The sequence below is a fragment of the Anabrus simplex genome, chromosome 2 (genome assembly GCF_040414725.1).
Source record: "Anabrus simplex isolate iqAnaSimp1 chromosome 2, ASM4041472v1, whole genome shotgun sequence".
NCBI classification, from domain to species: Eukaryota; Metazoa; Arthropoda; class Insecta; order Orthoptera; family Tettigoniidae; genus Anabrus; species Anabrus simplex.
The window spans coordinates 776,933,844-777,005,932 of NC_090266.1; positions in this window are offsets into that span (position 1 = coordinate 776,933,844).

Consider the following 72,089-nt stretch of genomic DNA (forward strand, 5'->3'; position numbering starts at 1 on the left):
TAGGACTAATATTACGAAACCATGATTGTCAAATTTTGGTAAATATAATTTCAAGATGTTACGATTATTTGTGGAGAACGAACTAAGGCGTAGATCAAAATGAGATAGAAAAATGTTAAAGAATCTGCAGTCAGATAATAAAAGGTCGTACGATGTCAGAAGTGAATAAATAAGTCAGTTGATAATTCTGTGAGAAATAAATGAATCAAGGAATATTGAGATAGAAAGGGATATAAATTCCGTACGAGAGACACTTAGGATGTAAATGAGTGTAAAATGTACGGGCAGTGTCACAGAGAAATACTGAGTTACGTAGCGGGTAGAATTCGAACCCGTGACAGCATGTACGAAATAAATAGACTGCACAGCTATTCGTCGAGATACTACGGATTTAAGGATAGTGAGAGTTCAGATTCCACATAAATGATCGTATATTGTAATCATTGTAATGACGAGTGATGACAATCATGATGTCGTAATAATAATAATAATAATAATAATAATAATAATAATAATAATAATAATAATAAATATTGCAGATAAAGGATTGGACCGCCTTAATTAACTGAGCGTTGATAAAGATGTTAAACGGGAATCTAAATGAGAATATGCAACCGATAATAATAATAACAATGTAAGGACGATGTTAAATCTTCGCGGTCAGTTTAATAATAAATTGTCATAATAATAACAGTAATGATGACGTTGGTTGATCAGTGAAATAATTATAATTGCGACCGATATCCTAATGCATTTTTGGCGGAAGTGACCGATTCATTAATAATAATAATAATCTTGAGTAACATTAATAATAACAATATCTGGAGTCACCTATTCATTAATAATAATAATAACCACAAAAGGGATATACTAATAATAACAACATTAATAACCATCTGTGTTTGCGTCCTGCATAATAATGACGATATTAATCAAACGTGACAGTGCCAGGAACCGTTGAGTATAATAATAATAATAATAATAATAATAATAATAATAATAATAATAATAATAATAATAATAATAATAATAATAGTTTCAAGGATGATAATTTCATGGATAAATGAATATTCTGACGATAGTGGATTAATTAATTGGTGACAACATCCCTCTACTCTTATGTTTGAATAATAAGAATGATAAATATTATAGTCGTTTGTTACCTCGTTATCATAAGGTTTCCGCCCGAGACGAGTTACTATTATACTTGGTGTGTTTGTTTACTTCGCCCGCGATGCGAATGGAGGTCATCGGCACGGTATTTCCCATCGCTTCTCGTTATCTCATCTGTGGCAGTAGTCTACTGAGGCTATTTTGTGCCATTTCAGAACATGTGTAAATAAAATGTAAATGCTAATTCAGTGGTATGGCATCAGCTGGACATCGTAAGATAGGAACTGTCCGTGTAATCCATTTTTTCGTATTTCACGAGAAACATTACCCAGTCCGAGTACCGGTCTCGGAAAAATGTACATAGCCGGGGTACATCATCTTAGTTAAATCGGGAAGCCGACCGTAACATGGGTTATGCTCGGGCTCCCGATAGAAGGAAGCTATATCCTTGAACAACGGTTCGATTCAAATGGAATCGACCCATAAGTTATACTCCAATTGGAATTTCTTTCAGAAGCAACCCAGCAAGATATTGATACCACTTGCGGTATAGCAAGTGATTTGTTTATGTAACATGTGTGGAAATTTAAAATTCACTGCCAAATGTATCAAAGTTTCGTACGCCGGGTGGCGTAATAAACTGCTCCTTATGGCAAATTATTTCAAAGGAAACCATTCTCATAATCTTTTTATTGTAGTTAGATGATGCCCTTTTTAAAGTTAACAGTCACTTCCTAGTCCTATCATGGAGTCCTTAAATTCAAGTTTACAATCGAGCCTTCCCCAATTTTAATTGTAAATTGCTCCGTTCATTCCCGTGTTCATTGATGCCGCTATATTTATATTTGATGACTTAAATAATGAACCGACACCCCTGAGATAAATGCTAGTCTGGGACTCGGGAGGTGGACGGGTGCAATATATTGAACCCATTACCTTGGACTACCAAGGGTTCAGTATGTTATAAATTATAAATATACCACATTTTACTATTATTTTTCCTGTTCCAAACCATGGTGAAAATTAATACAATGATGAATTTGATAAAATTATGTCCATTTATTACAAAAAATGAAAAAAAAAAACACAAATAAAATATCAAAACAAACAAATCAAAAATTCCTTACAGAAAAATTACATTGCTTCTCTAATTACCCGCAACACTGTCCTAAAGTTTCTGAAAATCCTGGAAACATGTTTGGTTTTTACTGGGGCACAACGGAACTTGTTGTCCACTACAGACTCCTCATCGGATGGGACATCACAGAAAATTGTCTCTATTTCACTGTCTCTTAGCTTCGCCATTCGTCCTTCAAGCAAAATTATCTGAAATTCCGATAGAAAGTGACGTTAGAGAACGGAGCCTAACACTCACGAGCGAGTGGAAATAAAACTAATTGAAATAACACCCATCACAACGGAATAGAGGTAAGTTTGTTTATAGCATTCATGGTCCATGTTTGCGTGGTACAGGCATGGTGGTAAATAAACATACCACCCACTATTCTCAAGCAAGGAACATGAACATTCAAAAGTGCAGTTAAGTAATTGTCATATACCTTAGCTCTAGTATGTACTGAAATGCTCAACAGAATTAAACCGCACAAATGTAGGTTTCTATAGTCACAATCCGGTAAATAACAACAGGTGACACTCCGATTCTCATTCCTCTGAAGTAAGAACACCCTTATGCAGCCGATAAGAAGAACGGAGCACTGCGCTCACTCTATCCGCAAAGTAGGGAACTAGCAGAACAGCACTATATGGTGGTAGTAGAAATTTACCATCATGCCACGTCCCGAGAATGAATTGAAAAGGTGGTACAGTATATATTTCATACCACCATGCTTCAGAGAGATACTTGTGTGGTACGAGGAAAGCGATGTTCCATATCCCAGTCTCCAGTTTACATCTCACCTTCAAATGTGTGTGTTTTTGTTCACCATGTGAAAGACAATAAGGCGATGTGTGTCTGAGACTAATGTACATCGTACACGTACGTGTCCGTGCTCATTTCCTTGAGTGCCGGAGCAGTGAATGGGCGCATCGGACCTCGAACTTCCTTGCTATTACTGCCATCCGTTGTTCGAGATAAGAGGCTGTGTAGATTATACCTCCCCGCCTATGACTGTATGTCAAACGCGTGTTAAAGAGCATTTCTAATCGGCCAGATGGGGGGGGGGGGGGCTGTTTTGAAACATTCTTTAGAGGCATTGTTCTACATATAAGAGCGTACCTAGCAGACGTGTATACATCTTAATGTGATGAACGTGCCTCGGGTATTTGATGAAAATGAGGTTGTGACCAACGTGTATCTTCTGAAATATTGTGGAATGTTGTACAGCTTCTGTCGTTAATGTCGTGTAAATGGACTTACAAGAAGCTTTTCTCAATCGAACCACTTAGAACCAAGTATAATCGGTAACATCTAACACACAATTTTCGTGCGGGAATCAGGTAAGAAGGGGCTTCCCTGGGTGTGATGTGATCTTTTGTCGCGTTGGTAGAAACATTTGGAAACAAACTCTGGATGGATTTTCTTTCTTCTTCTTCTCCTCCTCCTTCTTCTTCTTCTTCTTCTTCTTCTTCTTCTTCTTCTCCTTTCTCTACCGCTTTTTCCACACCTGTGGGGTCGCGAGTGCGAAATGTGCCGCATATCTGCATTTGTCCATGTTTTACGGCCGGATGCCCTTCCTGACGCCAACCCTACATGGAGGGATATAATCACTATTGCGTGTTCCTGTGGCGGTTGGTAGTATAGTGTGTTGTGTGAATATGAAGAGGAAAGTGTTGGGACAGACATAAATACCCAGTCCCCGAGCCAGAAGAATTAATCAGAGGCGATTAAAATCCCCGCCCCGGCCGGGAATCGAACCCGGGACCCTCTGAACCGAAGGCCTCAATGCAGACCATTCAGGCAATGAGTCGGACTGGATGGATTTTCTTTCGTCCATAATAAAATTATTTCAGAACTGTAACGGATTTTACTTCATATGACGAATACTTAGGAAAATTCTTTACGTAAAAGACTTAAATAATTAAATATTATATCTATATTTACCGAAGCCTCCGTGGCTCAGGCGGCAGGGCTTCGGCCTCTCACCGCTGGGTTCCGTGGTTCAAATCTCGGTCACTCCATGTGAGATTTGTGCTGGACAAAGCGGAGGCGGGACAGGTTTTCCTTCGGGTACTCCGGTTGTCCTTGGCATCTTTCATTCCAGCAACACTCTCCACTATCATTTCATTTCATCTCTCAGTCATTAATCAATGCCCCAGGGGAGTGCGACAGGCTTCGGCAGCCGGCACGATTCCTATCCTCGCCGTAAGATGGGGTTTTCATTCACTCCATCCCTGACCCAGTAATTGACTGGAAAACAGATTGTAGGTTTTCGTTTTCATCTATATTTACCATCAATTCAAGTCTCCACGCTATGAATATCTGATGGAATATGCATTTTGTAAGTCAGACTACTCGATTGGCCCTGCTGACCGATTAGCTAATTCTCTTTTTTTTCTTTTACTGTAGCCTGAATTCATCATTGTGAGCACGGCCACCGTAACCGTACTTGCTTCATTCGATATTCGTGTTGTAAAAAAAGGTTTTCTTTTATCACTTCCTTATGTCACCAAACTATCATTTTCGAAATGCTAAGTGTTTTTGTTCACCGTGTGAAGGACAATACGGCGATGTGTGTTGATTGGTATGTTTTTTCCTAGTTGCTTTACGTCGCACCGACACAGATAGGTCTTATGGCGACGAGGGGACAGGAAAGGCTTAGGAATGGGAAGGAAGTGGCCGTGGCCTTAATTAAGGTACAGCTCCAGCATTTGTCTGGTGTGAAAATGGGAAACCACGGAAAACCATCTTCAGGGCTGCCGACAGTGGGGTTCGAACCAACTATCTCCCGGATGCGAGCTCACAGCCGCGCGCTCCTAAGATTGGTATGTTCATACCAGTGAGCTGGAACAGAGTGAGCGCAATATATCGTACTCCCTCCACAAATGCCCTGATAGGACGGGTAGTGATTATCTCGAGAGTCACCGAATATTTCCGATGTATAACGAAGTAACTTAAATATAGAGTAGGGGAGACCGGGGCAAGTTGACGATGCTAAGATTTGAGAGGTCGTATGTTAAACAAGATTATTCAAAATCATTTTTATTCACATTTAATACGTACATTACACTATACTCTGTTATATTATGATCTTATAATTACACTCTTGAAAGATGTTCCAAAGTAATTAAAGAAAATTACCAGCTTCAGCAAATTCTCCATCTTGCCCCAGTGGCTGGGCAAGTTGACGAACCTGTCGGGGCAAGATAACGAAATATCCAAACCTATTCTAATCTACACCAAACTTTGTAATATAGCTTGAAAGGGTACTTAGTTTACACACACGGATAATGTCACTATAAACATCACTTTCATGATTATATATTTCTATAGTTCGGCACTTCAATATCAACTTTTTAAGATTTCTTTTGATTTAACAGTAATCACACACAAAAACTCCTCCTTCATAACTAGAACACTTCTCATGCCACCATTCACTACATCTACTACACTGAATCCAGTCTTCTTCCGGAGGATCCACATATGGTACACTGCACACAGGGCACTCAAATCTGTTATTGTCCTTAGGAAGCAATGTAGATGTGAAGAGAGAGCCCTTTTCTGCCAGTTTCTTCTTCTTTTCCATTTCCTTAGTTTCTTTGCTTCTCTTTTCTACTTCTCTTCGTAATAATATGTCTTTTGTAGTGGTACTTGTTATGACGGTAGCTGATCCAGCTTGCCTTTCCTTGGTCGCTGATCTCTGAGCTTTCGGCAAAGGCTTCAAATCATAGATGGAAGTGGTCTTAGAAGACTTTAATTGATTTTCTTCGTCCTTCTGAGAAGAAGGTCCGGGTTGCGGTGTAGGCAATGCTGCTTCTTGCTTTGGGTTTTCATGTTCTGTTGAGATTGTAAAATCTGGCAAGTGAGTGGATGGATCAGATTCTGTGGAAGGCATTGGTTCTTCTGGTAAAACTCTCTCTGTCATAGGTGCGGGAGCATAGTCTCCTTGATCAAATAATTGTGGGTTCAATGGCTCTATTCCAGTTGCTTCGAAACCTTTTATGACATTGCTTATAGTCGCGGTTTGATAATAATGTTATTCGCTTTATGTCCCACTATCTACTTTTACGGGTTTTGGAGATGCCGAGGTGCCGGAATTTAGTCAAGCAGGAGTTATTTTACATGCCAGTAAATCTACCGACACGAGGCTGACGTATTTGAGCACCTTCAAATACCACCGGACTGAGCCAGGATCGAACCTGCCAAGTTAGGTGAGGAGGCCAGCGCTTCAACCGTCTGAGCCATTCAGCCCGGCGATTGCTTTTGTATGAACGCTCCTCTCGTAGTAGTAAGTAGGCCTAAACTCTAGCTCTAAACAGTGAGCCTATACTAACTAAGCGTCAAGATGAATTTTGAAGATGGTACGACACTGTTGACCTCGCGTAGAAGCTCGGACACTGTTTCTGCTGATGTTGGAGAGAATGCAAGGCACAATGTCAAAATTATGTGCCAAAAAATAAAGTTAAATCATGTGTGTGTATAGCACCAGAATAAATAGGGAAAACACAGTTATAAGCTATGCTTCGACTAAATTCGCAGAGGCAAGGGATGATTATACTTGTAAATAGACGGGATTTGTCCAGTGCCTCTCTTATCAAACAGTTACAGTTTTTAATGCAGACAGCTGGCACTCATTTCTTGAAAGACGCGTGTGTTTTCAGGCGAGCTCCAGTACGAGTAAGGTGCATGTAAAGCATGAGATTAAATATTATTTCCGAGATGCTTGCGATGAGGTAATTGCTACGAATATAAAACCATTTAATATTTTCAATAGTCAACAATTCACAGACTTAATTCAGAAAGATTTGATTTTGGACCTAAATATGGTAATGTTGAAGCTGTTGACAATTTAAGTGACCCTACAACAAAATAACGCACCTTTAAGACCCAAGCTGTGGTAATTAGGAAGAAAATAACGTCAGAAATATTTAAAAAGGGCAGAAACAGGAGTTCTGGATGCAACTTCCGATTTTTGGGTCTTAAATTATCATAAAAGCCGTGTTTTAACTCAAATGGTTCATTATATAAATTATCTTATAAAAGAAGTGTATCTGCTGTAGCCATGGGATTGAATTTATAAAAATACAAGGAAAGCGCTAGCGGTTGAGTAATAGAAAACTACGGTTAACCAACTGGGAAGTGACGCGACGCTTCGCAAGGAATAACAACACACAATATTGTTATTGCAACTTCCATATTTAATTTATAACGCACAATAGTGCCAACTGAAAATGAATATAAACAAGTAAATAAATAAATACAATATTTTTTTTGCTATTTGTTTTACGTCACACCGACACAGATAGGTCTTATGGCGACGAAGGGACAGGAAAGGCCTAGGAGTGGGAAGGAAGTGGCCGTGGCCTTAATTAAGGAACTGCCCCAGCATTTGCCTGGCGTGAAAATGGGAAACCACGGAAAACCATTTTCAGGGCTGCCGACAGTGGGGTTCGAACCCACTATCTCCCGGATGCAAGCTCATAGCCGCGCGCCCCTAACCACACGACCACTCGCCCGGTAAATAAAATATAATAAAATAAAATATTTTACGCTCAGTTGTCACTGTTTCCTTGTACTACACGTACATACACGTCACAGGCTGTATTTGTGTTAAACTTTACGAAACATAGAGACTGAAAATGAGCGCTTCCTTACACCGGGGAGCGATCGGCCGGGCGATGCCGAGCGAGCGATTACACACGGAGAGAGTTTGACTTCCAATATCCTTATGCATCGCACTCTTGCAGCTCTCTAGTTCATACCTAATGCAGTAAAATCTGTTTTTTTATATTTGCTTTACGTCGCACCGACACAGACAGGCCTTATGGCGATGATGGGATAGGAAAAGCCTAGGAACGGGAAGGAAGCGGCAGTGATCTTAGCTAAGGTACAGCCCCAGCATTTTCCTGGTATGAAAATGGGAAATCACGGAAAACCATCTTCAGGGCTGCCGACAGTGGGGTTCGAACCCCGTATCTCCTGGATGCAACCTCACAGCTTCGCGCCCCTAACCGCACGGCCAACTCGTCCGGTAAAATCTGCCTTTAGCGGAACCTTTATGAACCGAAAAATCTGTCCATCTCGGAACATTTTCCCGGTCCCATGAATTATGGTTTAACATTCATGTAAGTTGAACCTGTCTGACGCGGAAACGGAAGGAAATTTTGCAACGAAAAATATGTACATTTTCTTCATATTCCTTTTCAGTACGTGAGTATTCCAAATGGAACTAAGATGGCCGAGATACTAATTGCTATAACAAACTCTCGAACAGTGTAATCGTGGTAATGTCAGTACAAGAGATTACATGGCCTCTGATCTAGAAGTCGAGACAAAGGCAGTGTTAGAAAACATGGAAACGTTGGTCACCCATCACCTCCAAGAAAAGGAAACAGAAATTAATGGCAATGACAACCAGAATGAAGGCGATGAAAATGGCTTATGTAACGCGATGTCCAACCGACATGCCCTATAAGCCGTAAGACTATTTATATTTAACTAATGAAAAATGACGCGGAATTGTTGGAAATTACTTGCCGTGCCCTTAGTTTAATTGGGAACCGTTTTTTTATGCTAGTTGTTCGGGGCGTCGACCCATGTGGATTTTGTATGAACCTGCGTGTAATTGGAATGGTGGTCGTGTGGAATATTGTATGCGAGGAAAGGAAGATTAAGGACGTCACAAACGCCCAGTCCCCAGACCAGGGATATTAATCATTACAATTAAAAACCCTTGACCCGGCCGGGAATCAAACCCGGGGCCGCCAGGTGACAGGCGGACGTGTTGCTCCCTACACCGCGGGGCCGGATATTGAGAATCGTACTGCCAGGGATATTTGTGTCCAGCGTAAAATTCTGGATAACTGGAGGAAATAAAAGACAGTGCTGTACAGTATTATTATTGGTGTTATTCCTATAAAAATAAAGTGTGTGCTAAGTAAGTGTATATGTTGTGCTATTGTTCACTGTGAGAAGGTGAAAAGCAATAACAGATTTGTGTCAGAGCTGATGAACTAGTGTATATAAGTGTGTGTTTAGAGCAATTATTGTATCTACGTCCGCACAAAATCATATAAATAAACTGCTGGATTATCTAACGGAGGTATACACTTAGATTTATGTTATATTTTAACAACCTTTATGAAACGGAATCCTATATAGAGCAGATCGAATTCCGGTCCCTTGAGTTTCCGATGAGGACAGGTTTTACTGTAAACGAATTCGGTTTTTGATGTTGCACAACTTTACTTTGGTGGAAGTGGGACATTGATTATGGTGTAATATAACATTGTATGTTGTTAGTATCAAAATTATCGCTTTGCTAGTCCACAGATTCTGAACAAAAAATTATAAAAAGTAACTATATACGGTAGTTTATGAATTTAAATTATTGTGCTCAATTTTTCCTTCCTATTGGTGGCCCGAAACCATCCGTCACGCGCAGCTGAAATTTTTCATGAGACATAAGAATAAACCGTACTTCTAGTCCAGTGAGGCTCATCTCATTATCTGGGGTGTCGATTTGGGAAGTATTACTTGTTAATCCAGTAATGCACGATTACCTTGGAAGAAATACTTGACATATCTACACCAGGGCTCGGTTTCATTTTGACTTTTAAAATATTTTAATACTTTTCATTGGCTATTCAGATGGAAAATAATGTTCAGCAGGGGCTTAGAATATTACGGGAAATATTTTGGACTAAAGATTAATAATGTTTCCAGTTCCACCACTTCATACTAAGAAGTTAATGGCTGCAGAATTACTTTCCGTTTCATTATGCTGTCAATCCACTTCGTTGGAGCTATGTTGGAGCTATTTCACGTTCATCAACTCCTAGCTATGGTTAGAAGTTTCATACTTCTATTTCCCCATGCCTGTCTCATCCGTGACAGCATTTTCATTCTCCATTAATTAAACTTCATGGCATTAATTGTTACGAACCCCATTCACTTCAACTAACAAAAGTATAGACTGTTAACACCATTCTTGGCGTACAGTAGTACCGCAGGCCTACTTGTCTCTTATACATTATGTATATACATAATTAGAACGGGTTTAGACGTAGAATTCTTACAAATCGTCAGCCGACTAACAATGCCAGTAGAGTAGTAGGATTTGGATTTTTTCTAAGAACTTTGTTCAGAAACTCCATACTAGAATGTATCACTGTATAACGAAAAGACACTGCAGCAAAGGAAGACCGGAACCTGATTGAAATCATTCCTTCCAGGATACAAATAATACATGTTACTGTTTTGCTTGATCAAGGATATTCGGAATACCCTTTTTCAACAGTAAACTGAAGATTATACGTTACTTCGACCGCACTTGCTGAAATTAAAGAAGGCATATTGCTGTGCGTTGTTCATTAATAAGTCGTGATTGCACAATGTGTCAGCCAGAGGGGCTCTGTGAATTCGTACGTGGACAAGTTATTGGTTGCCACATCAGCTATAAATCTGACAAGAAAATTTCAACTCTACTCAGCTGCTAATGTTGACTATTGGTGACGAGGTTGTGAAGTGGTGACGTGAAAACATGAGCACAACGAAACCGCGCCGGGTAGATCATGTCTAACATCAAACTGGAATCATCGAGTGTTGGAAAAAATAGTTGATGAAAGTCGGCCGACATCGTTCGAGCCAGTCATCGTACAGTTCAAAGTGCTACCTATCGCCTACTCAGTAGCATGATCTTGTGACGAGAATCAACAAGAATGGTGTTCTGTGATCGAAAATGTCTACATAAGTATGATTTATCGTAATGAATCACACTATACAACTTCCGTAGTAAAATGGGAATATACAGATGTGTTTAATGCCGGGTAATCATGTCCTTCAGCATGCGTAGTGTCAATACTGAAACTGGGAATTTGTGTCATTACAGTGTGGGGTGTTCCTTATAGAAAGGATATGGCACTCTCATAATACGGCACGGAAACTAAATTCGTAATGGAACAGGTATATTTTCAACTCTTGTGTACTGTCAACAGTAGGAGACCTCTTCGGTGATGACTCTTATCTGGAACAACCCTGCAATGCTCCTTGCTATGAAGCAAGAGCTATGTGGGAATGGTTTATGGGTGGGAAGGCTTCGGAAATAGATTGGCTCTGGGATAAATTAGCCTGCCAATATCACTCCAAACCCTAAAATCCCACTTCATGTGTTACTCTAGCTATATCTCTTCAGGTTGAATAAGCTGTCAATCCTCCATAAGCGTGAACAGACACCTGGTAGAAAGTCTTCCCGGCATTATTAGATCTGTCATAAAGGCAAAGAGTGATCCAACCCCACATTAATATCCTCTACCGGCAAATGTATCACAGTTTCAAATATACAAATACTTTTGACCAGAGAGCGTACGTAACGCTTGATATTCCCCAGGAAATTAAAAGTTTTTATCCGAGACTTCATCGATACTGTAACAGTTCTCGTGTCAAACTATTTATAGAAAGGCGTTAAAGCTTTAACAACAACAACTCACAACGTCGGTAATTTTCCCTTTAAAGGTTTACATTAGTACAAGTACCAGATACGCACGAGTTATGAGACGGGCGTGTCATGTAATGTATTATAGGATTGTTAAAGAAGTTGTACCAAGACTCTTAGGTAATGAAACAGCGAGAAGAACACCTTACTTTTATGCATATACTGAAATTGTCATAATCACAGGGTAGGATGAGTATAAATTGTTTCCAAATATTTGTGGATCGCTTCATTTAGCAGACAGTAGTAAAAGTTAATTTACATTGAGTTTAAATTGACAGTGGATTTATTTTCCCTTTCTATAGGCAATATATTGCATTACCTCAAGAGAACATATTGCGTGAAGAGACAAAGTCATATTAAGTACCTGCGGCTACTCCTGTGACCACGGTTGTCAAGCGGAACCTCGTTCAATATTTAATGCCCACGTTAATCTCGGACATAAAAAAATATTTTCTTTCCACTTTCGCTTGAAATATTATGTATTTGGACTCAACGCTGGATAGGTACAGTTGCCATTTTGGCACCTCACTAGGTAATCGAAAGAAAACAAACCGGAAAATCTATTTTCTGCTGGTATGACAGTCAAATAGCGCATAGCACTGCGCTCACGCTGCACGTATACTGTTCACACACATTTCTATTCTTATGATGACGACGTAAATTCTACATGTAGTACATAAAGGCCTTAAATTGGACCTTTCTATGAAAGTAGTTAAAATTCAGCAAGAGAGTAGTGATACTGAATTTAAACACAGTGAGTAGAAAGAACTCGCACATCACTGTCGCTGCAAGCAAAAATGATGGACTGAGAAATATTTAAGGGATAAATATGTTGTGCCATCTGATGGTCTCTGTCTCTAGCCATGCTATTTCATCGTCATAAGTAAAAACTCCCGCGGTCCGGGTACATTAAGAGCCTTGACTTACCAACATGACTGGCTTAATGAGTGACTTTGAAGGTCGGGTCCTCTGCCTCTCATGTCAGTCAGCTCCTCACCTGACCTCACAAGGCATAGCGAGCTCCGTTTTAGCCTTTACTCTAGAGCAAAGAAGTATGATTTCATTCTGCAGACGTGGGGAGCTCCTAAGGAATACGCGGCACCACCAGATCCTATCTTACATCGCCAAAGGACTAGGAAAGAAGGGATTCATTATACAATCGCGATCACAAGAATTCCGGATGGAAAAGGAAACAGGTAACGTTTGGTCGGAGATTTTGGCCAACCATGAGTATGAAGGAGAAGTAACCAAGGCACCGTCAGGTGTGTTAGTCGTCCACGAGGTGTGGCCTGTCCCGTTACGCACTCGGAGGTCACTCCCAACACCATTTTCTCGGGAACTGATTAAGATGTCTCTATTGTTAAATTTTCCGGCCATACTGGCTTCTCCTAATCAAAGAAAATAATTAATTAACTGCAATTTACTTGTGGAAAAATGTGCACGATGTAATCCCGCCCCAATACATGTGGAATTTAACTGTTTGATCAGCGCTGAAAATAACTCCATTGGAACAGTTTTCCAAACACCCGTGCATTTAACAAAGTAATGAGGAACCATTCACTCCGTTTATCCCTAATTAGTTTCCTCCAATCATTTGAATTGCTAGAAAATAATTATTTTTATGGAAAACTACTGCACTATTTATGATTACACAAATACAATCATTTTCGTGCACAGGAAGCGTTTATCATATTTATTTATATTTTACTTACAAAGTGCACTCCTTTGTTTCTTTTAAGACATTTTACTGTGATATTCTGAGAATATCTTATTTTATTATTACCTACCATTATTCTTTGGATTTTGAATAATATTCTTCATTTACATGTCTTTTAAATGTAAGCACTGTTTCTCTCTTGTATATGTGTACGTCATTTTATCCCATTTAATTTCTATCCCATTTCCCATAATTAGATTAAGAAAAACGAATGGCATAATATTTCAATAAAAGGGTAGGCTCTAAATCTTTATATGAAACAGTTACCTTATTTCATCTTAATTTATTGCGTTCAATTTGATATCTGTGTATATTTTAGTGCAAAGTATATTAATTCTTCTTTTGACAATGTTTGCATGAGTATTAAAGTAGTTTAATTTAATAGGGCCAATATTGACGAAAATATGGGTCAATCTTTCTTACATTGGTTGAGTGCGATGATAATGAAGTCATGGTCGAGACCGCTATCATTTCAGCCAGCATTCGAACACAAGAATTAAAAAGAAATTGGAGAATTTGACCCTCAATGAGTTGATATACACAGTACGTCAGTTTCCTTCAAGGACTCCCGTCATTCCCCTCTCTCATCGTTGTCAAGCCATGGGGGACGTGCGGGCAGGCGGAAAGTAAGTACCTGCCCCTCCACGTGTTTCGTTCAAGTTTAGATATACCGTAATTCACTCTCTCCGCCTCCCCTTCACTCTTCAGATGTGTGCATGCGTTACGTGTCTAATAGATATGACCAATGGGAGAGAATGTGCAAGCAAGTACTGGGCGGTTCTGAGGTCTGTACTGATTTCTGTCCTCAAATGAATATTTCTGGCCACGAGATACTAAAGTTTTCGATTGTACATGAGGAGGTATATTGACTGGCCATAAACGGCAGTTCGCAGGGAATTGACATCATAACCTTTAAAGACAACAGTTCTCAGTGATTAGAACGACTGTCAGATTTGACCATAGCGGTCAGCAGGAGGAGGTCTATCTAGGAAAGATTAAAAAATACGAACCCGCTATCCCTTACTACATACAGTGCTTTCTGGTCTGGCTTAATTCGTGCTATTGCCACATCATCCTACTATACTGATAACGAATTCTGATACCTTCATTCCAATAGTAAAGGAAAGCTGTTCATAAACTTACAGTATATACTATACTTTCGGTTGTGTATCCTTTAGTGCAGTAACCGCAAGTTGACTGACTTCAAACACTTAAAAATTTCTCAATTATTGGTGTTTGCCTTTAAAACTTTTTTCAGTACCATATAGATCCAGAGAATACAAACAATGTTTAATACAATCATTGTTAAGTGGATATTTAAAAAATAAAAAATACACCCTTATCTCGTCCTTTTAGAACATCCAGTTTCAGTAATAACTCACTGCTGCTAAATAAAACCAATAAATAATACAATATGGACCATAAAATACACAGCCTAAAAAAGAGTAGAATAATAATATACTGTAAGTAAGACAACTACATTCAATTCCAATATCCTTCTGGTCGTCCTTCTGGTGGTTTAGCGGAAAACCCGAAGAAATCGTGGAGTAATTTGAAAACACGCCTCTCGTAACCTACAAATGTTAATGTAAGTCAACCTCGATCCACTGTTAATAGATCTGTCAGAGCATGATAAACGCAAAATGCACACCACGCACACACATCTTTCGTCGGAAAGATTCATACTGGAATGTCCCTTGTGCACCATTCTTATGTTTCTTCCTAATTATGGTCTATCATATTACTTACACTTCTTTTATATCGAATTGACCACTTAGAATCACGCTACAAACTCAGGTCTTTCTCTTTTTATGGAGTTCCCTCTGTGTCTAATACTTCTGCATGCGTTCGCTGGCCTTCTACCGTTGTTCTTCTGTCCAGTTTCTTCCAGACTTCTTAGTTATTCATACAGTTTGAAATCCTAATTGTTCACTGTGCTCATAAATTTATTTCTCTCTAACATTTGTAACTCTCAGATATTTAACCGCATTGCCATAATCCCTGCTGTAGTGGTCTTCTTTTTCGAGAAGTAATCAAATATCTGCTTGTTAAGTCTTATTTCCGTTAATTCTGTACTAATGTCATAGAAATGCCAGCCTACTCCTTTTCGTGGTCTCCGAGATCCTCGCCACCATCTGGTAAACTTCTTTGTTGCTCCGAAGTTTCCATCCGCCTTCAGTCTGTTCAGCGCCCTTAATATTCCTGATAATTCTTTTTTTCTAAAACCTCTAGCTTCTCCAACTTTTAGTTCATGGACAAGCATTCGCTAGCATACGGGCATTCTGTTTTAACCACGGTGTTGTAGTGTTTTACTTTGGCATTCCAAGATATGTATGCACTTCTTTTTTAATTTGGCTTTACGTCGCACTGACAGATAGGTTTTATCGCGACGATGGGACAGGAAAGGGATAGGAGTAGCAAGGAAGCGGGCGGGATCTTAATTAAGGTACAGCCCCAGCATTTTCCTGGTGTGAAAATGGTAAACCACGGGAATACACCTTCAGGGGTGCCGACAGCGGGGTTCGAACCCACTATCTCAAAAATGCAAGTTCCGAATGGTAGGCGAGCCCGCTTGGTGCATTTCTTTTTTCAGATGCATATTGTTCTGTTAATCCATATTCTCTCTCCGTATTTGAGATCCGATCTTCCACTGCGGCTGTTTCTAATCCATTCTGCTATATGGTCTCAAAAAGGTACTTGAACTTCATGACTCTTTCGATCCGTCTTTTCTCTGTTTCTAGAAACTTCAGTCTATGATTGACGTTCGTTATCTGGGTGAAGGTTGGTTCGAACCCTACCGTCGGCAGCCCCGAAGATAGTTTTCTGTGATTTCCCATTTTCAACCTTAATTAAGGGCATGGTCACTACCTTCTCAATCCTAGCCCTTTCGCATCCTTCCGTCGCCAAAAATTTTCGTGCGACGTTAAAAGAGAACAGAACACTAAAATACATATTTCATTATCCATTGCTAAATATGTAATGTGGGAATTCAATAACAACGCCGTTAATCCGGTGCATCTTCGTCCAACCGTTCTCAAGTTACGTGTAGAAGTAGTAACTGCTGATGACGTCACTGCGCTGTTTTGTCTATCCCTGTACATCCTCGGGCGGTCTTTTCCCGCACTCCATCTGCTACTGCCATTTTCTTTTGTTGCCATTGTTAGTGGTTGTATTTTGACTTAGAATATATGTAAGTAGCATTTGTCCGTATCAGGCTGAGCCACAAAAACGACGTTTGCTGATGTCCATTTAGATAGCGATCTTTACATGTATATACTATAGAGTACACAACAATCCGAGCCGGCACACGAATTTGGTGTAAACATAGGCTAATGAGAGTACCACCATAGATACGAATGAAGAAATTGTATGCTGTTGTGAATTAGACAATGTAAAAGCAGTGAAATCAGAGAAATTTACCAGATCCCCGACCCAGCCAGGAATAGAACCGGGGACCCTCTGAACGGAAGACTTTGACGCTGGCAATTCAGTCAAGGAGCTATTCCAACCACTCTCGGTCAACCTAGAAGTGATTTTACGTGTTATCCAACTTCAAGGATAAGGTCGGTCCTTTCCAATCTAACCCCTAATTTTTGCTAGCTGCTTTACGTCGCACCGACACAGATAGGTCTCATGGCGACGATGGGACAGGAAAGGCCTAAAAATGGGAAGGAAGCGGCCGTGACCTTTATTAAGGTACAGCCGCAGCATTTGCCTGGCGTGAAAATGGGAAACCACGGAAAACCATCTTCAGGGCTGCGGACAGTGAGGTTCGAACCCACTATCTCCCGGATGGGAGCTCACAGCTGTGCGCTCCTAACCGCACGGCCAATTCGCCCGGTAAAAGCCTAATTAGATACCTAATATAACTACCAGTCACATACACACACGTTATCAGATTACAAAAATGTTACACGTTATCGAAGAAAATCAAGTAGTAGTAGTAGTAGTAGTAGTAGTAGTAGTAGTAGTAGTAGTAGTAGTAGTATTTTTTTTTTTTTTTTTGCTAGGGGCTTTACGTCGCACCGACACAGATAGGTCTTATGGCGACGATGGGAGAGGAAAGGCCTAGGAGTTGGAAGGAAGCGGCCGTGGCCTTAATTAAGGTACAGCCCCAGCATTTGCCTGGTGTGAAAATGGGAAACCACGGAAAACCATCTTCAGGGCTGCCGATAGTGGGACTCGAACCTACTATCTCCCGGATGCAAGCTCACAGCCGCGCGCCTCTACGCGCACGGCCAACTCGCCCGGTAGTAGTATTTTTTGCATTGTATACATGTTATCTTAAGAATCCTTAAATTGCTGTTGTAAAGTGAAAACACACGTTAATAGGACTGTATGACTAAAGAATCTTGGTTAGTAGCAAGGTAAATATACTGTAGCCTCTGTGCTAACATGAATGAGAAAATGGTTCTGATAATGGAATTACTAAGCCTCTGGAAGCAATTAACCGCCTGTGTGACTTAGTATGTGAATCCCTATTCAGACTACTGCTAGAACGACGTGTACAGTTAAGATTGTCAGTTCTGAGTCTCGCGTGAATCTCCGTCTCATATTTACCAAAACAACTGGAGACTGTTATATGACATTTAAATTATACCTCTTATCAAGTGCTTCTGCCTCACTGCTGTAATATAGGACACCGATATCGCAGAAAAATATCTTGAAAACAAAAAAATTATTTAATTCACTTTCAGGTTCAGTGAAAAATGGTGGAAAACGTTGCTGAAGCTAACACCCGATTTTCTTCCTATTCCTAAAGAACAATTTTTCGGTACGGTGAATTACTGGGAACGAGTCCAACTTATTCATATTTAGCGTCGAAGGTTAATTTGTGCAGTACTTTGATCGAAAGGAACCGCAAAAGGTATATTAGCAAACCTTAAGGATTACTGTTTGTCGTTAAGGAATTGTGTTTGTTGCAGGGGAGCTTGGGTCATTCTAATAACGTTGTGTGTGTGTGAGTGTGTGTGTGTGTGTGTGTGTGTGTGTGTGTGTGTGTGTGAGCGACTGACTACACGGGCTATTTAGTTTAGAAGCTCGCTTTACACCTTCAAAATTCCTGGATTCAACCCCTTCGCTGAAGTTTGAAATTTAAAAATGACGTAAATGTGAATGACTTGTGTTAGTAAATTTATTATCTCATTAGAGTATTATCTTTCAGGGCCAATTTCCGCTACTATATAAGCTTGTATTCGGGTGAAGGTGAGTTCGAATCCCACCGTTAAGCGCCCTGATGATTGTTCTCCATGGTTTATCACTTTCGCAGTACGTAAATGCCTACCTGCAACTTAATTTGTGCCACATTGCCTTCTTCTTAGTCTTAGCCCATCGATATCCGAGCGTAACCGAAATCCTATCTATGTTAGTGCAATTTTTTTAAATAAATGCTGACACTCCGGCTCTCTGAAGATCAGTCGCAAAATTAAGAACATTAAAACAGCAAAGTCGTGGGCCATAAATAATTTCAATTGAAGCTAAATGAAGTAGTTTGCCCCATCCCAATGATTTTATCTTGTGCCCATTTCTGTTACACGCTAAGCGAATCCCTGTTTTCTCAAGTAGTGGTAAACGTGGTTCTGAATTTTAATCTTCTTTATAGGAAACCTAACCTACGTCCTTCCGAGTGAACCAAGCACACATTGAAATTTCCATACGATTTCTTCTTTAGGCGAAATGTGAGAGAACTCATGTCCATGAAATTAGGCGTAATGGAATGTTAATGAATTGATTTCTAGGTGAAAATTCCAGCACCCTAGAACAACAGTACCTGAAGGGACATTATAGCTGAGTGACGTCGTCACTGACTTCTTACCAATGCAGCTGCGGTTCAAATTCCGACAAGTATACGTGAAACTTAAGAAAGGAAATGTCACGTCCCTGTAGTAGGGATCGACGTGAAACTGGAGATCACGTTACAACGGTCAATTAAAACTATAAGCTCGTGTTTTACCTACATACACAGAAACTTATTGGTTACCGTAATGATATACTTCAAAAATGTTGTTGACACTGTGATCAAATACTGGACGACTAATTCAGTGTCACACTCTACAAAATGAATATTTGTGTCACCTATGGTCTCCCGCCACCTCTTTCATCACCGTTCGGTTCAGCCTGCATTCGAATTAATCTCTGCTCTCCATGTGTGAAGGTCGGAACTGGGCACATTCAGTTTCAGGAATACGTTGAGCAGAGAGAGAGAGAGAGAGAGATTTATATCCCACATTAGCTTGTTCTGGAAGGATTTTATTCTTCGTTTCCGACTGCAATTTCAGGTGAATGCCGAGATATACTGCAGGCTGCAGCCGCTCCCACTCCTATTCAGGTCTCAATTAGTTACAAATACACGAGCGTAAACACCGCACTAACTCTAATACTGTCTGTTTAATGACCCTACAGTCATTACAACTTTTAAGAGACACTCTTTGGCTGTAAGACTACAGGACTGTTGACGAGTATATCCGATGCCTTTTAAATGAAACAACAACTAGAACTGAGAGAAAACAAGCATGCTTGTGGACTAACGTGACTGTTGATATCGAGGTCACAGCCACGGGACCTCTAGTTTTACTTGGAATCCTAACCTCGAGGACGCGAATTTTCATTTAAAAATCCTATATATATATTGGCCAGGATTCGTACCGCGACTGTCTTAGTGAGAAACCTAGTGATAACGTCACTCGACTATCACGCCCCCAATAAAAACAACTGAGAAATAATCGGCAGCGGCCTGTAGGTTTGATAGCAAGCCAACATTCACTCGAAGTTGAAGAAGGGGAACAACGAAAGGCCGTTTCAAGACTGCTTTAGAGTGAGATTTTAGTCCAATTTTTTCAGCCCTGTTTCCAAAGTCGACCACACCCGTCTTCATACCTTAAAATCGGTGCTTAATTAGTAGCAGAGTCACGAATATAACCCAGGAAAATCAACGAACAAATATACAAATATTATTTGAAATGAAACTATAGTTACATTATTATTGCTGTTGTTCCATATAATTGGGCTGTCTAGCCAAGGGTGCAAACCTACACTTGGTTCATCTGGAAGGATAAGGGTTCGAATTTCCATCAGAAAATCAATGATGATGATGATGATGATGATGATGATGATGATGATGATGATGATGATGATGATGATCGTTGTTTTAAGAGGCTTCTAATGGTATGATATGAATCGAAATGAAATGATAGATGTAAAATGTACCTACTAAGGTAACACACAGTAATGACGAAGAGAATGCACGTATGTATGTCTACCCCTTAGTCTACAATGAGGGTCCGATGACCTAGATGTTAGGCCCCTTTAAACAATAAGCATCATCATCATCATCATCATCATAGTTTATAATGATGACGAGAATGATTAGTATAAATGTAGTTATTGATCTAATTCGGAATGCCTTATTTTCACTATACGATTAAAAAGATTAAAATGTAGTAAAACAAGGCAATGACTTCAAACTTAAATAACCTACATTACTCAACTTACAAACATATTAAAATATAGTCAAAATAAAAGTGTAGTTCACAATGAAAGAAAAGTTAAAAGCGACCAACTAAAATAAAATTTCATTTCACTACGGTCAGATGGCAGCCGCAAGTACACAACCGAGGATTGTTGGTTGGGGGGGGGGGCTGCTTCTTCCTTCAGTAGGTTGGAGTGCGTTGTTATACCATTGCCGATCCTTAGGAGACACAATACCACTGCTTCTCGCCGGGGGATTCGAAGAAAATTTTTCTATACCTTCGTTGATCCTTTAATCGCTCAGCTTATTGGAAAGAGGGGTAGCCTGCGACTTCCCCTCCCAGTGTTTATTAACAGATGTCTCAGCTGAGAATGTATATCTATGGCAGGGACCTTGAAATTCAACGGGGGCAGTGTGACTGCCTCCTTCGTAGCCTCATTAGCTAACATATTTCTCGCTATATCCACGTGGCTTGCAAGCCAACGAATGTGGTTATGGTGCTTACTTCCAAAATACGTGGATATATTGCACCAAGGGGTATTGCGGGAATCACTGCAATGAGCTTAATGATACAGTGCACATACGGGAATGCTGACGTCCACTGGACGGCGCGTACCGTAAAGCTTGCAAGATGGCATAAAGCTCTGCTGTGTACACATTGCAGGTTTCGGATAGAGAAAAAAGAAACCTATTCTCGTTAAGTGTGAACGAACAGCCCACTCTTCTTGCAACCCTCGAGCCGTCTGTATACAGTACACTTGATGTTAGATATCGGCTCATAACAGACCTGAAAAGCCTCACATGTATGGAGGCGTCCGTACTGCATTTTGGACCGGTGTGTAACTCCACGATACTGTCAGTTCGGCTTACTGTCCACAGAGGAACCTGACTAGGAGCTGTGACAAGACAAGGAACCGAAGGTACTTCCAAAGTTTTGTAAAGGCAATCCAAACGTATTCTAACCGGCTGCGTTACCTGTGGATGAGCAGCATGCATCCGGCAATTTTGGCCATGGAATACGTTAGGATAACTTGGGTGACGTAGCATCTGTCGTGAATTTTCAGCATATGATAACAGCACATGGTAACGTATCACGCGTAAAGGAGGTAAACCAGACGCAGCAAGCAGACTGACTTCAGGACTAGTAGGAAAAGCTCCCTTTGGCAGGCTAACTCCACTGTGGTTGACCCTATTCAGCTTATTAAAGACATGCTCATATTTGTTTATCCATATGCTGCACTTCCGTAGTATAATATTGTGACCGTATCGTCACATTGAATATTTATTCGGAAATATATATATGTGGGAAGTAGGTATGCTTGGAGTATCTTTGTCAGAACAGGGGCTCGGTGGCATCATGTTCTGTAACATCTTCGCCAGCCTGGTGTCTAATCTGGCTTATAAAATCCCCGAACTGAGCGCGCTTGAAGAGGAAAGACAAAAAAAGTATAGTTTCTGCTGACTCCGTCCCTAAAACAAATGCCGACTCACAGTAGAGCCAACGTGAGGAGGTGATTTTAGAAGTACTTTCGCGATAATAAAGCTTAAATTAATCATGAAGCATATGTCGAAGTCACAGCAAGAATAATGGATCATTGAAAAAATTATAAATAAAAATAAAAATATATTGTTTATGAAATTACGTAAGATGCTCTGGCGTCCTCACGCTAACTGTGAACCAGACACCCAACAGGGGTTCCCCATTAGGCTCTTGATTTAGACAGCCAAATTATGGTTAAACCACTGATCGTTTTGCTTTCCGTTTTACATCTAGTGTTAGTGATTAGTGAGCCACACAACTTGCCGCATCGCTGATTTCCATAAACTTAATGTATCTGGAGATCTCAAAATTATGGTGGGGAGGCGTTCCTCTGTCCATCCCCCACTCCATGTGAGGCCATATATGCTCGCACTTCTGAGGGTGACTTCAGTCAACAGGCAGTCTATGAAGTGACCAAACGGTCGGTTTGTAGTTGGATTTAGCCGTTCTTTGTATAGAAAATGTTAATATAAACGGGAGTGCAAATGTGTATAATTTCTCACACGAAATGTCAGTAGAGAACTTAACTGAGCGATAGTGCTATATGAAGTACAGATCGATCGCGACGTGGCACGTAATTACGTGAATTACGTCGTATAATAGCGAAACTGTGACGCTATGATGTGCCGAATAGCGGTCGGAGAAAATTATTCTTCAAGTAATCTCCCGCAGTAGAGAGAGAGAGAGTCCGTGAAGTGTGATAGTAATTTTGAAACTTTGTGAAGGCTGACATGTAAAAAAAAGGGCAGTACGAATGTCCGTGTCATATAATATAAACCGAATTCCAGTACTAAGTTATCGTGCTGAATGACGGCGTAACTGTAGAAGTACAGAGAAACAGACGTACGAGACGGGGTTTTGAAATAAATACAGGAACCCGATGTTACGTTAATTCAGATTAATAAACTATTGCAGTGACGACACCGTGAGCTTCTGTACTAGCTTTGTCTGACTGAGGTAGTCTACTTGCGTTCAGCCTAAAATTAATAAATATGCAACTTTCTTTCTGTAAGAGATCGCAATCATACCAAAAAAGGGGAATTTTGACTGTGACGTGTGCAGAAGAAATCTGTGTGAAAATCAGTGTGAATAGTATCTTTCCAGTGTTCACGACTCCAAGACTATGGATTACCCAAGAATCATCGAGGGACGTTTGGAACCCGTGACTTCCCACCTCAGCGCCATGGAGTAGACGCTTCAGGCGAGTCCCTTGCGGGCTCGGACTATGGAGGACGGAACAAAGCTGTTGAGTACCAAGTTCTGACCTTGTAGTGCTAATATTCCCTTTCTAATTAGAGATGTAAGGATAGGGTTAAGATAATTTATCGTATTTGTATTGTTAGATTAGTTCGCTTGGAGGGGTCAGTAGGATCCCTTTTATTTAAATACTTGAGGTTATTGGGGAAGGAAACAAATTAGGATAATGGCATGTCTTTTGGGTCCATTTTATTTTGTTGCATGTGCATGTTTTGGGGTATTTGTTTTTCCGAGTGCTGTCAGAGGAAAAGGGGGGGAGAGAGTATTGAATTTTGCTGAGGTAACGAAGTAACCTTCCTCTGAGTGACTATTCAAGATGAGACAGGATAAATTGACGGTAAGGTTTTCGCCCACTGCCTTTGAACAATATTTTAATGTGGGATAGTCACAGCACTCTTTTCCTAATGTAAAGTAGTAGATTTTGTTGCTTGGTAGGTTAAGACGTGGCTGTATCTAGATGTGTGTGAAGAATTCATTGTGCCCAAGTTCGAATATCCACCCCCAAACACTAGCTAGGCCCCTGTGTATTTTTTGTTATTGTTTGTGGTTGTTTGATATTTTAATTTTATTTAAGTTAATTCATTTGGTTGGATATTAAATGCCGATTTACTGAACGTAGTATCAATTTATATCAGGTACACATTTCTCATGTCTTTGGCCTGAGATAATAGGAAATTTTAGCTTATGAGCTTGTGAAATTGTGGTTAAACTCTCCAGTGAATAGAACAATGTTGAACCCCGGCCTGCTGTAAAGTTGAGGAAAGATGAAGTGATACAGCGGCATGATTTTGAGAGGTATTTATAGGATATAATGAACGCCCGAGCTGATTTCAGCATGTTTGTAAGTGTCCCAGTACTATTGCGTGAATATAATGAGCCGATGACCTTGCATTGAGAGTGCGTTAATGCGTGGAGATTTTTGTTTCAAGAAGGTTGCTGTCCCGTCGAGAAGGCGGACCCGAGATATTTACGGTTGGCGACCCGAGGGTTGTAGTTTATTGTGAGAAAAACAGCTGAGCCGGGATCTCTATGCCGCTTGACGAAGAAATAAATGTTGTTCAGACACTGTGTTCTTTCGTCAGTAGAAGATGTATTTTTACTTGATTACCACATTCGCAACAAGCTATGTCGAAATTAATGTAGGAACATTTAATTGTTACCCCTTAATGATGCGGTAGACAGGGTTTTGTTTTTCAGGAAACCTGATATGGAAGGAACCGAGGTCACTACTTCGAACCTTGGGGCACAACGAGAATTGTTAGTCACACAGAGGCGGATTATAATAAAGCAGAAATGCAGCCATTATTTTTATTCTATATGTTTTTCTTTTTCAGGTGGTAGAAGTGTGTGAACGTGATGTTTAGATAATTATTGATTTCTTGAAGCTAGTTTTCGTGACAATCCATTGATAGTTTAAGTGAAGGGCTGAGACCCTTATGACGTATACAGTTAGTTCATCAAGTGAGGTGGTTTGTAGTCACCAAAATTATGTTCATTTTCATTATTTGTGGGAATATGTTGTAATTCCGTAGAGTTTGCTTATTGTTTTCTTATTTTGATATATTTTTATATATAATTTATCGTGCTATGTTTAATTTAGGCGGCCACTCTAAGACTAATCTCAGAGTAAACCAGTGTTTTCTTTTGAATAAGTAAATTGGAAGTCCCCCCACGGCAATATCGCGCATTCGCAAGGTCATAACTTATTACTGTAAATAGTCAAATGTTTTATTATGATGAAGTCTAGAAGGGTAAAATTTTTTTTTGTCGTATTCAACAGCCGGACTGAATTGTAGGGTTGATCAATAACAAAACCAATTATACAAAGTTAAAACCGTCCTCAAATGATTTGAATCGAGTGAAGGGACACTCATGTTCGTAATTAATATATGTATGGAATGTTTAGTCAGTAAGTAAAATTTGACACCGTAATTTCAATAATCCACATAGAGACACTGTGAAGAGGTGGATAGAAAAGTTTACTAGAGTGACAGCACGGAACAGATTTCCCGTTGCTTTATTGTGTGTCAAATGTATTTATTTTAAAATTTAGTTATCAAGGTTGCAGAAAGTATGTTTCAACGAGAGGTAATTAAATCTTTAGGAAAAAATTATTTGTGCCTATCTTTGCCCATATTAGCATCCTGACCTCTTCCGTTCATTTTATGCCTATAAGTTAGATATAAGTTGGTTCTAGTTTGTATCCGCGGACGCACCATGCCCTTGAGAGGCTTGTGCTCATATCTTGGAACGGAAGGGTAGCGGTAGACCTCGCTATGCTGTAATGGTCATTTGTCACCTCATGTGGTCGGATTAGTCATTAAAATCCAAATTTAGGCGGCATTTGTCACTAGGCAGAAAAGGTCCCTTGACTGTTATTTTCTGTAGCGCGTGGTCCCATGTGTTAAGACCCGATAGGGGTAAATTTGTGTTGTCACAAGGTCCCATGAGCTATGGGGGATAATGGGAAAGGTCCCAATATAGATAAAATATCTGCACTATAACAGAGTAGTAGCACCGTGCAATCAGCACCCCACATTGTGCCGTTAGAAACTTCAGAATATTGAGTTTCTTAGTGCATTTTGCTTGCTGTAATTACCATATTTTGTGAGCTATAAAGCAGAGCAAAATCGTCCACATATAGCGACGGTGTTATTCTTGAAAAAGCAGCAGCGACCATACCGTTTATGGCAATCGCAAACAGAGTGACTGAGAACCGATCATTGAGGGGCTCCATTTTCCTAAATGTGGTGTTGCAAATATGCGTTCCCTACTGGGACACGGTATAGATGGAGGGACAAAAAGTTCGCAATAACAACCGACTAGTTATTTCGGGATTTCCACTAATGCAGGCCTGAAAGGATGACATATTGCCACATGTATGGAGGCGTCCGGACTGCATTTTGGACCGGTATGTAACTCCACGATAATGTCAGGTCGGCGAAAACGGATACCAAATGCTGTTTTGGATTAAAACCGTCCTGAATAGACCTTTCCAGGTGTACCAGGTGGTCACCTGTGGAGCGAGCAGCTTGAAAGCCGCACTGGTACTCGGACAAAGGTCCTCGTTCCTCCAGACACTACACAAAACGTCGACTTACCATCCTTTCAAAAAATTTACACAGAGAATAAGACAAATAGGTCTTAAAATTTCTGCACATTTAGGGTCTTTTTCAGGCTTGAGGAGAGGAATTACTAACCCTCTCGCCACTGAGACAAATTCACCCTGTAACTCGATTCGGTTGAACATCCCTAGAAAATAGCGGAGGCTATCCTTGCTGAGTTGTTTAAACATCTGGTTATAGTCGTCATCTGGTCAGAAAGCCATATCCTTGCAAAGCGCGAAAGCGCTCCGTAGTCCTCACCCCGTAAAGAACACGTTATAATCCTCTGCAGCGTGAGTAGCAAAACATAGATGATGACGTTCTGGCTCTAACTTGAGAGCAAGGAAATCAAGATGGTAATACCCGGAACCAGACACATTCACGAAATGAGTTGCTGGACAATTAGAAACCGTGGGTGGATCAGTGACGATACTGCCTGCGATGGAAATTTCCGGTACAAAGGATGATCCTCGTATTCCCTAAATGCGTCGAATTTTAGTCACATTCGGATGTGATGTGGTGTATGTACCGTCATGGACGACGCATAACGTTCCCACGAAGCTTTCTTACTGTGTCGAATAAGAACCGCCTTAGTGCGGAGTTTTAAAATGTTGCCATGCTGACCACATTACGCTGCCTTCGATATCGTTTACGGGCATGACATCTTTCTTTCATAGCTGCTGCAATTTCTTCGTTACACCAAGGAACGAGTTTTCGTCGAGGAGTCCCAGAAAATGATGCAATGGAATCCTAACCAACAGCAAGAATAACTTCTGTATTATAAGTCACGTCACCGTCTACGCTCCGGCTATTTGAGTCGTTAAAGATAGCTAGTGTTGTGGACTTTGACCAATCAACACATTTTAGAATACAGCGGGGCCACTGGGCGAGTTGGCCGTGCGGTTAGAGGCGCGCGGGTGTGAGCTTGCATCCGGGAGATAGTGGGTTCGAATCCCACTGTCGGCAGCCTTGAAGATGGTTTTCCGTGGTTTCCCATTTTCACACCTGGCAAATGCTGGGGCTGTACCTTAATTAAGTCACGGCCGTTTCCTTCCCATTTCTAGGCCTTTCCTTTTCCATCGTCGCCATGAGACCTATCTGTGTCGGTGCGACGTAAAGTCACTACTAAAAATAATGCAATGGGGAGGAATCTCGATATAGTTCTGTTTCAAATGTAGGATCTATGGTGAAATGGTCACTGTAACAGAGGTCGTCGTGCACATCCCACCGAAGCAGGGGATCGAGCGGCTACAGAGACTAACGTCATTGCGAGAGAAGTTTGCGTGTACTACGATGAAGTGTGTTGTTTCCCTGTACTCCACATAAACAAATACAGTTCTCCGATCAACTTCTCCAACTCCCTTCCTCTGGAGCAAGATATTGCAGAGCGCCGAAATGGTTTATGGGAGTTAAAATCATCCAATAAATGTAAAAAGGTAGGGAGCTGATCTATAAGATCAGTGACATTGACATTCAGAAGCTAGCGTGGTGGAAAACAAACGTTAAAACTGTAGTCATGACAGGCAACGAAACACGTATTGCTACTTCTTCCAGCACGGTTCTTCGTGGAACCGCTTCGTTGTCATTATCAGAACGAGTGTATATACCAACGCCACTGGAATCCCTGTTGGCATAATCACGTTCTTTCGAGCGTAGCTTATTATTTCCCAAGACCGTGTGATGATCTGGCATGAGATTAGTCCCCTGAATGCAAACTATACTCGCCGCGAACTGATTGATTAGCTAGCGCCGCTCAGTTAGAGTATGTCATAACCATTGCAATTCGACTGTAACGGTGCCATAGTGTGGAACTTCCCCTGCTTTTGTTTTAGTTTAGGTTGTATGGAGCGAGACGCTTTCTACCCTAAACCCTAACATCTCCATCTGAGTATAGATACGGATGCCGAGTGCTTCCTCGACGTTTTTCGGTGGTGGGGTGTCCTCCTACGGGGCAGTGCGCACGTTTGGGAGAAGATGCTCCTGCTGGCACTAACACGTACTCGCTGGATGGAAGGAGTGTTTTCCCCCCCTTAAGAGGGGCAGGGGAGCGCCTGGTAAGTTTCCCTTTCTTCCCCACGTTCTCTTCTTATTTAGACGGGCTGGGAGGGGGACGGAAAAGGCTTATTTGTGGTCGAAGACTGGGTGGTCCCGACCCACGAGCTTTTACTCTTCGCGGCGTTGCGCACAGGAACAACTGCCGTCTTGGGTGCAACGGTCTTCACAAGTGTTGCTCGACGAAACGACGAACCTTGTAGACTGTGCTAGAACGCTGAAGCCTAGTGGCTGGGCAGGTGTATTCAAAGAAGTAGACTTACTGCACGCTTCCTGGTAGGAAAGGCAAACCAGTGTCTTGATCTCTTGGATGTTTTTCACATGGAGCTAGAAAGGACAGTTCACTTCCGAGGAGTATGAAGACCAGGGCATTTAGTGTACCTGTTCGGAGTTGCACACTGCTCCGCGCCATGAGCTTCTTTTCCACGTGTACCGCACATAGACTGATTCGTGCAACGAGGTACCGTATGTCCGCACATTTGGCAGTTTTAGCAACGTACATGAGACGAGATGTACGACCTCATATCGCAACGATAGGTTGTTACTTTGACTTTCTCCGGTAACATTGGCTATTTGAAGGTGACAATCAAAGCACCGATGGCCCATGTCTTCACCGTTGACTTTGCGCGTAATGCGCCAGACGTGTGTCATGCCACGTTTCTTAACCCTTGTCCAGCCGCGCGAAAATTATTACGTTACTAGTCGCGCACGGAGGTAAACTCCTCGGTAAAAAATGCGCGTCATTTTCGTCCTTTGAGATGTTGTTTTGGCACGTCCATTTGCAGTATTCTACGGTATAATTGAAAGAAAACTTTTTAAGTACTTGTAGGTTATTTTTACATTGTTTGATCTAAAAGCAGAATACTGTAGACCTTAACTATGTCAAATGATCTTATGATATTAAATTAGTGAGACTCGCCATTACCTACGACGATCACATCATATGAAATTTGAAATAATATTTTTTTCTAAAATAAGTTGAGAAGAACAAAACAACAAAGTCATTGCCCTCTAAATAAAAAAAAATATGCACTAAAATATAAGGTAATTTTCTTAATCGCACATGGAGGAAATATCCAGGAGATGTCACTCGTCACAACAATGATCCCACACTCGCACACAGGATGCACGATCGCGCCGAAATGCTGTCAGGACGAGTCCAAATGAACAAGGAGATTGGTATAGGGGTGGAGAGATACAGTTCAACTGGGAAGGTCAGTACCGTGCAAACTGTAATCGGCCCGGAGGAAATCTCCGTGAACGACTAATTAATGGTTAATGTCTTTCATCACCTTATCGTCCGAGTTCAAGGATAAATCGTTGTGGAAGGTAACTACATGAACCAGATTCAAGGATTTGTGCTCTTTCACTTTGAAGGGCCGGGCTGAGTGGCTCAGACGGTTAAGGCGCTGGCCTTCTAACCCCAACTTGGCAGGTTCGATCCTGGCTCAGTCCGGTGGTATTTGGAGGTGCTCAAATACGACAGCCCCGTGTCGGTAGATTTACTGGTACGTAAAAGAACTCCTGCGGGACTAAATTCCGGCACCTCGGCGTCTCCGAAGACCTTAAAAAGTAGTTAGTGGGACGTAAAACAAATAACATTATTATTATTATTATTATTATTATTATTATTATTATTATTATTATTATTATTATCACTTTGACGGGAATTTCGTGAAAAAGGTCGCACTTGAGCAAGCGATCAGCCTGAGCTGCCGTGCGAGTCTTGAGTAGCATACTACCACTGAGCATAGTCTTAAGCTCTTCAGGATCGTCGTAGATATCTTCGACGTGTCGACAGAAAAATATCGATTTAATCAGCTTGAATTCATGCCCATCGGTTCTGATAGCGACGACGAACCTAGGGAAGCTGGATCCCACCATTTCACGCTGCACATGTTCCCACGGGATCATAAAATCGAGAAATTTAGAGAGCAAGAGCAGGCTACCACATTTAGAGCAGCAAATGGACCTGGGGAAGTCTTTGCCTTTCACTCCTTCAAGGGCCCCCATGATTTGTACAGAGATGAATTTCCTTTCCTCTAGTTTCATGTATCGACTTCTGACATCCTAGTAGTCAAACACGCAGTTAATACGTGTGTATGTTATGTTATGTTCGTGCAAGGCTGAGTAGTTCAGGTGGTAGAGCATTGACTTTCTCAGCCCAAGGTGGCAAATTAGATCCCGGAGCAGTCCGGTGGTATATGAAGGTGTTCAAATTCGCCTACCTCATTATGATGGATTTATCGGCACGTAAAAGAACACCCCTGCGACGGAAGTTCCGACAACTTGGCATTACCAAATATTATGAACGTAATTAGTGTTATTTAAATTATTATTAATAATATTATTATTTCCCTGTGACAACCTGTGTTACTACGTGTTAACACTGGGAAGTTTAATTAAGTGAGACTAGGGCTGAGAAGGGAGGCGGCCGTGGGGGACCAGGCAAAATTATCGCATGGAAACCAATGGGGAGTTCGAGACCTGCTCTCCCCTGAGTCCACTGCACTAGCCACGCTGGCTGAGGTATCCTGATTGATCCAAACACTGATGCATCTATCTCTGCACATGCTTACAAACTGTATTCTCACAACGCAAGCATCAGTAATGCTACTAAGCAGAGATGAGGTTACAGTATATAAGATGATACAACAAACAAGAGTCAATCAATGTCGTATTAATGTACATCAGTTATAGAGGCTTCGAATATTGCAGACAATCATTTTATTTTCTTGGGACTCGATGACAATGAACTGCCCAAGAAAGTTTTGCTTATAGTAGTTTAGTGCACTATTTATTTTACTATGTGTACGTACTCTCAACCGCACAAAAATTGGCTGGCAAAGTAATATGAAATGTTATATATTTTTGAAACGCGATGATATCTTTAAGCTGTGGATAGCCAGTGGCCTAAGAGATGATACTTGGAATCCTACCACGTGCACAATATATTCATCCTACTTCAAACAAAATGTGTATTGGAATAAAGTCATCTTCGACGGTCAAATTTTGTGCGGTTGAGTGTACGTACCGTCGCCCCAAAAACAATGAGCTCATGGTATGTTATAACTTCCTCGCAGCTATACATATCTGAGGAATAATTGAAACTGTGAATAGAATTGTGTGTATCCTTATGGAATTTATTTTCCATCTTCATGGGAGGATAATTACATTTTGATAATTAAAATTAAATGTGATAAAATGTTAAATGCGAGGAACGTACAAGACCATACGTTCATTTTTAGTGCTTATACATTATATATAACAACGCAATACACAAATGCAGTTGTGTAATGGGGTAAGTGGCGTGATATTGCTGTACGTAATAAAATAATGGCGGAGTACACAAAAATTCAGAGAGAAGATGATGGGCCTCAGAGGATAAAGAAAGAGGGTTAGAATAGGGAGAACCAGAATATTAACAGAACAAATATATATTTTTAATGATCAACAAGAGATATAAATTTGATTAAGATTAGGGCACGAACGTGATAAAGCGAACAATGGAAATAGTAGGAACAGCTCAAAAATCAATACATGCGAAGCGAGAATATGCCACATTTACAATGTCGTATGGATTGTCTAAGTACATCCGATGATTAAATTTAAGCGCGACACATATTTAATTACACAAATATACAAAAATAATGAAGGAAATCCAAAAAAGTAAAAGGAAAGAAGCGGAATGCTATGGTAGAAAATGCAAGGAAAGGGAAGGGAGAGGGGTGTAAAGATGGAAACTAGAAGGAAGAGATTCTTTGCCGGGTAGCTATATTTGCTTGATAAATGCTAGTGTTGAACAACCAGTAGGTATCACAAGCACGTAAATAGGTAATCCCAATTAATGTTCTCCTGTCCAGAGTATAGTTGCGGTAGTAACTTAAGCTGAAAAGAATAAAGTTTGCATCTTGAGTGTTAACACTGACACTAGCTGGCTGAATGAAAAAGGACATAAGAAGCCAGGTATAAAAGAAGGAAGTAAGGCCAGACGGGCCAAGAAAAAATCTTAAGTCCAAGTAGCATTTTGATTTTTCTTGCTCACTAAGCTGTCTGATGTAAAATGGCCAAGATGGTAATGGACAAATAATAAGACGGCACTCAGGTCTTCGGTGCTCCACCATTCCGATGGAAGAATCTCGAAGCCTCGGTAAGAGAGAGCCAGCGTTTTCCAGAACAATGACGTCACAGTCACATGTCCATGGGTGGAAGCTGCAGCAGCACAGTGGTCGAAAAGGGAAGCGGCAGCAGAAGGTAGGAATATGGTAAACTTGTAAGTTGTAGAGAGAATGTTACAGTCGGCTATGCAAAAGCAACAGAATGCAACAAAAGCATGAAGTTGGTAATGTGGGATTTTAACACAGAATTATCATTTATTGTGTCGCAGTTCAATACCATGTATAGACACTTTGTACGCTGAGGCATGAAGCAGTATACTCAGCATCAATGAATCCAACTTCTTTCGGGGCAGATTATCCTACACTTGTTTAGCAGCTTTAGTCATTTACTGAATGTTAGCAGGAGGATTAGAATGGTGTGTAATTACTCACTTTAGTTCAGAACATGCATATCCAATACAGTTAATGTCACAGAAACTGCAGGCCATATTATGCGCTGTGTGCTATACGTCTCAAGGAACTGATTGACGAATCTGTCTCGATGGGCAAGAGAATTTTCCACCAGCGTCAAGCCCTCAGCCACAGTGACAGCAAATCCTGTAACTAAGGGTTACAGGATGTTGTCTCTGTATATCAGAACAGTCATGTTACCCTGAATAAGCGCAAGCTGACCAAACATGATTCCACCACAAAACTTCTTTGCTGCTGATGGCACTCAGAATGAAAAGGCTCGTTCCATCTCCCTCCGGGTCGTATCTAGACGATAAAACTCCTGATGTATGCATGAAAGCTTCCGGTGACCTCATCAGGAAAGCAGGTCACTTCCAGTATTCCTGAGGCCATGGGCTATGAGGAGTTGTCAGCCTCACACGAGCTCTCCCATGGTGTAGCTTAAAAGGAGGTTTTGGCACAGACCTCCTTGGTATCTGTCCTCCATAACAGAGCCGAATTCGCACTATCTGACGCGGCACATTCACTCCAATGGCCCTTCAATGATCTTGGCGGAGCGAGGTGGTGGTAGCAGTGGACTTACGACGTGCTAAAAGCAATATTTAGTGGTCCTTCCTGCGAGTTGTTTTGCGCGGACGTCCCGTTCGTCGTCGATCAGCAACCGTTTGCCTATCCCTGAACGTTTTCCAAACTCTGGTAACATCACTCTGATTCACTCCAACACGAGCGGTGATTTGCTCTTGGAGCATAGTCACAATATGAATATGGTCAGTAAAACAAATGAGTAATCATGGCATGTTTACCTCAATCGTACACACCAACGAACTTGTAGCATTATCACAATGTGAATACGGTCAGTAAAAGAAATGGGTAATCATGGCATGTTCACCGCAATCCTACACACCAGCGACTTTACGAGTGACTGAATGGCATGACAAATACCTTCGATATCGAACGTCATCTGGGATTATGCGTTACTATCTTCGTCAGACATTGGCCTGGAATACATTCCCAAAACATGTTACAGCTTCCATGACATATACCGTGTGAAGTCGTAATAACAAGTGCAAAACTAATTTTGAGCACAGTAAAACATCTCCTCCCTCTCCTTTATGATTCTCTTATCCCACATCCTTCAGGTGTTCGTTCTTTCACGGTTTTTCTCATTTCGATTGTCTTGCTGATGAAAAGAGGAGGATGATCACGCGGTTCTGCATGTTACAAGAATAATCACGACCACAACCACCATGATCCCCATGGCGACTTAACAGTATTTCCACGACAACGAAAATCGCCTTTGACGGACTTGGTAACAAAAAGGAGAATTCGTGAATATTTTCGTAAGGATTGTCTTTATTAAAAGTCTGTAATGTCATTGATAGTTAACAACAAAATTTTAATCAAGTTTTGTGTGAAGCATTTCTAAATCCAGCCGACTGTTTTCAAAATACCAGGAACCATTTCAAACTGAGCTTTTCTGCCAGTCCTTAATGCCCGTCAGCCCAGCATTTTAAGTTAACACAATTGTAAAATACATGCAGAGTCTTATAAAAGTATGCCCTGTCGTTTTCACTTGATATTCGCACAATAATAAATACATAATTGAAAATGAAAATGAAAACCAACAAACTGTTTTCTAGTCAATGACCGGGTCAGGGATGGAATGAATGAAGCCCCCACCTTGCGGCGAGGATAGGAATTGTGCCGGCTGCCGAAGCCTGTCGCACTCCTCTGGGGCAATGATTAATGACTGACAGATGAAATGAAATGATAGTGGAGAGTGTTGCTGGAATTAAAGATGACAGGTAAAACCAAACCAGTGTACCCGGAGAAAAACCTGTCCCGCCTCCGCTTTGTCCAGCACAAATCTCACACGAAGTTACTGGGATTTGAACCACGGAACCCAACGGTGAGAGGCCGACGCACTGCAGTCTGAGCCACGAAGGCTACAAATAAATAAATAAATAAATAAATAAATAAATAAATAAATAAATCCTGCCCAGTGTATGGGACGCAGAGCTGACTGCGACCAGGCGGGTCCACAGGTGGCGGATAGTGGGCATCCCTCCAGATATGGAGGGCAGCTGCGATATAAGCAGGGAAACCTGACAAATAAGCAGTCCCGGACCAACAGCGGCATTGCCACCAGGATGTGGTGGGACTATGGAGGGCACCATAGTCTCTAAAAAATGCCACATATATCCAGTGACGGCAATGTGACAAGGCGAGCGAGTGCCGCCTAAAAAGCACTCTGCAATTCCCGTAGCGTCTGTTCCCCATGTTAGGGGCGGCCTGGAAAACTTCTTGGTGCAGCGAACCAAGTCGTAGCAGATGGAAATGCAAATTTCTAGAAGCACAAGCTCTAAACAAGTATCAGTCATGAAAGGTGCAATGAGTAACTCATATCCTCGTGGTGGCGAAGCTACCGAAGCTGGGCATTCGGATCCGGGGGTCCAGCAGCATTGCGCAAGTCAAGACCAGTCGGAGGGTCTTAGAATCCCAAAGACAAATCACAAATGTACACACAGAACGTTCATAGGGACACTGAATGTAAACTCGATGTTGAAAATAGGGAAACAAATGGAACTGACTAAAATGATGGATGAACAAGAGATGAAAATATTAGCTATACAAGAAACAAGATACCAAGACGAAAATACGGTACAAACACACAACTGCAGGATTTATAAAGGTAAACCAGCAGAGAAAATACAAAACACTAAAGGTCTCTGGATGTTTGGAACAGCATTTGTAGTACACAATTCAATGGCAGACAAGATAACGGAACTCAAATCCACCTCGCCAAGGATGTCAACACTAACTTTCAAAAACAAGAACAAGAAATACACAATAATAAATGCACATGCACCAATAAATAAGGACAACCAACAAAATCCACAGAAAGTAGAAAAATTTTGGGAAGGTCTGGAAGAAATTCTAGGAAATACTCCAGAGAAAAATGTGGTAATTCTGCTAGGAGACTTCAATGCACAAATTGGAAGGAATGAACCATCAAGAACCACAGGAAAATTCACGGCTCACTGCAAGACAAACATGAATGGTAAGAGGTTGATAGAGTTGTGTGAAAAATTCAATTTGAACATCATGACCACCAAGTTCCAGAAGAAGCCAAAGAAACAAACAACATGGATATCACCTAACAAGTTATTGGGCGAATTTCAGATTGACCATGTTGCAATCAGTTATGAAAACTCCAGAGAAATTCAAGATGTACATGTAGCTAGAGGAGCAAACTTCGACTCTGACCACTATCTGACAAAAATTAAGATGAAATTAACACCAGAAAGGAGAAAAAGTAGTGGTACAAAAATTACAAGATACAGAATAGAAGATCTGAAGTTCAATCAGCAGACTGTGAATGAATACCAGAACAGGATAAATAAGATTCAAAGTCACAGTTGGACTGAGATGGCAACATCAATACAACAAGCAGCGGAACAAACAATCCTACGAAGTAAAAAGAAGAAACATCCGTGGTGGAATGAAGTTTGCGAAGAAGCACTACAAAGAAGGGCTCAGACATGGAAGAAATGGAACTCAACTAAGAAACCAGAAGACTGGGAGTCATTCAAAGCACAAAGGAAAACAACAGCTAAAACCATAAGAGGTGAACGAAAACATTATGACACACAGCAACTAAAGAAACTAGAAGAAGATTTCGTGAAAAACAATACACGTAATTTCTACCAGACATTCAGGAGGAACTTAACAAGATACAAACCGCCAACCCTATGCTTCAAAGATGACGAAGGAAATCTAATCACTGGAAATGAACAGAATTGCCAACACCTTGCAAATTATTTCCAGAAACTACTGAACTGTAAAAAACCTGAGGAAACTCTAATGTTTGAGAAACCCAAGAACCAGACACCGGACTCAGAACCACCTAATAAAAAAGAAATCAGGGGAATAATAACAGGACTGAAGAACAATAAGACGTCAGGTGAAGATTCAATAGTTGCAGAGTTATTGAAATATGCCGGAGAACACTTAGTGACTCAGCTAGAAGCACTGTTGGAGGAGATTTGGCAAACGGAGAGCATCCCAAAGGAATGGAAGACATCATTAATACACCCGCTGCACAAAAAAGGAGACAGAACAAACGTTAACAATTACAGAGGAATATCATTGCCACCAGTTGCCTCTAAAATTCTATCCAAGGCACTACAAAACAGGACTGAAGGGATAATAGAAAAAGAACTTGGTGAATACCAGGCAGGATTCCGGAAAGGGAGATCATGCAGCGAGCAAATTTTCAACCTAATCTCCATAATACAACTACGTGCACTCACAGCCAAAAATCTAGTGATTATATTTGTGGATTTTAAGAAAGCCTATGATTCAGTCGACAGAGCAACCTTGATAAGCACGTTAGAAGAGTTTGGGATAGATAAAAAAACTAGAAATTTAATCAAAGAAACCATCACTGACACTACATCACAGGTTAAGTTTATGGGTATGTTGTCAAAACCATTCAAGATCGAAACAGGTGTCCGACAAGGGGACGGGATGTCACCACTTCTGTTTAATGTTATACTTGAAAAAGTGGTCAGAGAGTGGAGGAAGAGACTGATGGAATTAGGGGTGAAAAATGGAATATCACTGGGAAGATCTGGAGTCAAAATTGACTGTCTAGCATTCGCAGATGATATGGCAATACTGGCAGAAGACACTGAAACAGCCAAGGTACAAATTGAAACACTTCAAGAGACTGCTGTAAAGACGGGACTTCAGATATCCTTCGAAAAGACGGAACTAATGATTCAGGACAAAAAGGATCCGACACAAAATATTGTCACCAAATATGGAACAATTAAAAGAGTACAGAAGTTTAAATATCTAGGCGAATGGATAACCCCAACAGGACTACCAGGAATAGCATTACAGGAAAGGGCAAGAAAGATGGAAGCAGCATACCAGTTATGTCGAAATGTCTACAATAAAAAATCAGTTTCATTCACTGCAAAAATCAGACATTACAACACTGTCATCAAACCAGAAAGTCTATATGCGATCGAATGTATTCCACTGAACAGGAAGGGCTTACTAGAAAACATTGAAAAGACAGAAAGGAAGATCTTGAGGAAGATACTAGGGCCCAGGAAAGTGGGTCAAGAATTTAGACTGCGACCAAATGAGGAACTATACAAAAGGACCGAAAAAATCACAACATCCTTCAAGAAGAGAAGACTCTGCTTCTACGGACACATTAAAAGAATGCCACCAGAGAGAACAGCCAAGCGAATTCTGGAATACGTGGAGAACAGGAAGACACAAACTAGCTGGCTTAAAGGGGTCAAGGAGGATATGGAGGAAAATAATATATCACAGCAGGCAGTATACAACAGACAGGAATACAGAAAAATCATCAACAAAATTAAGGGATTCAAAGATCAAAGTAGCAAAAAACGGACCGGCAACAACTGGTCACGAGAACGTAAAGAAGCCCACTCCGAAAGGATGAAGAAGTACTGGGCCGATCGAAAGAGGAAGAACCGTAAATGAATGATGCTTAACGTGGTCCATAGTAGACCTATTCGAAAACAATAATAATAATAAATAAATAAATAAATAAATAAATAAATAAATAAATAAATAAATACGTACATACACACATACCCACATACTTACCTAACGTATATTCGACCGGTTTAACAGCTTCCGGGATGGACAGGAAACTTTTGATGATGCGTTACGTCCGTGTCGACCGTCAGCAAGCAAAGTGCAGAAAACATTGAGTAAGTGCGGCAGATACTGACACAAAATCGACGACTGTCTCCGAGAAAGATGTCAGAGGAATTCGGGATCAAGAAGGACAGCGTGAACACCATCATTAAGAACAATTTTGGAAAGTGGAAGATCTGCTCTGCATTTGTGCCGCGTACATTGACTTTCAAGCAGACAGCATTACGGGTGGAATTGTCTGGATATTTAACTGACACGTGTGATCGAGATCCATATTTTCTGAAATCCATCATCAAAGGCTGGTGTTACCAGTTCCATCCGGATGCCAATACACAATAAACTTCAGGGTGTTCACCCGGTTCCCCATGTCCCTAGAAGATTCGCCTCCAAAAGACCAGGATCATGACACTGTTGATCGCCATTTTGACAGCATTGGCATGATCCACCATGTATTCGTACCGAGGGACAAACTATCAATGCCGCATACTACCAGAAAGTTTTGAAACGGTTTCTGCTACGCACCGGACGTATTCGCACACAGTTGTACAGGACAAGAAAGTGGAGTCTCCTCCACGATAACGCCGGCGCACACTCTGAGATCCATGTGCGCATATTCTTTGCTAAGCGGCTTGTAACTGTTCTCGATCATACACCGTACCCCCGGATCTGGCACCTGCAGCCTTATTTTTGTTTCCCCCGCCTTCAGGGAATCCGGAAAGGCACACACTGTGCTCACATACTAGACATCCAAAGCATCGATCCATTCCAAAAGACTGCTTCGCTGCCTATTTCTAGCAGCTGTGTATACGTTGCTAAAAGTGTATTGTGGCCAATGGAGGGACCTTTGAAGGAGACTAAAGTTATTTTGTTTGTTACTTATGATTTTGGGGTTATTGTATCATTCATGGAACGTTTTATACGAACCTTGTACATATTAACTATAGCAACAGTAAAAATAACAATAACAGACAGACTTCCTCTTTTTAAGCAAGTACTGAACGTATGCAAGCTCGCAGTTTTACATGACGGTTGGTATCGTGATCACAACCAAGGAACGTCAAGTTTTACGTGGAATGCAAACACCGGGCAATAAATATTCATTTCAGATATCCCGCATACGCTAGCCTCTTTCGAACCGCGGCCACCATGGTGAGAATCTCGATTGTAAATGTGTAAATAATTCTAAACATTCACGAAAAAATGCCGTACCTTCAACCTCCGTACAGGAAGAAAATGAGTCGAAATATATTATATTTAGGAATATTGTTCATAATCTACGTAGTAAATATTTCCTTAAATTTATTGCATCTAAATTACTACAAAGTTAAAGATTTATAAAAGATCCCATGTGTTTAACGTTTCTTTAACCTCCGATGTTCTTGCGAGCAATCAAAATGAGCCAAGTTGGGAATAATTTTGTTTTGTTTCATTCCACTAGCTATGTTAACGCTTTTCGAAGACGCCAAGTTACCGTTTTTCGCTCCCCTAGATGTCTCTTGAAGTAAGTACCTGCAAATCTACCGACACAAGTCTGGTGAATTAGGGTACCTGCAAATACTACTGGACTGAACTAGTATCGAACCCACAAACTTGAGCTCAAAGGGCCAGCGCTTTGCCATATGAGGCAGTCAACCGAGAGAGAGAATTTGGGTTTGACTAGGTTTAAATAACATGTCAGTAAGTTAGCAAGGGATTTTCGCATTTACTTACCAGGTGTACGCATAAGCATTTTCCGATTTCACTAAGAGATGGCGCAGCGAACAGTACGCAGCGTATGAATTTGACACATACGTCAGCTTGTTCTTCAGTTATTAACCTACCAACACACACAAATTTAGTCCGCCGAATATTACCGTCTGTGTTTTATCCTCCTGTGATCATGTTGACGTTTGTGACTGTAAAAGAACATTTGCGGCACGCATTGCTTTTCTTACGTAATCAAAAGTAAAATGCTGTGAAACGTCATCCTTTGCTGGTAGAAACATATGTTGAACAAGCTCCATCGGTTAAAACGTGAGACATGGTTTCGACAATTTAAACGTGGTGATTTCAATGTGAAAGACAGTACGCGCTCTGATAGACCACAAAAGTACGAAGACGAGCAAGCCCGGAGAAACTGTTAATGCACAACGCTATCGCCAACCAATGATTCATTTAAATCATGTATTGATCGAAAGACGACCGGAATGGGCCAGAAGATCTGGCAGAGTGATTTTGTTACACGAAAATGCGCCATCTCACACTCCGTACTTTCCCGACTTGGTGCCATCTAACTATCCCCTCATGGGGCACGCGCTCGCAGAGCAGTACTTCAGTAATTTCGAGGAACTTGCAAAATGGCTCGACGAATGTTTTGCCGCAAAAGACAAGCAGTTTTACTGGCATGGTATTCACAACTTACGTGAAAAATGGGCGAAGTGTGTAGAAGCCGATGTTCAATATTTTGAATAAACAAAAACTGTGTTTCCCTTGAAAATTACGTGTTTTCTTTACCACAAAGACCGGCAAAACCGATGCACAGGATCAGGAATTTAGACCAGCAGAGTTAGTTTGAATAATTGTAAAACAAATTCGCCCAAAATTATTTTCTATAATGTAGCCTATCATATTTCTGAGACCTATTGGACGTAACAGATCAGAGATATCAACAGTGGCTGTTCAACAAGGCAGGCCTGATTTGAGTCTCAGTCAGTGCATATGGGAACTATTAAAAGATGACATCTTATCACTGTGATTCGAAATGCACTAGGAATTGGAGATTCAATGGCAATGAACACGATATCAACAATCACGTAAAACGGTCAACCAGATTTCTATAGTATACATCCAATCACAGGCCATCTATAACAAGTACTTTTTTTTGCTAGTTGCTTTACGTCGCACCTACACAGATACGTCTTATGGCGACGATGGGGCAGGGAAGGGCTAGGAGTGGGAAGGAAGCGGCCGTGGCCTTAATTAAGGTACAGCCCCAGCATTTGCCTGGTGTGAAAGTGGGAAACCACGGAAAACCATTTTCAGGGCTGCCGACAGTGGGGTTCGAACCTACTATCTCCCGAATACTGGATACTGGCTGCACTTAAGCGACTGCAGCTATCGAGCTCGGTATATATAACAAGTATAACTACAAAAGTTACCTGACAGACGAATCTACATACCGAGCGAGTTGGCTGCGTGGGTTGGCCCATGTAGCTGTTAGCTTGCATTCGGAAGATACTCGGTTCGAACATCGCTCTCGGCAGCTCTGAAGACGCTTTTACTTGGATTCCCACCTTCACACTAGGTAGATGCTGCGGCTGTACCTTAGTTAAGACCACATCAATTTCTGCCTAATTCAAGCCCTTTCCTATCTTATCGTTGGAAAAACATCTGTTCGAGCTAGTGCGACGTTAAACCGCTACCAAAAAAGTGAAGAATACAGTACATATACTTAGCCATGGCAGATGATTGGCTGAAGGTGTCCCAAAAACCTAATCTGGCTCAATTAACACCAGGTGGTAGGCCTAATATATTCGGAAGCAGTGTTGATTTATTGTATATGTCAAGTAAATTAAATTTGCTTAATGTTTCACCAGGAAAGGTGTCTACAGCAAGGGCGTAACCGTAAAATATCATCACTTTTAATATTTTCACCATTCCTCCTCTCAGGGTGCGCGCCGACGTTTGATGTGTTGAGCAGATGGTCTACTTCAATCTGAGTTCCCACACCAGTGCCACAATCAGAGTCAACATGAGGTTCGCATCTGCTGACAGGTTTAGTGCGGGTGTGATCTACTGCTATGAGCCTCCACAGTCAGTGTTCTGTAGCCGTCTGTCTTGTTAACATGCCTGGTATGGACCGCAATTATCATCATATTCATGAAAACAAAAATTCCAAACTCCATGCTGGAGATTTACCATCGTATGAGATGCAAACGTAATTATTCCGGTAGTACAACATAATTACACAACCAGTTAGCTGGCCATTCATAATGTTAAGGGCAAAGAGATATTGACTGATGAATGCTCAGCTTCCAGACTTTCGACGTCTAACATAATGAATAACAAAATAATTATGAGGACAGCAAAGAGTTAAATGTTAGTAGAAAGTGTGAGGCAGTCTGTTTGAGTGCCGTGGTATTTTAGAGCACCAGCTATTTTCGAAAACTTCCGTTTCGTATTTAGTGTATCGGATAGAATATATCGAAACACATTCCGACTCGTTGGCTGAATGGTCAGCGAACTGGCGTTCGGTTCAGAGGGTCCCGGGTTCTATTCCCGGCCTGTTCAGGGTTTTAACCTTCATTGGTTAATCCCAGTGGCCCGGGGGCTGGGCGTTTATGCTGTCCCCAACATCCCTGCAACTCACACACCACACATGACACGCAGTTACCTACACATGGCAGATGCCGCTCAACCTCATCGGAGGGTCTACCTTACAAAGGCTGCACTCACCTATACATAGTCACATGAAATTATTAGAGAAATAAATTTACTGTGAAATTTATAAATTATATATATATATATATATAAGTCAAGGACGGAGTAACTTTGACAAAAGTAAGGTATCAGTTTCTATCTCGTTATGGGTAGGTTACAATGTTGAGCTGATATGGCTTCAGCTCGTATTTAAGGTGCTCAAATTCTCCAACCTCGGGCACGTAAAATAAATATAATGGGTTTAAACTCCGGTTATTCGGGGTCTACTAAAACCCTAAAATTAGTTAGTGGGACGTATTATTATTATTATTATTATTATTATTATTATTATTATTATTATTATTATTCCACTGGTCTTTACCTCTACGTTCCGTTGATGATAGGTTCGATTCCGATTGAGGTCGGTGTGTTTGAATGCGATAAATCCGTGTCACTGGCTTTCAGGATATAATCCCGACAAACAAGTTTCCCGTAAATTCTGCAGCAATTGAAGGAAGTTGAACGCATGACATTATTAACGTTGGTTTTTAACATACCGAAATGTCAGAATGCGGTGTTGAAAATATTTTTAACCGTTCCAGTGACTACTTACGTGGGCCTCCCATATAAAATCTCTCTCTTATATGGCCACTTAATGCGCCGGGATTTAATCCCACAAATATGAGTATACTTTAGAAGACAAGTACCTAAGTGAAGTACGCTACGCGGTGGGTCATTTAGATTAAGCTCGTTGTTTAAAGGGGCCCAACAACCAGGTCATCGGCCACTCAGATCAAGTACACCATACACTAATAATACACATATCTCGCAGTGAGCATATTCGATAAAGGAAAACTGGCCAATTTCATCCCGGTATCTTTCTAGCTCCACAGCAGTACTCGGGAGATGTTTGGAATACCAGTTGGGTCCACTGAAAACTATTCAGAACAACAGAATCAAATCACCTAAAATAGGTAAAATGGAAATAATTGAAGACCATTCTTTTACGATAAACGATGTCATGATGTTATCTGTGACTAACTAAAAACTCGTTCCCAACCTCTTTCCCTCATGTACTCATCCCGTTTGCTGTCTGTTGTGCAGAACGTCTAAAACTTCCAAAATATATGCCATCTCCTTTAATGTGCAGAACGAGTTTTGAACCAATCTCAACAACGATTTTTGACCACATGACATCCATTGCTATAATACTGTTGTTGGTCATATCCAGCTCCATGGCGAAGTAGTCAGCGTCTTGTTCTTCATTCCTTGGGGCCCCAAGTTCGATTCCCGGCCGAATCGAGGGATTTTAATCTTGAACGTTTAATTCTCTTGGTTCTGGAACCGAGTATTTGTGCTGTCCCCAACATTCTTGAAACTCACGCACTATACACAACACAATCCTCCACTACAATAACCCGCTACTTGCCAGAAACAGCAGATGCCGCCCACCCTCGTCGGAGAGTCCGTCCTACAAGATACACGTAATTAGTATCATCGCAAGACGGTGAAAACATAGCTCCTACTATCCTTTCATGCTTTCAGGTAGAGCTATGAAACGTACAAATTTGGGTTTATTGGGTGTTTCCCACTTCAGTATATAGAGTGGTCGGAAACAACGCGAACACGGTACACGAGCATTAGAGGGTTGGTCATACTGATCGATAATTTGAAAAACAATCGATATCTCGCGCCGTTGCAATTTCATCAACTGCTGAAGTTATCAGATCAGATCTCTTCGTGGGCGAATTCAACTGGACTCAGTGAGGCGGTGTTGCTATATCTGCACATGGCTTGAGAGCAATGCCTAGAAATCAGCATCTAGCAAAAACAATCCGTGGGTCTCAGCCGGTGCCTACTTGCCTCTCAGCTTGGAGGTACGTGTTCAAGTCCCTTGCCTAGTAAAGTTAGTTTCCTCGATAGGTGCTCTCAAGCCACGTGCAGATTCAGAAACGTCGCCTCGCAAAGGCCATTTGAATTCGTCCGCGAAATGATCTGATTGGCTAAGTTCAGCAGTCGATAAAATGAAAACGGTGAGATATCAAAGTTTTCAAAATATTTGTCAGTATGACCAACTCTCCAACCCCGTTCACGTTGTTTCCGATCACCCTATGTATATACAGTATAGTATGTGCAAATAGATATTGGTCTATCGATACATAATCTCCACAGCTTCTTAACACAGAATCGATTTTTTCCTATTTTGCTATTTGCTTTACGTCACACCGACACAGATAGGTATTATGGCGACAATGGTATAGGAAAGGGCTAGGAGTTGGAAGGAAGCGGCCGTGCCCTTAATTAAGGTACAGCCCCAGCATTTGCCTTGTGTGAAAATGGGAAACCACGGAAAACATCTTCAGGGCTGCCCACAGTGGGATTCGAACCCACTATCTCACGGATGCAAGCTCACAGCAGGATCGAAATTAAAATTCATGAAACATGAATATTCACTATTCTAAAATAGCAGCATATACCCGTCGCTGGCGGGTCGATAGTCGGCGATGTCACTGATATATGATCTTTGCCGTGTAAAGGCAGGTCCGAACCTCCGCAGAGGTGTTCCTGAGCCGGAGTTTACGTGCGGTAGGGTGGCCAGTTCCTTTCCGCTCCTCCATTCCCTTACCCTCCACCAACAGCGCGTGGCAACCCATCCAACTCCTGACCACGCCCAATGTTGCTTAACTTCGGAGATTTCACGGGATCCGGTGTTTCAACACGGCTACGACCGTTTTGCCGTGTAAGAAGTGTTTCAAATCACTGGTTACGAAATGGGTTTAGTTAACAGCTCTGTGAATCAGTTTCCAAAGGTCTTTGGCTTCATGCTAAAATACACTCTGCATACTTTAGTGTAAAATCTGTGAGTTACCAGGACGTACGAAGAACAGGCCTAACAGCCGGCCGAACAGACATTTTGAATTATTGGTTTTACGTCCCATCAACTACTTTTACGGTTCTCGAAGTCGCCAAAGTGCCAGAATTTTGTCCCGCAGGTGTTCATTTACCTGCCAGTAAATCTACCGGCACGAGGCCGACGTATTTGAGAACCTTCAAATTCCACCAGCTTGAGCCAGGTTCGAGCCTTCCAAGTCAGGCTCAGACGACAGTGTAGTTCTCTAGACAACCATTAGTGCTATGAAGGAACTTATACCGGGTGAGTTGGCCGTGCCGTTAGGGGTGCACAGCTTTGAGCTTGCATCTGGGAGATAGTTGGTATGAACCCCATTGTCGGCAGCCCTGAAGATGTTTTCCGTGGTTTCTCATTTTCAAACCAGGAAAATACTGGGGCTGTACCTTAATTAAGGCCACGGCCGCTTTCTTCCAATTCCTGGGCCTTTCCTATCCTATCGTCGCCGTAAAACCTATCTATGTCGGTGCGACGTAAACCGAAATCGTAAAAAAAGGAGGAACTTGTTTCTAGATACCTGATGTCTAAGTACAAACGCTGGGACTTACTTTGTGATATGACTTATTTGCTTATTATGTTGGCTTTTAGAGGATAAAATAAGCACAATTTCAATAAATACTTACATGTTAATGAACGGTATTTTGAAACAGTAAATTATGAAAATATTGAATAGATCAGTGTATATATTATTTATATTCATACGGAATTTCAGCTCTATTGATCCTCTACTTCTAGCGTGACTGATCGAGCAAGAAATGCACAAATATTTTTTGCAAATTATTTCGCATGTAACATATTTTCAGGATAATAGTTTGATATCAAACATAGTTATGACCGTGACAGTTCCCTCTGTGAACGTGCAAATTATCATGAAATCTGCCCAGCAGTTTAGACGGAATCGTTTCGGAAGTCATGCAGGAGTCGTGGATACGAAAGTGCTCAGTCAACCACTTAGCTAACTTCAATAACTAACAACGTCTACATAGACTTCTGAAATTCTTAAGTTTATTGTCCTCTTGCTCCCGCCTGAATTCAGCGTCATTTTAGAATGCTGTAAGGGACAGTTCTGTATCATTGGTCTCGGGCAATTTAAAGAATTGCAGGTCGTAATTATGATAGCCGGCATCTCGTGAAATACATAGCCAACAACGGGTGTTAAAACTAATAACTTTATTATCAAATCTCTTATTGGGAGCAGACTTGTCCTATGAAGAACTGTGGCTGTTCACACAGCGAGCTTTTCGCAGTTCACAAGTACCTAACATTTATACAGTTTCGCATTAATCCGACCTCTGTGCCTTAACTCGCATAATTTGATATCGATTGAATACACAATGGAACGATTGCAAAAGGGATGTAATATCCTACACAGCGGAAACTGAACGTCAATGTGCTCTTTGTGTTAATGCCACAAAACTGCCAGTTACTATGGTAATTAATTATGAGGATTCCGGTCGCCGATACCATAGAGCTTGCATGCATGCTTGTACGCAGGAGCCAAATTTAGGTTGTTCTGTGACATGCCTTGGTCATTGACTGACAGAGTAAGTAGTGGGCAACAAAGAATTGTAGATTTTTATACTGTGCAAACATCACGTCTGGCTCTAACCTCGCTAATTCTAGTGCCGGGCTGAATGGCTCAGGTGTTAGAGGGCTGTTTTTCTAAGACCAGTTTGGTGGGCTCCGTCTCAGCTAAGTCCTATGCGGATGTTTACATACGCCTGCCAAGAGTCGGTAGATTTACCAGCGAGCAAATGAATTTCCGCGGGACAAAATTCCGGCATCTTGACGTTTCCGAAAACCAGAAAAGTAGTTATTGGGACATAAATCCAAGAACATTATTAGACGAGTTATTTGTGTTATATATACAACCCTGAATAGTTCAATAATACAGTAGCGCCCACAATATCTCTATATTGACAAAAATTAAATTGACACCGCTGAACGTCAGAGACTACCCACCATCTCTTTAGATAGAGTCTGTTATCCGTCAAGTTTTTTTAAATATTATTTGTTGGTACAACTAATAATTTTGAGAATTAGCCCCCTTCCGGACAAAACTACACGCTGTCGAGTTCCATCAAATAGCTTGCTTTATTTGCCTTGACCCTTGTTTGCTTGTGTTCGAATCAGAGTACTCTCTTTCTTCATGCTTGGAGAACGTATTTACCATTTCAGCTAGAAGGTTCGATCAGCCTTACGGTGAAAGGACTAGAGAGCAAGAGTGAAATGAACGACGCAGGGAACTGCAATGGCTGATGAATGAGAATTCTCGAGTTATTGAATTTAGGGGTTTTCTACGGAAGACAAACAGGTTATTCCGTGGAGAAATCATATTTACACTAAAGAGCATATCTTTATATAATAGGCTCAAGTTACGAATATTACTGCATGTAATTAAGTTAAACAATACTGTATCGCTGGCGTCTTCAAATATTTCCCCCTGGGGTCCATATTGATGTAATATTTGTAATACAGTGGGTACTGGGGTCCGAACATTTGGTTGAATAAGACAGGCGCTGGTATCGCTTACGGAGATTGGTTGCTCTGTATAATAATTAATGAAAAAGGTAAATATGGTGTATAATAGTACCAGTTAGCACTGCATTTCCCAACATTTTTCAAATTTCAACCAGTCGAGTATTTACATCCAATACATTCATAAACAAACAAAATTTTATATCAATGATATTTCAATTCCATGTTCATACGTACGTTTGAAATATAGGCTATACCTCGCCCACCCGACCTCATTAGTGAGAGAAGTGACATGTCTTCTCTTTGAAATCTGTTCAGAGTTTGGAATACACGAAGTTCGTGCAATGGTTAAGGAGCCCTCAAGTGTTCATTAGTAATTTTTGATATGAAATTATTTTGAACAAAATTTTTTCTGGAAAAAATACTTTCACATACATATGATGACCCAGATATTTTCAGCATATATTTCGAAAACTAGGTCAAGTTAGGGTAAGAATCTCCATCAAGAGGGAGCCAAAACGACTCTTCAATATTCTCTGTCTACATCCTCGTCATCTCCAGCTGTAATTCTGCCGTGTCAAAGTTTCACAATTCAGTTGCTTTGGTACATTATTCTTCCCGAGAATCCATGGAAAATGTTCTCTCCACAGCCTGAAATATGTCTTCCAATTTTTTTCTACTTGCATTACGTCGCACCGACACAGACAGGTCTTATGGCGACTATGGGAGAGGAAAGGGCTAGGACTGGGAAGGAAGCGGCCGTGGCCTTAATTAAGGTACTGCTTTAGCATTTGCCAGATGTGAAAATGGAAAAACATCTTCAGCGCTGCCGACAATGGGGCTCGAAACCACTATCTCCCGGATGCAAGCTCACAGCTGCACACCCCTAACCGCACGGCCAACTCGCCGGTCCTGTCTTCCAATTTTTGAACAGCATGAATCGTTCATCAGATTCTCTTTTCAGTTGGTACAAACAATCTGAAAATTTTCGCAACATGCCTTCATTACAAGATACCGAAAGAAGTTTGGGAAAATCAATTATCTTCTCCTTCAAGTCTTCAGTAAAGATTTAAGTTAGCTGTTGCTTCCCCCGCACACGAATTCAAAAAATACACTAACTACTAAAATAAAGAAGGAAGAGGATGTAGACTAGAGAAAAACTAACAAAACACTCACTGCCATCTTCGGAGCTAATAGAAAACATGTTCACTCTCATTATCTTCATATTACGAAACATATGGAACATGGGACGTGTGAGTCGTGCATAATAGCTAAAATAGTTCTACTATTTTAATCGCAATTTTTTCTCTTTATTTCTTACCCTTGACATCGTATAAACCATACAGGTCGCGGAAAAAACGGCATCGGGGTCCGGATTCAGACCGGAGTCTGCCATTTGAAGCCCCCACCGCATCGGGATCTCTAATATGAGTGTTTTTCTTCCTTTCTTGAGCATAACCTGTACGTACCTTGAAATAAGACACTCTCACCTACTTGAGGTCGACAGTACATGTGCATTTAAGCCCTGTTTTACGGCCGAGTGCCATTCCTGATACCAAGCCCACATAGAAGTTGTGTTCATTATCTGTTTCTGTGATTGTTGGTAGTGTGGTGTATTGTGTGTAAATGAAGAAATGTACATTAAGACAATCACCCAGTCCCAGAACAAGAATAATTAATTAGACGCAGGTAAAATCCCCAGCCAAGTCGAGAATAGAATCCCGAACCCATAAACCAGACCCAATTATGAATGGTTTCTAAGGGAATTTAGAATGAGCACATCAGCTTATTTTTGTCCCATCACTTTCATGAATAATAATAATAATAATAATAATAATAATAATAATAATAATAATAATAATAATAATAATATTAATATTAATAATAATAATAATAACGTTATTGGCTTTACGTCCCACTAACTACTTTTACGGGTTTTGGAGACGCCAAGGTGTCTGAATTTAGTCACGCAGGATTTGTTTTACGTACCAGTAAATCTACCGACACGAGGCTGCCGTATTTGAGTACCTTCAAATACCACTGGACTTAGCCAGGATCGAACCTGCCAGGTTGAGGTCAGAAGGCAAGCGCCTCAACCGTCTGAGCCACCTCAGACCGGCTCATGAAAAAGTAAATATCGCGATGTGTATGGCGTGTACGCTTACTGGTCTTATTCTTCCTGGCTTACCAACTTATTGGGATCGGTATCTGATGTGGACTTGGTCGAGTTTTACGGCCGGATGCCCTTCCTAACGCCAACCCTATTGTGGAAGGGGGGGTTATATTCACCATTGAGCGTTTCTGTAATGGTTGGTAGTGTAGTATACTCTGTGTTGTACTCATTTCGTTGTAGTTGTTGGTGTTAGTTAATTACCAATGATTACCAATCACTCGTAGTATTAAGCTAGTAGTAAGTTCAACCTATAGCATCGTAAGCCGTAGTGTTAAGTACTGGAAATAATTAAGCTGTGTGTGAAACTGTATATGATGATGCTGGATTTAGAATGTTAAACTAGTAGTGTTTCTTGTAATATTTCCTTTCCATGGAATTGCTTGTTTTACTCTTCTTTGTTTGTTTGTTTGTTTGCTTTTTCTGGGTAATTATGTTCAATTTACTTTATTATTACACTACTGTAAGTAACTATTGCTACCGGGATATTTCCCATTTGCAATGTACAGTATTTGTTCTTTCTTTTTTAATCTGCTTACCCTCCAGGGTTGTTTTTTTTCCTCGGACTGAACGAGGGATCCCACCCCTACCGCCTCAAGGGTAGTGTCCTGGAGCGTGAGACTTTGGGTCATGGGATACAACTGGGGAGGATGGCAAGAAACTCGCCAGGCGGCCTCACTTGCTATACTGAACAGGCGCCTTGTGGGGGATGGGAAGATTGGAACGGATAGGCAAGGAAGAGGGAAGGAAGCGGCCGTGGCCTTAAGTTAGGTACCATCCCGGCATTTGCCTGGAGGAGAAGTGGGAAACCACGGAAAACCACTTCCAGGATGGCTGAGGTGGGAACTGAACCCACCTGTACTCAGTTGACCTCCCGAGGCTGAGCGCACCCGGTTCCAGCCCTCGTACTACTATTCAAATTTTCGTGGCAGAGCCGGGAATCGAACCCGGTCCTCCGGGGGTGGCAGATAATCACACTAACCATTACACCACAGAGGCGGACGATGTCATTGTTAATAATAATAATAATAATAATAATAATAATAATAATAATAATAGTATTAATAAAAACTATTCTGAACCTGGGATCTAAGTAGGCTATAGTGGTTACGTGGGGGCCCGGTAGCCTTTGAATCCAGAATTAACCTGGTACTCATTTTTCGTGTAGGCTAAGTGAACCTCAGGGCCATTTGCCGCTCCAGAAGTGAATATCTCATTTCTTAAATTTCTCTCGACATCCTCACGGGGAATCGAATCCACGTCCTTCCGGGGCCTAGGCACTTCACCCCCCCCCCATTGTACGTAGATGAAGTTAAGTATATCAAGATGAACACAACACTCAGTTCCCGAACCGGAGGAGTCTTCCATGTAGTTAAAATCCTTGGCCCGACAGTGAATCGACCCCGAGACCCTCTGATCGGAAGACTGGCCATTCAGCTTCAGTGAAAGCTTACTGGCAATGTATGGATATGATACAGATGTTGATTCCCATAGGGGACTTGAAATATTTGTCCCGAATGAGTACATTTACAATACCAATTAAATGGTCCGTTATTGGACATTATAAATTTTCCAGCTAACTCATTGCTGGTTGCCAGCGTCTCGCCCCCGTGTGCTAAGTTGGGCTCATCAGTTGGTACCTAGCACACCCACCAAGGATAATGTATAATGTCCAATGACGAAGCATTTATATTGGTATTATAAATTTACTCATTCGGGACTAATATTTCAGGTTCCCTATGGGAATCAACATCTATATCATCTTGATGGCCCAGCAGGCATCAGTTTTTGGTAATGAGACAAAGTCTCTCGTAGTGCATTGGCACTGCCGGTGGCTCAAAGTAGCCTACGCAGTGGCCTCCTCGGTATGCACTATCCATGCGTCTTGGTAGGTTTGCTAGGTAACAACTGATGAGCCCAACTTAGCACACGGGGACGAAACGCTGGCAACCAGGAATGAGTTAGCTGGAAAATTTATAATGTCCAATAACGGACAACTTGTATTGATATTAATGTATTAATAGTTAAGTACAGCAACCATGTAGTTTCATTTTAGAATTATATGTGACATTGAAAATTACTAATATTATCTTAATAATCAAAGTTTCTTGCGTGATTATGAACAAAGTTTAAAATCTTGAATTTGGATATTTACTGAACATACATACATACATACATACATACATACATACATACATACATACATACATACATACATACATACATTATCATTATAAACTGTTGTGCCTTTCAGCGTTCAGTCTGCAAGCCTCTGAGAATTTACCAAACGTCGCCACAATCCTCGATTTGCAACTAGTGTTGTGGCCTCATTTAGTTCTATACCTCTTATCTTTAAATCGTTAGAAACCGAGTCTAACCATCGTCGTCTTGGTCTCCCTCTACTTCTCTTACCCTCCATAACAGAGTCCATTATTCTCCTAGGTAACCTATCCTCCTCCATTCGCCTCACATGACCCCACCACCGAAGCCGGTTTATGCGTACAGCTTCATCCATCGAGTTCATTCCTAAATTAGCCTTTATCTTCTCATTCCGAGTACCATCCTGCCATTGTTCCCACCTGTTTGTACCAGCAATCGTTCTTGCTACTTTCATGTCTGTTACTTCTAACTTATGAATAAGATATCCTGAGTCCACCCAGCTTTCGCTCCCGTAAAGCAAAGTTGGTCAGAAAACAGACCGATGTAAAGATAGTTTTGTCTGGGAGCTGACTTCCTTCTTACAGAATACTGCTGATCGCAACTGCGAGCTCACTGCATTAGCTTTACTACACCTTGATTCAATCTCACTTACTATATTACCATCCTGGGAGAACACACAACCTAAATACTTGAAATGATCGACCTGTTCTAGCTTTGTATCACCAATCTGACATTCAATTCTGTTGAATTTCTTACCTACTGACACCAATTTAGTCTTCGAGAGGCTAATTTTCATACCATACTCATTGCACCTATTTTCAAGTTCCCTGATATTAGACTGCAGGCTTTCGGCACAGTCTGACATTAAGACCAAGTCAGCATAGGCCAAACTGCTTACTACATTTCCACCTAACTGAATCCCTCCCTGCCATTTTATACCTTTCAGCAGATGATCCATGTAAACTACGAACAGCAAAGGTGAAAGATTGCAGCCTTGTCTAACACCTGTGAGTACCCTGAACCAAGAACTCATTCTACCAACAATTCTCACTGAAGCCCAATTGTCAACATAAATGCCTTTGATTGATTTTAATAATCTACCTTTAATTCCATAGTCCCCCAGTATGGTGAACATCTTTTCCCTCGGTACCCTGTCATATGCTTTCTCTAGATCTACGAAACATAAACACAACTGCCTATTCCTCTCGTAGCATTTTTCAATTATCTGGCGCATACTGAAAATCTGATCCTGACAGCCTCTCTGTGGTCTGAAACCACACTGGTTTTCATCCACCTTCCTCTCAACGACTGATCGCACCCTCCCTTCCAAGATGCCAGTGAATACTTTGCCTGGTATACTAATCAATGAGATACCTCGATAGTTGTTGCAATCCTTCCTGTTCCCTTGCTTATAGATAGGTGCAATTACTGCTTTTGTCCAATCTGAAGGTACCTTACCAACACTCCACGCTAATTTTACTACTCTATGAAGCCATTTCATGCCTGCCTTCCCACTATACTTCACCATTTCAGGTCTAATTTCATCTATTCCTGCTGCCTTATGACAATGGAGTTCATTTACTATCCTTTCCACTTCCTCAAGCATAATTTCACCAACATCATTTTCCTCCTCCCCATGAGCTTGGCTGTTTGCAACACCCCCATGATGATTTCCTTTTACATTGAGAAGATGTTCAAAATATTTCCTCCACCTCTCCAGTGATTCCCTGGGATCTAGTATGAGTTCACCTGAATTACTCAAAACACTGTTCATTTCCTTTTTCCCTCCCTTCCTAAGATTCTTTATTACTGTCCAGAAAGGTTTTCCTGCTGCTTGACCTAGCCTTTCCAGGTTATTACCAAAATCTTCCCATGACTTCTTTTTGGATTCAACAACTATTTGTTTCGTTCTGTTTCTTTCATCTACGTACAAATCCATGTCTGCCTCGGCCCTTGTTTGGAGCCATTTCTAATAAGCCTTCTTTTTACGTTTAGAGGCTGCTCTCACTTCATCATTCCACCAAGATGTTCGCCTTTTCCCATCTTTACACACAGTTATTCCTAGGCATTCCCTTGCTGTTTCTACTACAGCATCCCTGTATGCCACCCATTCACTTTCTATATCCTGAACCTGCTTACTGTCTACTGTTCGAAACTTCTCACTAATCATATCCATGTACTTCTGTCTAATTTCCTCGTCCTGGAGATTTTCTACCCTTATTCGTTTGCACACAGATTTCACTTTCTCTACCCTAGGCCTAGAGATACTTAGTTCACTACAGATCAGATAGTGGTCTGTATCATCGAAAAATCCGCGAAAACCTCGTACATTCCTAACAGATTTCCTGAATTCGAAGTCGGTTAAGATATAGTCCATCATGGATCTGGTACCCCTAGCCTCCCATGTGTAGCGGTGAATAGCCTTATGCTTGAAGAATGTATTCGTAACAGCTAAACCCATACTAGCACAGAAGTCCAGCAAACGCTTCCCATTCCCATTAGCTCCCATATCCTCCCCACATTTACCAATCACCCTTTCGTATCCTTCAGTTCTATTCCCAACTCTCGCATTGAAATCGCCCATTAGCACTATTCTATCCTTGCTGTTGACCCGAACCACGATGTCACTCAATGCTTCATAAAACTTGTCAACTTCATCCTCATCTGCACCCTCACATGGTGAATACACGGACACAATTCTTGTCCTAATTCCTCCAACTGACAAATCTACCCACATCATTCGCTCATTTACGTGCCTAACAGAAACTATGTTGCGTGCAATGGTATTCTTGATAAAGAGCCCTACCCCAGACTCTGCCCTTCCCTTTCTAACACCCGTCAAGTACACTTTATAATCTCCTATCTCTTCCTCATTATCTCCCCTTACCCGAATATCGCTTACTCCTAGCACATCCAGATGCATGCTCTTTGGTGACTCAGCCAGTTCTACCTTCTTTCTTCCATAAGCCCCATTAATATTGATAGCTCCCCATCGAATTCCATTTCGTTCGCCATGTTGTTTCCAAGGAGTCCCTCGCCTGTCAAATGGGAGTGGGACTCCATTACTCCCATAGGTCCGAGGCTTGCTTAAAGTGTTCTGAGCTCGGTAAATTCATGAAGCAGGATGCTGCCCTACTTGCACATAGTCAAGTGAGGATCTCTCCTCTAACGGGTTATGGACCACCGGTGGATTGTATAGTCCTAGCCGCCTGAGCGCAAGGAGGGCCACGACTCAGAATATGTTCGAGATGCCCACTCCCATTCCATAGCAACTGGTATCCCGACTCTCAGGACCACTTACTAGGCCAGTCAGCCGTTGCCCATGGTTCACGAACTAGGACATGACTACAGTAACCCACAAACATGATAATTATTTGTTTACTTCTTTACTTTAGTTTAACTGCTTTAATTTCCTTGCGTTTTCATAATTAATATGTTCATGTTGACCCACCTATTCTATGTCAACTCTCCCTCCCCCTCCCAACCCCATTAACGTTGCATTTTCAAATAGGTGAATAGATCTCACGGTGTAATTTACAAACATGTACGGAATACATCAAGAAACTACTGCCGTGAACGTACTCAAAACTCGAAGCTGAAAAGCTGGAAACTATGTAGTAACAAGCTGCGTGAAATGTAAGGTAGTTTCCCGCTGCTCTCCTTACAAAGTCGAAAAGTGCTGTAACGTATCGTTACGTGCCAGCCCTTTTGTAGCCCCGTTTTGTACTTCTTAGACGGGACTAGTGGCCCAGCCGACCGGAGAGCGGCCAGCCGGCCTGAAGGGCATGGCTGAATATCCATGTATTGTTTTCGTCTACTCGCTTACCTGTGGGTGTCTTTGAGATGCAACGAGAATATTCCGTTTCTGCCCACATCGCGAATATTGTGGTGCACTTCGCCCAAGCTATAAACATGGAGGCTAGCCACGGACAGTGATAGTTGGTGCTGGACTCTGAGTCAGTGTTGGACTTGGGATCAGTTTTGTACTCCGTGTGAGACTCAGTCTGTTGTAGTTCAGTGGCTGGGCAGAGTGCGACGGAGGTGTTGGCTGCCGCCAGTATCACACCGAGGTCTGAACGAGGAGCTGTAGTTGTGGTGTCGGAGAGTGCAGTGAGTAGCTGCATTGAAGACGGCGCACGGGACAGAAGACTGTGTACTACCTTAGAGTACTGCGTGAATGTGTACAGTCTCTGGAGTCGAACCAAGGGACAGTCGTGGCGTGTTGTGTAGGCAAAAGCACTATGTTCAAATCCAGCGGTCTACACACAGCTGCTGTACGAGGTGACTGGACTTAGAGAAGGGAAAGTAAGAGTTATAGCCGTCCCCAGGTAATACCAACGGGGCAGACCGCCTGCTGTGTAAAGAAGAGAGACTTGTAAATAGACAGCGATTATTAAGAGTTGCCGTTCATAGTTGAATAGAATTGTGTGTGTATTTATTGGATCGTCCTGAAGTAAATTAGTTTAATAAAGGAGACGCTCTTTCATTCGTAACAGTATCAAACAGCCAAACCCACTAGAACATCTTCGAGAGCGTTAAACTTGTTAATTGGTCGTAAAAACAATATTATCAGTATTATTATTACAATCGAAACCTGAAAAATTACAGAACTTACAAGTAATACGTTCAAACCATTTGTCACAATGACTCCATTCATCATCAAACTTGACATTCTTCAAACTTATATTTTGTTTGGACTTAAGTTCCGTAAACCAGAAAAAGTCAGTTTAAACACTATTGTCTGCAATGACCAGTAAATAATTGTTTCCTGCTATAAGAAATTCAAAATTGCTATGACACAAGCTATAACTAAAAGGTAATTCTAATTTAAGCAGAAGAACCTTCAAGTATATTTAACACTTCCTGAAGATAAGTCTAGAATTCTCCCCGTTGTATTGTTTCGTGCAAGCTCTGTAGAAGCCCCCTTCGGTATTTTTAGGAAGGGGTGATTAAGCCGGGCCGGGAACCTCCCAGCCGGCCCGAAGACATGACGTGGTCTCTCCTCTATTGCTATTTTTGTTTGGTTTCCCCGTGCGCCTTCCCGAACACGAAACGAGGATGCTCTGGCCGAGCCCCGAAGACTCTAGTACTCCATTATCAAGGTATTAAAATTTGGCTAGCTGCGAAGAGTGAGTCAGTAGTTGGAGTAATGGGAACGGGGCTACAATAGTGCTTGCTGTCGTCAGTGTCCCACCGGTGTCAGAGTACCGTCATATACTGTCTGTATATTGCCTTGGAGAACTTCGTGTGTACTGTGTGTGTAGGCCGACTTAAAGTCTGAGTATACACAGTTGGTGTGAGTAGAATTGTGTTAACTGCCGTTGTTGTGAAGAATATTGTAGTGCTGATTAGCACTGCTGAGTTGTTTCTGTTATATTACCGCTGGTTACCTATCCGTGTTGAGTCGCTCACAGTGTGGAGTGGCCACGTTAATTCACTGTGTTAACTCTGTGAGTGGCGGACATTCTCCGGAGTCGAGATAAAGAAAAGCCTTCGCATGTTGTAATGGTCAGCAGCCATGTGCGCAAACCGGTCTTCGTGCAGCTGTTGGGTGTAAAGTGAATGAGCGTGTGAGCAAAAGAGAAAGATTGAGCTTTCAATAAGGATTATATCCTGTACCAGGTAAAGACTACCCATCTGGACTCCTGCTGTGAAAGACTTGTAAGGATACAGCAATCAGTGGACTGTGGACATTCATGGTTTCATTTGTTTGTATATATAAATATATATGCAGTAACGGCTCGTGTGCAAGAACGTGAACACTCAGATCCTGGAACTGGGACCCACGTTACCTTTTAATTACTTGGTATCTAACTTATTAATTAGAATTGCGACCTGCCGCATTTTAAATTCGCCAGGTTGTACACTTCAAACTTCCAGCATTGCTTGCATGTGCACATCGGTCTTGTGCTCTCGCTATGACAAGTTTCGAGCATGCGCGAGTGATGGTGACATACCTTATGGAGCTGTTACCTTATGTGATCTTTCTTCACAAAACCAGTTAGAAAACCTTGGTGGATGTTTCTGCCACTTGTACGGATTTTGTGCCAACTCACACTTCTTTGAAAAGCAACAGTCTTTGTTTCAGACTTCAGTATCCCACAATATCTTTCGTATCCCGCGCGGTCCTTAAGATGGTGAAGGCTATTTTGAGTTACTGTCATTGTGTGTGTGTCATTGTGTATGTCCTGGCTTGGAAATAGTACGGATTAGTCGTCCCTGTCAGTTGTTTTTGTATACAGTCGATTTATTTATTTTGATCAGGCAAGGCAATCGCGAACTCGATATATTCAATATTAACAAGTGGTACCTCTCCATACAGCGCAGTTAAGGCGATTGACAAGAATTTTACTTAATACGTTATTATTACCGTTAGATTTTGTGAACACCCGATTTTCTATTTTACTAGCCGCTACTGAATATATGTGTGTACTAACTGGGTCATTCTATTGTTAAATTAGATCGATAAAACAGTTAGCATTTTATTCGTAACAGTACTCTCTGTCCAAGACCCGAGGTTAAATGACGGTAATTGTCCCGCTCCTTGGCTGAATGGTCAGCATCGGGGCCTTCTTTTCGGGAGCCCCCAAACCGAAAGATAAATTTTAGTCATATCTGGTTAATTCTTATGATTCGAGGACTGGATGTTTGTATTTTTCTGAATACACACCTCTTCAAATACTCACAACACATCACACTACAAATACGCAATACTGAATACACTCCTCTTTACACAGTTGGTATCAGGAAGGACATCCGATTACAAAACAGGGTGGAATCCATATGCTCATACCCCCAACCCCACCTGGATGCGGGAAAAGTGGTGGACATCCGATTACAAAACAGGGTGGAATCCACATGCTCATACCCCCAACCCCACCTGGGTGCGGGAAAAGTGGTGGACATCCGATTACAAAACAGGGTGGAATCCACATGCTCATACCCTCAACCCCACCTGGGTGCGGGAAAAGTGGTGGAATACAAACACATTATTTAATTCTCTCTTATGTAAAATAAGAGTTTCAGTACTTAATGCAATAATATATTTGTAGTCATGGGCAGAGTTGTTGGAATCGCCTGCGTGATTTCATTAGTGTCGACCTCAGTGGCACAGTCAGTTTCCCGTGATCCTCTTTTTCCCAAGATAGCTGTGGTCGATAACATTTGAGGATGTTTAGATAAAATAATTCCGTATCGTAGACTTCTTACATGTTAAAGAACTCCTGAAGGAAAGTAATCCGACACTGCAGTGCCTATCAAGACAGTTTGCAGGGACCTTAAACAACTATTATTATTATGATTATTATTATTATTATTATTATTATTATTATTATTATTATTATTATCATCACTAGGACAGCCTGCGTCCAACCTGGCACATTATACGTCATCTAAACACTTTTATTGCTGTCAAAATGGACACTTGTTCATTATCGATTGCCACAATGACGAATGAAATGGCATTAAGGTAATTTAGAAGATTGATTGGCAAGAGGAAGGAAGAAGTAGACCTACTATGAAAACTCACACTAACGATAAGTTAGACTCCGGATTCTTACAATTCCCGGTTTCACCTATGTAAAGAATATTTAGATAACTTATAACTTCCCACAGTAGTTTTGCTCATTTCGGTGCCGTCTTCAACACCCTCGTGGATTTTCTCGGTCGATTCCTGTCATCCTGTATAAATCATCTAGCAGTACTTGGCGATACGTGTTCAGCAGTTGACGTCACCACATTTGCGCTAACGCAAACAACCTTACAGAAAATAAACTGGCTTCTTATACTAATATTTGCTCCCAAAGAAACACATCCCCTCCCTTTTTTTAAGTGCAATATATTCTCCCTATAAGACGTGGCCTGAATTTCTTTTGAGCGTTTCTTTGCTTGTGGTAGGTCATTCTCGTGTGACAAAGTCACAGCGTGGTGCCGCAGGGTCCTGTTGAGACCAGAGTCTATAATCCTTGACTAGCTACCCAGTAACAAGGAGTGCCCCATGCTGTGGGCGATTGTATTTAAGTCTCCACCATCTGCTCCACTAGTTCACATACCTGCGTGAGGCACACAATGAGTGAAGAACAAATGGCAATAGGAATTATTTTCGTAGTTCGATATTTGGCTCGGTCCGGATCTAGAATTTTGAAATACAGTAAACAAAGAGACAGCCACATTTGCTGTAATAAGGACCGGATGAATATCATTTAAGGGGACTAGGGAGTTAGAGACTACTCAAATTAAAATTACCATTAAGCGCATTTTCAAGCTTTTCCACTTAATTTTCACGAATTTTGGTATCATTATTGGAATTTCTGTTTATAACCTTAGTTTTAAATATCGACGTACACAAAATAGGACATTTTTCAGATAAAATAAATATTAATGCAGTTTCAAACATTTCAGGTTACGGAAGCCGTTTTAGGAACACATTTTTCACGAAGCATTTCATGAAGAACTACCATGTTTCACAGTTTATATTGTCACATGCACATAATTTGACTACAGCATTAGTTATTGATTTAGAACTACAGATCATGAAAAACATCGTTGAAATATTTTGTAATCTAAAATTATTTTATTTTCTATGAAATTAAATCATAAATATTTTCAAGGAAACTGCAATAATTTGATGTTAAATACTTTTAATTTTGTGGAATAAATACGTATATCTGCGATCTTGGAACAGGAATATTTAGGGAGATAAATGTTGATTAGTTTGCAGTTTAAAAGCTTAAAAAGAAATTAAATGAAGCCCTTGTAATTCCACATTTTGACTATTGTGACGTTGTTTTCAATGACGTCAGGCCGCAATTTTCCCTAAGGCTACAGCGCGCTCAAAATGCATGTGTGAGATATATATGCAATTTAAGAAAATATGACCACGTGTCACCATTTTTCCTAAAATTAGAGTGGTCGCGACTCCATGTTCGTCGTAACCATCATACCTTTGTCTCTCCTCCATCGAGTTCTTACTACATCTTCCCCATCTTACCTTTCTTCACGTTTCCATTACTTCTCAAATGTTCAAGACAGACATACAAGGGCTCAAACATCCTCACCATCGAACAGCTCATTCTCGGTGTCTGCCGCACGAGAATGGAATCGTTTACCGGACGACGTCAGAGGAATACCAACTACAGTGTCATTTTAAAGAGCGTTAAGAGGTATAACAGGATGCGAGTGACCTGTGAATTTCTGGCCTTTCAGTGATCGTGCTACTACAATATTATTATTATTATTATTATTATTATTATTATTATCATTATTATTATGATTATTATTATTATTATTATTATCATTATTGCTGTTGTATGTATATCTCACTGTGGTGGAATTTTATTTCAGTTGTATTTTGATTGTGTTTTAATTGTGTCTTCTAGTATTAATTACGGTAGTATTACTTATGACTTTAATGTATACTAATTGGTTTAGTGTAAGAGAAGGCCCAATGGCCTTAACTACACTAATAAAGACATTTATCTATCTATTTTATAGAAAACCAAATAGAAATTGTACAATAGTATTGGCTCATCAGTAGCTGATCGGACGTAAAGCTTGGACTTGAGAGGAAGATTATAATATACACTTATTCTTATTCAGGAATGTTTTCTCTACACGTTGGTAATAAAACTGAAAAATGGAAATTTGGTAATTTTCTTAAGTTCGGATTCCCTTAAAGGATGACTGAACTCCAGTAGTATATTTTCATATTTGTTATTTTGGACTCGTCTGATTACTGTACTGGTACCTGCATGTGTCTAAGCGAAGCCATTTTCTAGAAAGAGCAATTACAACATATCCATTCCGGCATGGTGATGTCACGTTGCCCGAAATTTCTCGCCACGCAGCTGTATCGCAGTGATAGCTGCTGCCACTTTGATGCTTGTTATTTAAAGGGACCTAACATCTAGGTCATCGGCCCCTACTCTCACTTGAGACTATGCGTGGCATTGGCGTGAGTTCCATGTGCTTTGTTGTTTAATAATTTTTTTCGTTACGGTATTTTCAACGTTAGATTTTATCTGTATTATTGTACAGTGTAAAGTACTTTTAAATGTGCTCAATATACCAGAGTGTTCCGTTTTTGGATGTTACACTAAACCTGGTCTTCATTCTACTGTAGGGTACTACTGTTTTCCCAACAGGGAAAATTCCCGAAACTACATAAAATATGGGTTATTGTACAAAAAGAAACCATTTTGTTCCAATTGTAACGATTCAAATCCCGTTACAAATATTTCTCTGCTTTATTATTATTATTATTATTATTATTGTTTTTTATTCAATTCTGTTATCTGATTTTGCTATGTATTAATTAATTATCGGTTGCTTCATTGTATTAAATTTATTGTGTATATATGTGTGTGTCTATGTTAGCATGCCTTTTGGTATGGGCTAGAGCAATTTTGTTACTTTCATTGATCTGTCTCTGTCTTATCCTTGACTTTGACAATGTGAAAGTGACTGAGGTATGAGCGATGCTAGTAATGCCATTCCTTATGCAGCCAGTCCCTGCTAAGAATGGTGTGAAAATGTTGTTCATGGGGGTCAGTTGATGCATGCATTTCAGTGGGCTTGGCAGGCTGATTGTAATGGCAACTTCTGGCTCGGTGAAGAAAGCAACGGGAAACTACCTCACTCCTCATTTCCCTAGTACGCCTCTTCAGTGATGCCTAGCCCATCTATGACAGATGATGGCAGAGCTGTTGAGGATCCAACCAGCCTTAGGGCTGAAGACGGAACATACATACGTCTATGTTAGCATCAAAATAATGTAGAGTTGGACTTACTGCCTAATATCGGATATGTATATATTATTTGTAATACTACTTTTAAAATATTACAACATATGGTGCAATACTGTTACAGTAACTGTCGAGTCATCGCTCTGTCATTTTGTATGCATTTAGACTAGGATATAATTCCGGGAGTTTAGGCTATTTCATCACAGTCTGTAATAGTTTGGAGCTGGGTGGGAGTGACATCATGATCTCTTTTAGAGATGACGTGGGTATGACAATTAGTGTCTATAGGCTATATAGGGCTGTATACTATAGCAGGGAATCAGTTAGTTTGAACGAGAGTGAGGCCACAGTTGGTTAGTTACTCAGATTAAGATAGAACAGCGACATGGATACATAGTCGTCAGTGACCAAATGGTTTATATGTTCGGAGTGTGTTTCGTGTATCTGTTCTGTCGGGTTCTTGTGTCAGTTCGGTGACAGTCGAATATTGAGTCGTCGTAATGAAGACTAACAGTTATCGGTGAACTATTTGTTAAGTTGTGAAGTGTAAATACAGTATAATTTCAAGCCAAGCTATATCTCGTTTGTGAAACTAAACGGATACATCATTAAATTAGGTTTGATGTACCTACAGCTGATACCAGTTCAAAGGAATGCGTCGTAATAACACTCGACGTGTTGAAGGTACTGTTAAGTGAACCAGTGAGGGATAAATATCCTGTACAACCTTTATATGCCCGATCAAGAGGATTTCAAATTTAATGCCTGAAGTTTCTTTCAGTTGTAATTTCATAATTGTGTATTATTTTTTGACTTATCGCAACAGGTCTCACCCGTTAAAGCCAACATTTAAATAATATATTTTGTTTAGTATCAAATAAATTTATGGATTTATTTCAACGGTAGATTTAGATAACCTCAAATTTTAGTGGGGAAACCCAACTTCAATGTCCTTTTTCCAGAACCTAAATGTTATGCTGTCAAAGTAAGCTTATTACCTCACACCATAGAGATATTCAAGACTCTCATTCTATTATCGTTACATTCATTTGTAGCTGGCGCCCATCAACAATTGTATGTATAAGTAATCAGGTAAGTACTAAGTGAGAGTACATAGTCCGACGAATGAATATTTTATTTCATGACTTTTATTAAATATATCGAGTTGAGCCTCCATTGAGTGCGTGGTAACAACTAACTTACTTCATTTTAGTGTCTAGGTCTTGTTCCTGTTCCGGCTTTGACTTCCTGCCAGTATCTTCTAAGCCCAGCGACGAGTGCTTGTCTATACTCTTCAGACAGATGTCCTCTCCGTCTTTTTGAAGTTGATGCCATTTTGAAACCTTGATAGTTGTTCACCAACCTTCTGCATGCATTCCTGTCTGGAATTTCTTGGTCTGAAATACCAATCTGCCTCGGATCCTTTTCGCATTCCTGGAACCATCTCGGCCTTGTTGCCTTAGTTTGAATAAAATTCCATATCCATATTCTTTTTGTTAATCGATCATCAGTCATCCTCAAGAGATGACCATAAGATAGTAGCCGTCTCTTCTTAATTGAGGCTGTGAGAGGTTCTGTCTTGCTGTACAAATTCTCATTTGGTCTCATTCGCCATCGTCCATCAACCCATCTATTACCTAGGATTTTTCTTAGTATCCTGCGCTCTCTTTTTTCCAGCTGGTCAGCTTGACCTTTACTACTTAAGGTCAAGGTTATAGACGCATGTAATCCCTCAGGTTTTACAGCTGTGTTATAGTGTCCGAACTTGGCCCCTATACTCAGACATTTTATTATATATATTTTTTGTCATTTGGTATGCCTGGTCTAACTTCATCATCCTGGCATTGGTTGCTTCCTCTTCTAGTCCATTCTGCTGGATGACTTCACCAAGATATTTGAAATTCTTGACTCGACCGATTCTTCCTAGATTAGTGACCATCCACTCAGGTCCATCACAGATATTTGTCATATATTTTGTCTTCGGAGTAGAAATCTGGAGTCCTACCTTTTCAGCAACTTCTGACAGCCTACTGATCTTGCTGACTGCTGAATCTATGTTGTTAGCAAAAATGGCCAGATCATCCGCAAAGGCCAGTCAGTCAACGTACACCCCTTTGTGCTTAGGACCAAGTCTGAACTGATCTTCCTTTGCTTCTTCTTGGTCTAACATCTTCCTCCACTCTCGAATGACTTTTTACAAAACACGGTTGAAGAGGAGTGGGTATAGTCCATCTCCCTGTATGACACCCGTTCTGTTTGTAAATCGTTCTAAGACCTAACCCATAAATTTTACTTTCGACACTGTGTAGGTTAGAGTTTGTTTGATCGAATTTCTTGACGTATCGTCCACTCCAAACTCTCGCGGTCAATGGAGCCATATGCTTTCTGAAAGTCAACAAAGTCAACAAACAAAACCACGTAGCTGTGTCCTCCTGTCTTCTTGTACTTGATGATGATGATGCTCTTCAGGTTAATGATCTGTTCTGGGCACGAAATGCTTTTTCTGAAGCCAGCATGGAATTCCCCAATCTGTTGGTCAAGGTGAGCTTCTATTCTGTTCCGAACTTCTTTGGAGAGAATCTTATAGGAAACAGATACTAATGAGATGCCCCTATAGTTGTTGACATTCTTTTTATCACCATTCTTGTGCAGAGGGTGGATTAGTGTTGACAGCTATTCCGTTGGTATCATCCCAGTATCATCCCAGTTCTCCAGATATCTGCAAACAGCTTGAATAGTACATCCAGAGTTAATCATTCGCCAGCTTGAGTAGTTCTGCCACTATCGAATCTTCACCAGCTGCCTTATTATTCGTTAAGCTGTTTATAATCTGTTTGATCTCATCTTTACAAGGAGGGGATGAGTTGGGTAGTTTGTGGATCGGGTCGCACACAGGGAATATTTCTTTTGTAAAAATCTTCAGATCTTCGGGTCGAGTTCCACTTTTCCAGGCATTTGTTCTTTGGATCAGCACTTCATCACAGACCTTATTCCACCATCTATGCTTTCCCTTCTCAGCTGTCAGAATTGCAGTATTAGCTGCTTGTTGGATCTTGGAGGCGATGCCCGTCCATTTATGAGACGAATATTTCATGAATATTTTAAATCATTTTAATTTAAATCAGTGAGTGAATAAGTCACACAACTAAAAATGCTGTTATTTGTAGTCGGCTTTCGGTGAAACTGATTTCGATGAATCTGATATTTTGGAAGCTCGATTACTGCCAAAGGAAAAATGTAGACAGTCCAGGCGAAAGAAATAAAAGTTCCTTCAAAATACACTGACTGACAGAGCAAATGCAACACCAAGAAGGAGTGGTCAGAACTTTATGCCAATTGCAGGGTAGACTGACGTCACTGAGGTATGCTCATGATGTGAAATGCGCCGCTGTGCTGCGCACGTAGCGAACGATAAATGGGCCACGGCGTTGGCGAATGGCCCACTTCGTACCGTGATTTCTCAGCCGACAGTCATTGTAGAACGTGTTGTCGTGTGCCACAGGACACGTGTATAGCTAAGAATGCCAGGCCGCCGTCAACGGAGGCATTTCCAGCAGACAGACGACTTTACGAGGGGTATGGTGATCGGGCTGAGAAGGGCAGGTTGGTCGCTTCGTCAAATCGCAGCCGATACCCATAGGGATGTGTCCACGGTGCAGCGCCTGTGGCGAAGATGGTTGGCGCAGGGACATGTGGCACGTGCGAGGGGTCCGGGCGCAGCCCGAGTGACGTCAGCACGCGAGGATCGGCGCATCCGCCGCCAAGCGGTGGCAGCCCCGCACGCCACGTCAACCGCCATTCTTCAGCATGTGCAAGACACCGTGGCTGTTCCAATATCGACCAGAACAATTTCCCGTCGATTGGTTGAAGGAGGCCTGCACTCCCGGCGTCCGCTCAGAAGACTACCATTGACTCCACAGCATAGACGTGCACGCCTGGCATAGTGCCGGGCTAGAGCGACTTGGATGAGGGAATGGCGGAACGTCGTGTTCTCCGATGAGTCACGCTTCTGTTCTGTCAGTGATAAGTCACCGCAGACGAGTGTGGCGTCGGCGTGGAGAAAGGTCAAATCCGGCAGTAACTGTGGAGCGCCCTACCGCTAGACAACGCGGGATCATGGTTTGGGGCGCTATTGCGTTTGATTCCACGTCACCTCTAGTGCGTATTCAAGGCACGTTAAATGCCCACCGCTACGTGCAGCATGTGCTGCGGCCGGTGGCACTCCGGTACCTTCAGGGGCTGCCCAATGCTCTGTTTCAGCAGGATATGCCCGCATCTCCCAACAGGCTCTACGAGGTGTACAGATGCTTCCGTGGCCAGCGTACTCTCCGGATCTCTCACCAATCGAACACGTGTGGGATCTCATTGGACGCCGTTTGCAAACTCTGCCCCAGCCTCGTACGGACGACCAACTGTGGCAAATGGTTGACAGAGAATAGAGAACCATCCCTCAGGACACCATCCGCACTCTTATTGACTCTGTACCTCGACGTGTTTCTGCGTGCATCGCCGCTCGCGGTGGTCCTACATCCTACTGAGTCGATGCCGTGCGCATTGTGTAACCTGCATATCGGTTTGAAATAAACATCAATTATTCGCCCGTGCCGTCTCTGTTTTTTCCCCAACTGTCATCCCTTTCGAACCACTCCTCCTTGGTGTTGCATTTGCTCTGTCAGTCAGTGTATTTAGGACAAGACGGTAAATCATCCCCTAAAAACTAGAATCTTCATTCAAGAAATAAGTTGGTTTCCGACTTACTAACCTGCAGTAGCCCTGAAAGTAAGGATGAAAGTACATCTGTTCAGGTTGGGGAGCGCTCATCTGTCCGAGAAAGCGAGGACATATTAAATGGGAGTGCGTATATTCTGTGCGAATTAGGATGAGAAACTTACAGGCGTCAAATATCTTGCGATTACATGAACGGACGTGACTCAGGCGTAGATATGGAATCATCATCCTCAGATATTGACCCAGAGGATCGTTTTTCAGAAGAAAGTTGGCAGTGATGATGATGATGATGATGATGATGATGATAATTACGACGAAGGCGACTATGACGACGTGGACGACCACAAGACCTATATGAAAGGGGGAACATTTTCTGGTGTAGTATTTCTTAGGGCTTTGCTTTCCTTGTTTAAATTATGCCATTTCTGCGGTATTTCGTTGTGTAAGGTTATCACAGGAAACAAAGGAGCATGCATAGTTGTAAAAACACATTGTAGGAATGGACATGTTTTACTTGGGCATCCAAAGGTGATAAGTCCTATCTATAAGACAATATCTCTTTGGCATCGAGTATATACGCATATTTGTGCCGGTTGAACTTCAGCTTTATGGAAGGTTTTGCAAGTGTCATAAAAGTGGCATTGTTTTCAGAGTCATACTTTTATAAACTTGTGAAAATATCCCGTTATCCTTGGCTTGCGGAAAGACAATTCAATTACGTGACTGTTCTAAAAGAAAATAATTTGTGTATATCAGGGGACGGAAAGTATTATTCATTAGATTTATTGGTAATGTTTGTAACTTAATCTATCATAAATATGAAAACAGATACAATATTAGATTTTAATGTTTTTCAAAGGCGAACAGTGGTCGGAGCTTTGGAAAGAGCGGTTTGTGAAAACTCTTGAAATCGATGGTTGAAAAATTACCCGTAATTTTTTTGCTAGTGGCTTTACGTCGCACCGAGACAGATAGGTAATATGGCGACGATGGGATAGGAAAGGCCTAGGAGTTGGAAGGAGGTGACCGTGGCCTTAATTAAGGTACAGCCCAACATTTGCCTGGTGTGAAAATGGGAAACCACGGAAAACGTTATTCAGGGCTGCCGACAGTGGTATTCGAAATCACTATCTCCCGGATGCAAGCTCACAGCTCACGGTACCCATAAAGTTACTTTGTCGCATCGGCGTACGGGAATCAGCTATCTCATGAAAAAACTTCATAATAATTCATGAATTTGATGTTTTGCGTGTAGGGAAATCTTTCATAAAGAAAATCAATAACAGCTCCGGTAAGAGATCCTTTCTGCGAAAATGAAAACGTTCATAGTACAATCATTTACTGTGGTCTTCAGCTACTTGTGAGGGAAATATGAACTTCTAAGAGAAGTTTATTTCGATTCTTCAACATATAAACAATGTACATGCCTGGAAAAAAATGTGAACAATTTCATTCTTGTGACCATGAAACATAGAGTAGTGAACACATTACAAAAACGGTATTGATAAAAAGGAATTCCCAGGAATATATGATACTATCGGATATCATTCAGAACATACGATTCTTGGGTGACTTGGATTATGTTAATCATTTTCATCACACAAACAGCCGGATCTTACCACAACGAAAGATTGAAATATGTTCCCAAACGAATACATTTCTATTTTCAAGGACCAACCATAAGGTCAATAATTATTGTACTCGACCACAACTTCCTCTGGGACAACAGGGAAGTGGTAGGCGGTAGCATAGAATTGTCTAAGGCATCTAATGAATGGGCCGGCCCCATGGTGTAGGGGTAGCGTGCCTTGCTCTTACCCGGAGGCCCCGGTTTCGATTCCCGGCCAAGTCAGGGAATTTGACCTGGATGTAAGGGCTGGTTCGAGGTCCACTCAGCCTACGTGAATAGGATTGAGAAGCTATCTGACGGTGAGAAAGCGGCGTCGGTCTAGAAAGCCAAGTATAACGGCCGAGAGGATTCGCCTCACAGACCACACGACACCTCGTAATCTGCAGGCCATCAGGCCGAGCATCGGTCACTTGGTAAGCCAGGGCCCTTCAGGGCTGTACTGCCTTGGGGTTAGTTATCTAATGAATGGATTCACAAGAAGTACACGATAAATTTATGTTCTGACGGCAAGAATTGTTTAAAGTCTTGGCATTTGTAATTCCAGAAATAGCAGAGAGAAGTTACTTTCCAAGAAACATAGGTTCTCTGAAAAAAAAAAAAAACAGTACAAGTGAAGCTAAAATAAAACACCTTTCCCGATTAGGATTTACAGTGGAATAACCAGTGGACAGCTGCTTACCAGAAGGAAAATACGGAAAAAGTAAAGGATTACGACTATTTTAATTGCTCTACAATATTAAGTATGATATTTAATTTTAGTAAATGCAAACTAACTGTACTTGAAACAAACAGTGTCCTGATACCGCTGAGTATTGTCTTTGCTGTGTGTGAAATCATGGACTCGTGTTTGCTTACACAGATCTAAAGAATTTACACATCGAGAATAAAAACAAATCATTGAATATTAAAGAAGGTATCGAAATTCACATCGTAATAAAGGCTACCTAAGCCAACCTCAATGAAAGATTACGTTAGAAGATCACCCCTATTGGCACTATTTCATTTATGAACAACGTTCCACACTTCTTGCATTAGCGCTTAGTGAATGCCACAGGAGGTTACTCTGTCTTACAAATCTGGAATGTGGGTTAGGATATTCTTATCTGTAGTAAATTCCCTGAATTTACGCAGCGTCTTGCCTACTCCAAACGTTTTAGTGGGTTATCATATATAAATAAAAATAATGTCTTACAAGATACACTTTATTTCAAATCGTACTTTGCTCAAACAAATCGTTAACATAAATTTAATCCGAAATACATAGTGATAATAATAATAATAATAATAATAATAATAATAATAATAATAATAATTATAATAATAATAAATAGGAATGTGGTGTTACGAAAAGTGTTCACGTAAACGAAAATGACATAACAGAAAATTAAAGGAAAACTAGCCATCCCATTTAAAGTTCATAAATAGTTCGCTAAAAACAATTTAAATTACAATAATAATAACAACAAACAAAATGGTAGCGTAATTTGTGGGAACTAAAGTATCAAATATCATACTACTACGCCACACACAGGATGTATCATAACTATGTTGTTTGTTGGGTAGTCAGCCCGAAGGCTGGTTTGATCCTCTGCAGTTCCACCAACAGCTGTCATAAATAGCCTAGGTGTCACTGAAGAGGCGTACTAGGGAAATGAGTAGTGAGGTAGCTTTCCGTTGCTTTCCTCACCGAGCCAGCTGTTGCTCTTACATATCAGTCTACCAAGCCCACTGAAATGCATG